At 37.9% G+C, this 54629-nt stretch overlaps 1 protein-coding gene across 1 annotated transcript; it reads right to left on the bottom strand.

The window, feature by feature from the left end:
• Positions 1–7443: 7443 nt before the first annotated feature.
• LOC139722875 (transient-receptor-potential-like protein) lies at positions 7444–33108 on the bottom strand. The gene is made up of 12 exons (XM_071634157.1): positions 32692–33108; positions 27752–28208; positions 20940–21112; positions 16268–16604; positions 15257–15371; positions 13105–13261; positions 12200–12396; positions 10616–10832; positions 9870–10088; positions 8957–9123; positions 7911–8185; positions 7444–7826 (listed from the first exon to the last, which is right to left on the bottom strand). The coding sequence occupies exons 1-12, from the start codon at positions 33106–33108 to the stop codon at positions 7444–7446; spliced, it is 3114 nt and encodes a 1037-aa protein (XP_071490258.1).
• Between the last annotated feature and the right edge of the window lie 21521 nt (positions 33109–54629).

Raw genomic sequence — 54629 nt, 5'->3', positions numbered from 1 at the left:
CAGTATGATATTCATGAAGAGCATGAATAATATTTGACCCTTTGTTATGCCAATGTTGTGTCCAAATTGCATTGTGGAACACACATTAAGAGATGATTTGTTTGCCTGTTAAGATGTTCCAACCATTGCATATTATCTTTTTCTACTTTCATATTTATTTTTTCTCAGAAAGTAATTCACGATGCTGCATCTGGCCCTTCATGTGATCACTATGTCTATACTTGGCACTTCAAGGAAAACCAACAAAGTTTTGATATTGATAATGATAATAATGATAAAATGATATAAATGATAATATAATGATAATGACAATAAGAATTAGATAAAGCAAGAAGATAAACAATAAAAATGAGTATACAGTGGACTCCCATTATAACGAAGTCCTCGGGACCGGCAGGTTTCTTTCGTTACATTGAGATAATGTGCTTCTTTCTTTATAACCGAACAAGTAAACAATGAAAAACATCCCACAAAGAGGATAAAGTTTCGAATACGGGGTGAATTTTTATTTCTTTGTAACCGGAATTTTGTGATAACAGTGTTCGTTATAATGGGAGTGCACTGTACATGTATGTAGGGTAAAGTGTTATAGCCACCTTCATACCTACATAGATGTTGCACAGTGCAGTAAGTGTAGTCACAAGTGCCTAATACCAAATTACACAAACAGAATACCCCCCCCCCCCCCCCCCCAAAAAAAAAAAAAAAAAAATAAATAAATAAATAAATAAATAAATAGATAAATAAATAAATAAATAAAAATAATAATAAAAATAAAATAAAATAAAATAAATAAATAAAATAGATAAATAAATAAATTAGAAAAAAACTAAAAAAAAAAAAATAAAAAAACTAAAAAAAAGAAAAGAAATGAAGATGGAGCATAACTGTTTTTAATATACAAAGAGTCGAAAAGCTAATGTAAAACTACAATGTAAAATGAATGTGTGGCAATCTGTCACATGAAAGAAACAAAAGCAAAGTTGCTTTCCCTTTAGCATAAGACAATGCATAGAGTATGGCTAAATTTGTGCATTTCAGCATGTGTGTTGGTGTGTGTCTGTGGTATGAGCATGGAGAGCAATCAGTATTTAGTTTGACATTTTACTGGGAAGAACAAGGAACAAAACCCTGAAACACATGTTCAATTGCACATATTTTTTTTTCAATATATTACAGTGTATTATACTCCATGGTAGACCTACTTGCACATTATTTTGTCAGACATCAGTGAATGGCAAATATAAGATGGCCCACGCGTCAATAAGTTATGAAATTGGAAAAAAAAATAATAAGGTTAAATGAAATACTGTATTGAGCTCTCTCTATGGTCCTTTTAACAGTGTGTTGCTATATACTAGTAGATGAGAACGCATGTGTGTGTGAGAGAGAAGGGGTATTATACAGGCTACAATGTATGTATGATTATATGTGTGTGTTTGGCGTTATCATTTCCTTTTGTATGACATACTTTTGTAGGATGATTTTTCGTAATTTTCAGTTATAATGTATTTTATGAGATTTTTGTTTGGAATTGATAACAAAAACACAAAGTAACACTCGGATATCCTTGACAAGTCATTATGCCTCCACCACGAAGTGTCGCCGGAGGCATTATGTTTTCGGGTTGTCCGTCCTTCCGTCCGTAATGAATTTTGTGGACAGTGTGACTAAAAATCCGTTTGAGGTATTCTAATGAGACTTGGTATGTATATGCAAGAGTGGACGAAGTTGTGCCAATTAACTTTTGGGTGCTCATGCTCAAGGTCAAAGGTCAAAAGGTTAAAGTCAAATGCTCAAAATTTCACTATTTTCCCCATATCTATGCAATGCCTGAAGGTTTTTTTCTTGACACTTGGTGTATGCATGTAATACCAAATAAAGATTCTCCAGAGAGAGTTTCGAGTCATGAGGTCAAAGATCAAAGGTCAGAGGTCAAGGTAAAATGTTACAATTTCACTTTTTTCTCCATATCTTGGAAACGATTCAAGGTATCTTCATGGAACTTAGTGCATATGCGTGTACTGACTAGCAGTGATTATCTAGGGAATGTAGGGGCTATGGGTCAAAGGTCAAAGGGTCAAAGGTCAAGGTTCACTCCTCAAAATTTCACTTTTTCCCTCATATTTTGCAGTACTTGCCAGATTTTTCTTGAAACATGATACAAGTATATACATGTACAGTATTACCTGGGAAATTTTTTGCCCAAAGGTCAAGTGAACGTGCTAAATTTCACTTCTTTTTTCCATGTCGAAAGTGACTCAAGGTATCATCATAAAACTTAGTACATATTTATGCATTTTCTACCTGAAAGTGATTCTCTCAGGAATTTTAGGGTCTTAGGGTCAAAGTTTCAGGGTCAAAGGCCAAGTTAAAATGCAAAAATTTTACTATTTGATACTGAAATTATACTTTTTCACCATACATGTACCTTGAAAGTTACTCAATGCATAGACCTACTAAAGGGTCAAAAGTCAAGTAAAGATCCTCAATGTTCACGTTGTTGCTGCAAGATAAATGCCGGGAGCAGTGTAACTCTGCAGTAGCCACCATGAGGCAATTCCAAGCTTGTGATTATTTAGTGACTTACCACCAGCATGTTACCATTAGCGCTGAACATGCAAGTTTGGAAAGATTTGAAAAGAATTCCCTGCATTACTTGTAAAACATAATGAAAGGGGGAAAGGAAGGGGGGGGGGCGTTGGCGTAAAGTGCGAACACGTGATATGCTGAATGTCGCACTTCGATAGAGGAGTAAGTTTATAAAGTTTACAAAGTTTGAAAACAACAGAATACAAAAGAATTTGTTCCACCGTGATTTTTAATATATATATATTGCCATGTACACAGAACTGTTTTCATATGAGAAAAATACGTTAATAACTTAGTCCGTTTCTCTGTGATACAAATAAGGGCATACAAACAATAAAATCACGTTATTGACAATAGGCATCGTATATATAGCGTGATTATAATAAGATATCAAACCATCTCGTTTGCAAAATGTCTTAAAGAGTACAAGTGACCAAAATTGGAGAGAAATATTGAGAAATGCTGTAGAATTGCAGATACATTACCATGAATATTCGTTCTCTCCCCGTTTTTGTTCTTGACGGTAGACAAATGGGTGAGCTGTATGCTAATACACTTGATATCATTAAATGGATACTTCAACAGCCCAACATGATACCTGCCATGAAATCGAAAACAAACAAACAAAAACAAAAACAACAAAAATCAACCTTAACATTTGCAGAGAAAAAAATCCACAACCCCGTTATTGCCTGAGTTTTAGTAACCTTTGAACTGTACACAGATTGATCGCATACCATTCTAGAAATCCCTTAGTTCATAGAATTTCGAAGGCACATGAATTAGTGCAATATATATCAACATAAAGCTGGAACAGTACAAAATGTTAGACATGAAAATATAAATCCGGATTAGTGTTCGATAGTTTTACACTCCTGTGTGTCGTGTATTGTTTGGTGTTACAGGTTTAGAATTTTGTCAACAGAAAGTGTACGTGCAGATTTTTCATATTGTTCACTGGTCTTGCATGTAAGTGTAAGCTGGAATGAATATCACTTGGTCCTCGAACCACGGGGGTGTTTCACAAAGAATCGAAGTCGATCTTAAAAGCTCTTAAAATTTAAAGACATCTTAAAATGGTAAGTTTAGTGTGTCTTCAATAATATTCTAACTGTCATAATAAGAATGAACATTTTGGAGACTTTTTCATCCGGGCATTAATGAACAAAATAAGTAAGGGACCAAGGATTTTTTTTTCTGTAAATTTTGATAGCAATTTGAATTGGATTCTAAAAACATAAGATAAACTGAAAAGAGAAACCGATAGTATACCATTGATAATTTGAAGTCGATCTTAACTTTTAAGTTCGACTTAAATTCTTCGTGAAACAGCCCCAGTAGAGGTATCTCTCCTATGTACCTCCCTGCTAAAATCCTTTAACAATCGACACGAGTTGCTCTCATAGCTCAACAGCTGGCTCGCGGTTTATCACCAATACGAGGCGGGAAGAGAGATTTTGGATCCTCTCAATATTAAAGGAACTATAACATAGTGCAAATGCATGCTGACTTATGTTGATTCATGATACCCTCAACATGAATATCTAAATACGTGTCATATATTTTATTTCTTCAGACTACTTGCATACACAACCCCCCCCCCAAAAAAAAAAACCCAAACAAACAAACAAACAAACAAACAAACAAACAACAACAAACAAACAAACAAACAAACAATTTCCAAACCAAGATTCTGCCAGTGACATCATCTGTCAATCATTGCTAGAGTATACTGATATGATACAGGACACCGGAATGTACCTTTCCCTAGACTAAGCATGTTTGGGAGTGTCCAAACCATCTGAAGATAAGTAGTAGAAAAATTATGATAAAATTATATGGCACATGATATTTAGATATTCTTTTGGCCGCATAAGTGATGATCAGGGTATTATGAATTCATACGAGTCGACATGCATTTAGCATTGCATAGTTCCTTTAATATTTCGCATAGCTTACCCGTGAGAGATAGCGCTTCGGGCCTTCTCCCCTAGCGCGGGACCGGCGCGCCTCTATCGCGGGAATGATTTTCCGCGCAGAGTGTACAACTACCGCTCTCCGGACGCATGATGTCCTTTTGCTTCAAGGATAGGAGAGTAGTACGGACTTGCCAAATGGTCCAAATTTTGGGTAACGGTGATTTAGACGTCGTTGACTATGTCACCAGCTGTGTCACTTGGATGAGTCATGAAACTGTTAAAAAACTGTATTCACATGAGTAATTCCTTTTCACAACATTCGTAACAAGTACTCTTATTTCAATTCGTATAATAGACGAACCAAAACTTACACCATTCAAGGATTATGTAACTTGCATGTGAACATTCTGTCAACTTTGATGGATTGATACGAACAAAATAATGTTAATGCATGGAAGGTGAAAAAGAAACAAAACCATTCAAAATCGCAACAAAAGAATTCCTCAAACAATTTGCTTCAAATACAGTTTTCATCGAATCCGGAAATAACATCAGCCGGTATGCAAACTCATAGTTTTCCTGTCAAATATTTACGGCAGACGTGTTGCCTTTATCAATTTGCCAATGTTTTCTTAATTGTCACTCGCATGCGATGCTTGCTGTGAAACACGGATTTGTCCAAGCTATTATTGAGAGACAACGTGCCTTATTATCCATCATAATCTGTACTTAACAATTGGTAAAAATTATTGGGTACTTCGTCATGATTTAATTGATTTCATCATTGATACGAGAAATATTCTAAAGAAATATTGAGGGAAATATTCTATCTTTTTGGTTAAAAATAAATAATGTTCCTGTTATTTCACGTTATGTCGCTATAACAATGCATGGTAATCGTATAGGTCTATATTGTAATTCACATAATACGGTACGCATCTTAAAAAAGAATGCCTTTGCAACATCAGAATCATGATTACTCATACAAATGCACTCAGAAAATATATTCAGTATAGTGTGAACAATAAGGGAAAATATACATGCCAGATGTACGTAATACACAGCATGACAATCTTATCATTGCGCCGAACAGAGCAATGTAATAAAAATGATCACAATATAGTATCTTACAACTGTGTCATAATTCAGAGTTAGTATTCCTGCGTTGCAATGAAATTGATGATGGCACTGACTGATATGTTTTGTTTGTGACAATAGCAGTTTTGGGTGTGTGGCGTATGGATGAAATAATGACAATTTTTCAAATTTTAAGGAGAATTCTGATAAATCAAGCGTTTGCTTGGCTACTAATACTAATGTCACTATAGCTTCTGGAAGTGGGTCGATGTGTGTTTTAATTGTAAACCGGTACAGTGTTTCTCTGCGGAGGTTGAATGCGTAGCATCGTCAAGATTAGTGTACCCATTATTTCATCTTCGTTTTTCCCTTCACGCGAGCCGCTTCGAAAGAAGAGAGAAGAATGTGTGAAACACTGTTTTCATTCATCATGGTGCTAGATACTTCTCTGCTCAAAGTAAACATTTACAGCTCATCTGATCTGATTTTCCAAGATTGAAATATGGTACAGTGTATGATACGTATGTCACGTGCTTGTGGAATCTGTAATTATACAACTCGCTTGTTCAGTTTAGTGACAGGTGTAATCTTCGATGGAGGCACCTTTATAATGCACGCTATTTCCACGTCTACAGTGAAACGCAAAGCTACCTTCAAGTTGACATTGATCAGTAGTGAATGCATTCACAATTAGAGCGGTAAAATAATGAAAATGGCTATAAACTAAGACACTTTTTGGATTTTGAGAACAGCATGTGTTTTCACAAAACATTGGTAATTGGTCATAATTACATGTTAATCCCTTCCTGTGTCACAGCGCCCCCATTGGTTTGCACGTAGCCAACGTTAAAGAAATTTTGTGTGTGTGTGTGTGTGTGTGGTGTGGATGATTAGGCATTACTCCCTATCTATAAAGCTGACATTGCTCCGTCTTTTAGATAAAATGAGATAATTTTGAGGAGGATAATATGTTTCGTATGAGGTAATGACACCGTCCCATCTAATTTGCATTATTGTGACTGACGGGAGTTCCATTACAAATGATTTAAATGGTTTACTTGAAATACTTTATTGTATCATGTCCCAATAGATGTGACGACTTACACTGCTTAAATCTTCTTCATCGAATTAATTTAAACTAGGAGGGACTGATTGTTTGCCATTATTTTACGTCGTATGTTTCGCGGAGATTGAAGTCAAATTCAAACCGCAATCTTTGAAAGCAGCGGTACATTGCATGTGATTGAGCAAATTTGCAATGCAAAGCCTTATGTTGATTCTTAACAATTACGGTGCATTTGATCTTCATTATTCAGGCTGCGAAAAGAGACAGGTTCAGTCAAGTTCCATTTTTGTTCAACAACAACAGAAACATTATTTGTCGATACATCGTCTGCATCACTCGATATCCAGTTTCTTGGTGGAGTCCTTGGCGGGATATATACTCAGAACGTTGTGTATGCGTTTTGTCTTCACTCACCAAAAGCATGGCATTGATCGATTTCTTCCTCAAAAGACTCGTGAATGCATTCACTTGAGCATTCATGACTATGTTCCTCTTATCCGATCGTATTAATTCATCTGACCGCCATTCTTTTTCTCTAAATTTGCACACAAAAAAGAAAACAGAAAAAAATAGTTACCTATCTTCTGGTGAATACATTCAAGTAGTAGATGAAAGTGCACATTATTTGTCACTTAGAAATACAGCCGCAGACAGCGGGTTTTTCTAAAGCAGTTCATGCAAGTCTTGGTATCAAAAGTAATTACAAAGAGTATGAACGAATGTCTTCGATGAACATGCTGTATTTTTCTTCAGAAGAGAAGCGCCATTACCCGCTTGTCGGCAGATTCGTCAAAGCTGCGTTAGGGACGGGTTTTTCGTCCGTCCCTCGTCAGTCTCGAATGCTGGATTCCGATATGAAAAATAGTTGTCCTCGCAGGGGAGGGGAGGAAGCGGGGGCGCTGTGGTGAAATCCAGCTCCAGGGGTGGCGGAGGCACAGGTGGTGGAGGTGACGTCGGCACGTCCACCGAATTCCGCTGCATCACAAATCTGGAGCTGTTTTGTGCTTGCAAGACAGTCTGTAGGCACTGCTGGACTTCAAGGCGAATCCCCTGCATGATCTCCTGCTTCAGAGTAGCGAGATCCGACCGCGTGGTGAGCTCCTCCAGTTCGCTATCGTCCGGCGTATACGTGATACTCACCCCGTTGCCGTTGCCATAGTTACCGCCTCCTCCTCGAGAGGCGTTAGTGGTGGTGGTGGTGGTGGTGTTCGTAGTAGGGGCAAGCCCGCTACCCACTCCGCCATTACTTAATCTGCTAGCGTCCAGTGTGTCCAGTCTGCGAAAGGCGCTCATATGGGAGCTGAGGAGGATGGGTCGAAGTCCGTTCATGTTGTTTTTCTCTGGGCCCGGGCTGTGCAGCTGGTCTGGACTATTCCCGCCGCTGGGCTGTGAGCGAATTTCCGATGCTACAGATGCGGGGTCGCTCGTGGAGTTGGTGTTCCGCACGATTCGGATGATGTCGCGTCGTATGTTGTGCATGTTGGAATTACCGCGTGCCTCCTCGCGCTTGCGATCTTCACGAAGTTCATATCTGTGTTAGAGAACGAGAGATTGTAATCATATAACAGAGGCAGATGGTTGTGTGTGTGTTTTTGGTTGTTGTTGTTGTTGTTGTTGTTGTTGTTGTTGTTGTTGTTGTTGTTATGGAGCTCTATCTTTTCTTCAACCCTTTGTGTGCATTGAGCTCTGGTAGTCACAGGAAATCCCAAGGCGTTTTTATACTAGCTGCCGAAAGTCCCTGGAACAGAGAGGGGTTAAGTGCCAACCACCTTCCCATTTAACTCTTCAGCTTCACAGGAAGGTTACTTGCACTTCATGTTTTTAAGACCTCTTGTTATCATACCCTAACTGTACATGAAAGGGAAAAGGAGAGTGATTAATGGAAGAGTAAACGTAGGGCCTGATATATCCCAGCAAACCAACTCTTACGTACTGTGTTTCTTAATTTCATTATCACAGATTATGTATAAGCGTACTTATCACTGTCTTGTTTAATCCTACACTCATGAGCGGAATATTAAATTCATACACAAAGAGATGTATATAATTCATAAATACTTTTGAATACTAAGTCTTTCATAGATCTTTTTCCACGCATGAATTAATATAAACGGTATACAAGATTCACTGTAAAATTACATAATATCCATATGCATTAAAAAGTAAATATATTAAGTCTACTGCCCTTTCGTCGAACAGTGTATGGAAACATACTATTATACGTTTACAATGCCCTATTACCGTTGTACTTTTCGGCTTGAAAATAGGAATAATGAGTATATATCAAAATAGAGTTTCGCACCTCAGACTTGAAATGTCTTGCTTGATCTCGTTCAGGTCATCCTCGTTAACGCCGTCAGCCTTTCGTTCGGCTTTACACTGATGAATGTAGCGATTCACCAATCGCTTCATCACGTCCTGATAGCGATACTCAGGCGACGAGTTCGGCCCGATCGACCCGTCGACATTCTGCGAGTGTAGAAAGCAAAGGACAATAAATGGGTTCCAGCGAACCAAAGAAACATAATTCAATTACAGTAATTTGAACTTCGGTTTCATATTTTTTTTTATGAGAAAGCAAATAGCTTTCAAAAGAAATAATGCAGTAGTGGCCATTATTGCATGAATTAAAGACATCAGTAAGTGTAAATAACTTACACACACACACACACACACAAAGAAAAAAACAACAACCCTTGGCTTTGCATATATGAAATATCTTATCATACAATTATAATTTTCAGTGAAAGATGTCCTTACACACACGTTTGTATTATGCATATACATAAATTTAATCTTATGTATAAGCGTAATTACATATCTATAGTGTGCGCTCACAGTGCATTTATAAAGACATGAATACTGAATATATGGCTAGATTGGCGTGACGCATCTATGTAATAAGAAATTGTGTGATGTTATTGACGCCACACCGATAGATGCGTCTGCATTACCTCAATTGTGTTTCTTTTTCCTAAGACTAAATAATGGTGACACGACATTTTCTCCTGCCATGCGTGAATCGCTCGGGTCTTATTTTGTGATATGGCTTTTCATTTAGCTTGATAATTAGGAGGATTTGGAGTAGGATTAGGGTTATATGTTTATGGGTGGAATTTATGTTTGGCTAAGCTTGCAGATAATCTTATTTTATGGGAGCAATTGTCGCAGGAGCAAATGTCATGGAACCAAAATCGCATTGTGTTCCGTCAAACCTTCATTGAGTCGTTCATGGAGCACCCCCTCTTCGGCCGGGAGCTGTGCTTGTTCTTCCGAAGCGGGACGCGAAACAGCCGACGACAGGCAAGCGCGGCGTAGACCACCGACTTGGGACTGATGATGAGGTTGAATGGGGGCGGAAGGGTTGAACCCTCGTCGAAGTAACTCATCCACAACTTGGAGCGAGCAAATTTCCACTCTCTATCGGCATGGTCCTGAAAATTGTTACGACAGCAAATCTTATTGTACATTTCGTATTCTGTTGCAATCTTTTATATCCATTCCATTTTAACTTGTTGATCATCGTATAATATAAATGCTTTCATGAAAACGTCATTCTCTCGTTTTAGGTCCGACTTTTAGGATATTGTTATCAATTTTCTACCAAATCAGTTCGATTGAGAAAGTATATGTATCCAGTCAAGCTGAGCATAGCATGGAATTCTAATTTGACATGAAATGGCAACAAATGGATAAAATCCGATACACCCATGACTGTATGATAGAAGGGAGCGCCTTCTCAGAGTCATTATTCTCTTCTTTTCGTATATCAACGGGATCTGATGTTTTCACTGATTGGACTAAATATCGCGCTCACTAATAGTTGAATGCTGTATCGGTTTAGAAAAGGGAAGACCTCTTAAAATCGAAGGCATGTAAGACGTATATAAGAGACGGGCTATGACAACTGCAAAATATCTAGCGTACGACTTGATTTGCAATGCTGTCATGCCATGTTTACCTCGATGATCTGGAAAGAATTGCTCATCATGGCGATCAGCATGTTGAGCAGGACGACGATAGCCATGAGATGGTAGACGAGGAAAAGAAGCTCGCCCACGGTTTCGACGAAGATCTCCGGGTCCTCCTGTGCGCTCTCGTCCTGCGGTAGACGAGTCTTGTCCGTGTTGACGAGGCCAAAAAGCGCCCACATGAGAGTGAGCAACGTTTGCACCAAACTGCATTGGTCAGGTGCAAAGGACAAAAGACATTGCGTAGTCAACAGAACGAATATATTAAGAAGTCGACCATTTTCTACAGTCACGACATAATGTTACCCTCTCATTTCATTTCATTTCATTTCATGTATCATCTATGTATCATGCCTCAATACTTCTACTATGAATATCTATGGTTACCGTTCTTTACTCCGAAGGTTCGTAATTCAGAAAATGAAATAAGGGTCGTTATTCCGAAGACTGGTAAAACCGAAAATGAAAAAGGTTCGTAATTGAGAAGGTTCGTCAGCACGACCTTTTTTTTTTTCTTTCTTTTTTTTGGATTAACGAAGGAAGTAATGTTCGTTATTCCGAAGATTCTTTAATCCGAAAGCGAAATAAGGTTCGTACACTCCGAAGATCCGTTAGTTCTTTTTTTTTTTTTTGGGGGGGGGGGTACTTTATCTTGTTTTCCATTTTCGGATCAACCAACCTTCAGAAAAACTAACTTTTTTTTTTCTTTTTCAGATTTACGAACCTCCGGAATAATGCCACAACGAACCCTATTTCATTCTCTGATTTACGAACAAGTATGTAAACGGAATTTGTTTGTTTCTGAATAACGAACATCACTCATCTATTTCGATGGTAGGTGGTAAACAATAATAGTCTAACGACATGGTTTTTCGTTTATTACATTGTTTGAGCGTCACTCATTGCCTTACAGATGGCTAAATTTCGATGGAATTGGGTCCTAATTCAAATTCTGTCCGTTCATTGTTGATGTGGAATTGCAGTATGCGATTTTCAAGTACAATATCTTCTTAAACATGAGTTTTAAAGAAATTTAAAAATCTACCCTCTCTCTTATGACGCTTTTCGGGCATCAATCTTTGACGAAAGCTTCAAACGAAATTGTTCTCTTTGTGTGTGTGTATGTGTGTGTGTCTGTGTGTGTGTGTGTGTGTGTGTGTGTGTGTGTGTGTGTGTGTGTGTGTGTGTGTGTGTGTCTGTGTGTGTGTGCTCCATTTGATACACTTGTATATCTTCTTTACACGTGTATGTCTGTGAGGAATTTACCTATCAATCCCTAAAATCGTACGAATATATTTACGCCAAACTAACTAGGAAACCGATGTAGTTAACATTTTGGAACATGTTTACACACAGTCAACGGCACATACTGTCCTTAAGCCTTTGACAATGCGATCACCAGTATACAATCAAAATGAACAATAATTTGATGACAGTATAATGATGTATCAAAATAATGATTTCATAACATCTGATCCCCCTGGTTTTATGATATGCTTTATGGTGGTGTAGTAAGTCTTCCTTCGCGACCTATTAATGACTACGGCCATGACAAATTATCTATCCTCATTTACCCCTCGAAATCGTGAGAAGTAGCATCCGCATCATTATTTTCTCTGGCATCTCTGATGCTTTGGAGATAGTTCGAGTAGAGCTTGTTGAGACCACAGGCAAAGGAGAATAGAACGAGGAAGAAGATGAGGAGGAACTTTGCGATGTCAATCAGCATACAGCCCAGAGAGATTTGCAGAGGACCCAGGTACGGGTTAGCCTGTGGGTATGGAAGAAAACGAACCTTTGCGATGTTGGTAATGTATGAGGTAGAAACCATGGTAAAGAAGGTCTGTTGCATTCAAGATGTCAGAATTTAATGACGTCAGTTCTCCTTCCGATAAGTAGCAAATGAGTGATGAGAGGCAATGGACTTGTCTGACTCAAAAGTTCCCCTGATTAAATCCATTTGCTATCACATTTTCATCTCTCTCTGTTTGATGAAATGGTTCGACAGAATTTGAGTCAGATGATTTCCTCACCTAATGATACATTAAGGTGTGGGTTCTCCCAAGAAGCCGCCCTTTAAATTGAAATTCCATTGCCACTTCAACTGCTAGCCCCTTTCAAAATCAGTTGAAAACATAATGTTAGTTTGTTATATATACTTTACGCCACTTCAAATCACAAATTGGACACACACACACACACACACACACTCAAACACACACTCACTCAAACACACACACACACGCATTCACACACGTACTCATACGATCCATATACATGTATGATGTACCACATTTAAGGTTAGCGCGACGTCGGGTTTGATTCTCTTGACCACATACAGAGTCGTGTTTTGTTCTTTTTTTCTTCATTTCCTCCTCATGTTCTCTCTTCTTTACTCCACCATCGTCTCTCCTCCTCCCCTCCCATCCTCCTCTTCCTTCTCCTCCTCCTTGCTTGTATCTTCATCTTAAATACAAACCTGAAAGAGGTATATGATCCTGGCGAAGCTGAAAACGTTGGCCACGGCAAAGACCCCTTCTGACAGCACTGTTGGGTCGGAAGGGTGCCAGTCCAGGCGGTACTCGTCGGGGTCGTACATCCCCCTCTCCCGCTGGACAGCAGCCACCAGTCTCAAGCTACCGATGTTGAACAGATTGGTCAATGATTGATTGATTGATTGATTGATTGATTGATTGATTGATTGATTGATTGATTGATTGATTTCAATTTATTTCCAGTATGTGCCACAAAAACAAATATAACTGTTTACAATTATTATTAATATAATATAATGGTATTTCGTCTTTTTTTTTTCAAAATAATAAACAATGATAAAGAAACGTTTACCAAGCAACAAAAGGTAATCCAGAATAGAAGTTAAAATGGAAGTTGGGGACCTACACTATAAAAATCACAGCTTGCATTATTTAATCCTCCGAATATTTAACGTGTGACAAAGCAGGGATATATACACTGATTAAAATTAAAAAACTAAAACTCGACTTATTAGAAAGAGAAAAGAAAGTAAGAAATATAGGGAGTAGACAAGACGCACCATTTTATTTATTTATTTATTTTATTTTATTTTATTTTTATTTTTTGGGTGGGGGGGGGGGGGGAGATGACAGAGAGAAGAGGAAACCAGAGAAGAGAGGAGACTGAGCAGGAGGACTGGTCATTTGATACAGAATGTATTCATGAATTGCCTGTTAACTCTAGCCAGACTCGAAAATTGTTTTAAAGGGATGATGTAGTTTTGGTTGAGATGGGGATTCAGGTTTTAACTTTTTGTGAGATAACATTATTAGCCCCTTATGAAATATTTAAAAAGCATACAATTCTGGGAGGAATTCAAAGCTTATTTAATGAAAATCAGTTCTGAAATGGATGAGATATCCAAAAACGAAGTAAACAAAAGTGGTCCTAAAAAGGTACTTCCCTCCTTTTATAGGACCCCTTTGGTTTAGGCTGTCTCAGCCATTTTAAAACGGATTTTCATTAAATAAGCTTTGAGTTTCTCTTATAGAATATTGTGCTGTTTGATATTTCATATAAGTGGTTTCTAATTATCTTGCAAAAAAGTTAAAGCCTGAATCCTCATTCCAACCAAAACCATATCACCCCTTTAAGCTTGGATACAATAAATCCCATGTAGAGTTCAGGTCTGGTGAATGCAAGTTCTTTTGGCAAACAATGTTCTAATTAGGGGTGAGTGCAATAAATGTGACTGTCTATATAGTTGAGTAATTATGAACCGAACTGTCTGTAGATGACATTTTTCATGATGTAAAAGGAAGGTCATCAGGTCATTACAATTGAATTTGTGCATGAGTGGCCTTAATGAAAATCATTTGAACATTGTATTATAAGAACTTTGTGTTCATAAACATGGGCGTATGTGAATAAAACCATTGTTACAAATAATAGATTCTGTCCAATGAAAGATTACCTGGATAATCCTATAAACCATAAGTCCATAATGTGACTGGGGAAGAATCATAGTAGACGGGCTTGTACAATTTACAATATTATTGTACAATTTAAAAAAGATGTCATCAAATTCCATTTACTTCATTTCCTATGAAAATCTCTTACTTCAAATTATCTCCACTTAATCTCATTCCATTCTAACTTTGTTTCAGAAAGGCAAAGCGAAAGAGAATATGCTGCATATATAAGGGGAAAAAAGAGAAAATAACACGAATCAGAAATATTCACTTTAAACAAAGCAACTGCTGCATAACTTTTTGCTGATGAGATTTGATGAAAGCAAGTCGAAGGAGAATTGATGAATATAAGAAGCATTATAGTGGCTATGTAACATGAATATGAATGTTTTGTTCAGTTTCATTATTCATTTTAATTCAGTTTAATTCAATTATCATTTATTTCTATCCAATAAAAGAGTGAAACAAAATAAAAAACATATATCATGAATACACAAATCATATCGTTTAATCAATTTGTAAGAAGTGCAAGCCAGTACCAATACGAAAGACGAAGAAAAAGAAGAAGAAGAACAACAACAACAAAACAAATCACTTAACTATGTTTACATGTATCAACTGTGAAGTTATACAACGGCGCAGTGCGAAATCTTATTATGACATCAAATCTTTTAGAAGTCTCACCTAAAGGTGCAAAGGTATAGCGAAAGCATGATGAAGTCAAGCCAGTTCCACCACTGCCGGATGTACGCCCTCAACCCTTCCTCCCAGAGCTGTTTACACTCCGCCCAGATCATACCTAGCATGGCACAACCAGTTAATCAGTTAATTGATAGTGCAGAAATGCTAGTAATCGTTTAAAAACTGTGCATTATTTACGTGAAAGAAGCACGAACGTGGTGTTGCTCGCACAGCTAATTATTATGGACCTTGAACTCAAAAGCTGACAATAAAAGTTACATGTAATTATACTCGATCACGAACACTCTACGCGCAGGCATTAGATTACATTAAGCTATTAGGAATGCGGGTATAGAACGAGCAGAAAAGAAAAATAAACCCAGCCACATACCTGAAAGTTCGATATTGAGTCATTCTATGCAGAATTTCCAGTGAGAAAATCAGTTGATATGTTCCTTTCTCAGAAATAAGCACTCACAGGGGCGGATCCAGGGAGGACCGCAACCGGCGCACGCCCCCCCCCCCCCTTATTTTTTGTTGAAAAAAAGAAATAAAAAGAAAAAAATAGGGGGAGGGGTGCATGCGCCCCCCTTTAATTTTGTAAACGCGCCCCTTCTTTACGGAATTCCTGGATCCGCCCCTGCCTCACTATATTGGATTTGCGCTGTCTGCACCGCATAACAAGTCATTTTACTTATATTTCTGATAAACCATTTTACATTCATTATTCATTGTAATTTTCCCATGAACACATATTTTTAGTCCTTCAAGATTAAACAGCGATATACGTAACTATACACTGTGTACAGATAATTGTAACTGAGCATAATCTTGTCAGGAATACCATCCATGAACAGCCAAAACAATGAAGCAATAAATCAATTAAGCAAGAGTATTCCCATGTTGACAAACTCGGGTTAAAAAAAAAGGTGGAACTATGAGACAAACTGGGCCTCGGTTTTTGCAATTTTGATGACGCGGGTGACGCCGAAACAAGAATAAGTTTGCGCTCACCGAGAACGAAAACGAGAATGAGGCTCTCGATGGTGTCCGGTGTGCGACCACGAGAGGAGTCCCCCCTCGCCCACGGCGACGCCGACGCCATGACGAGGAGGAAGAGAAAGAAGAGGAAAGACGCGCTGTGGTTGAGGAACTTCATAAAGGGGGATCGGAGGAGGGTCCCGATTGGGGTGCGGGGAAAGATCAAGTAGTACATGGCCATGAAGGGGAAAAGGCAGATGAGCCCGATGCAGATGAGGCTTTTGACGAACCAGTTCCGACGCCGCCAGCCCGGCAGGCCCTCGTACCAGATAGAGGCTAGAAGCTGCTGCGTGTGGGGGTGAGCTACAAACTATAGGGAGAAACATTATGCGCAGGAAGATTAAGTGCATCGTATAACAATATTTCTGGTTCGGAGGGGGGAGGGGGGAGTGAGCTGCATGGTCCTGTATGCTATAATGTCACTGATCACTAATTTCATATGAACATGAATCTATGAAAGTACTGAGGTTGAAAATGATAGACATGATAGATAAGTTTCATTTAAAGAGAGAGAAAAAACCCGAATGTGTAAGTGAGCAGACACTTCATCGTCATTGCGTAGTCATGCGAAGGGGACTTCGAGCCGTTAGTCCAGTAGTTTGCTCACAAGCATTCGATGCTTCCGTTGTGACCACGTAAAACAATTTAATATAATTCACAAATCGATTCAATTCTAACGACACAGAGAGTTAGAAGTTTACTCATTCATGATTGTTTTTGAACCTTTAATGACAATCTGTAACTTCGAAATGCTCGCTATTCTTCATTCAGTATGCTCTGACAGACGACGTGTTTCGAAAAGCTAGAGAAAAGAATGAGCCTATGATGGTACTGGCAGTTATACAATAATGAATACAGCATTACCTTGTAATGCGCCATCGATCTAGTGACCTATTCTGGGGCAAAGAGGGACAATAAAGCGAATTGCGCACAGTTGTACATGATTAAAGAGAAAGGGAGAAGGAAGGGATAGAAATCTGTATTACCAACTCTAACAAAATGTTAAGATATCTAAACATTACAAGAAGCAAGCATATATGACCTCAGATTCTTTTTAAATACTTCTATGGATTCTACAATTATCTGTACAATGATACTGGCATCATGTCTTTCTGATGCAGTCTCGAAGTTGGTACATCTATGATGATTGATTGAGCTCGATATGGAGCTGGATATGGAGCTCGACCCATCAGCCCTTTCGACATTGATATGATGATCAAGCGCGTTAGAGAATAAATCCACCCCCAAAATAAGTGAACTTCAAAGGAAAGAAAAAAAATCCCCTACACAATGATACAAAAACGACAAAAAGCGGATAGACAGTACGGAAAATATGACATTTTGAAATTTCACATTTATTCGGAAAACATATCTTGACGAGTCCTTGTGAATATTCAAATGAGCGAGTTGATGATGACATACCCTCACAATTTTTCATGGATGCTACTGTATTATATGAAATTCAGAAAAATCGTTATTTTTAGCCAGTGCAAGTAAAAGCATATTCCCATACCAAGATATATCAGAGTTAACATTAGTTCTTTTTTTTTTTATTTTGGATGGTTTTAATACAATTTTCATATTGTACAGCTAAAATACGAGATTTTTGTCATTTCTGTCTATGAAATGAATAAGAAATTATGAGAGTTATGAGAGCAGAACATCGTCAACTTGCTGATTTGAATATTCGTTAGGGTGGGATTTCACGGAGCACGCGAACGATTTGCGAAGGACGCGAATGACAAAATTCAACATTCGCGAAAGTTTTTCTCCGAATGTTTTCCGACAATGAAGCCGAAAACTATTCTTGCGCAATTTGTGCGAAGTTTCCACGACGTATGTGCGAATGTCGTGTGTATCAGTGCTAAAGTACAGCATGTTACGTACACGAAGAACACGCGACGGAAATGCGAACAACGAAAAATTTTCAATAATCATGGGAGAAAATGTACCCAAGGAGAGGTGGAAGCTGTCTTGAGTTGAATTTTTTTTTCTTTCCTGTATTTCTCCTTTCTTTTTCTCTCATTTTTCTATTGTGTGCTTGCCTACATTTTTTTTTCCTAGGACGTATCTCCACTAGTATAGCATATGATTTTTTTTTTTGCAGTTCCTCCAACACATAATCTCTATACTTCAAATGAAATTTTACATACTTCAGATTAATTTTAACTGTATTCTGTGATTTTTTTTTTTGTAAAACAAACATTTCTTTCTCTTTGCTAGTCTTTAATTTCTTTTGTTACTATAGTTGTTAATAATTGTTTGATGTTTAGGTGTATGCTACGATTTTTATTTGGAGAAAACGTATGGGTCATACATCCTCCAAACGTGCTCTAAACGTTCGCGAGAATGTCTCAAAAGGTACGCGAACAGTTTGCGATTACGTCGTAAAATGATCGGAAAAACTTCGCAGATTTCGCGTAACATACGCGAGACATTCTCCAAAGTTTCGGAGTCTGTTTGGGGTTTCACGAACATTTTGCGAACATCGCGCGTGTCCTGCGAAGGTCTTGCGCATATGACGAGGCTTTAAAGACACTTTCGAGAACAATTCACGAGCAAATCACGACCAAGTGTGCGGAAAAGGTTCGCAGAAAATTTCAAACTTTTTTGAAATTCTCGCCGAAGTAAAAACGACATTCGCGAACAATTGACGACGCTTCCGAACCCTCACGTTCGTTTGGCGATCTTTTGCAGACCAAAATGCGAATGCTGGATTTTGCCATTCGCGTCCTTCGCAAATCGTTCGCGTGCTCCGTGAAATCCCACCCTAAGGGTGGGATTTCACGGAGCACGCGAACGATTTGCGAAGGACGCGAATGACAAAATCCAACATTCGGAAAAGTTTTTCTCCGAATGTTTTCCGACAATGAAGCCGAAAACTATTCTTGCGCAATTTGTGCGAAGTTCCCACGACGTATGTGCGATTGTCGTGTGTATCATTGCTAAAGTACAGCATGTTACGTACACGAAGAACACGCGACGGAAATGCGAACAACGAAACATTTTCGATAATCATGGGAGAAAATGTAGCAAGGAGAGGCGGAAGCAAGAAAAAAATCAACTCAAAAAGCTTTCTTGAGTTGATTTTTTTTTCTTTCCTGTATTTCTCCTTTCTTTTTCTCTCATTTCTCTATCGTGTGTTTGCCTACATTTTTTCCCCTAGGACGTATCTCCACTAGTAAAGCATTTGTTCCTTTTTTTTTTGCAGTTCCTCCAACACATAATCTCTATAGTTCAAATGAAATTTACATACTTAAAGGGAAGGTAAACCCAAAGAACAATGTGGAGTGAGTGAAAGCAGCAACATTAGTAGAACACATCAGTGAAAGTTTGAGGAAAATCGGACAATCGATGCAAAAGTTATGAATTTTTAAAGTTTTGGTGTTGGAACCGCTGGATGAGGAGACTACTAGAGGATATGACGTATGAGTGGACAACAATACAAAGAAAATATAAAGGAAATTCAACAAAAAATCACTTTTCTAGAATTATGAAAGAGCAATGGACCAACCGCTTTCAGAAAGCAGGAAGAATAATTGCTACCCTTAACATATGTCAATATCAAGTTGATGGAATTTGTAATTTTCATGAAAAATGGATTTTTGCAGAATTGTCTTTATATTTTCTTGGTATTGTTGTCCACTCACACGTCATAACCTCTAGTAGTCTCCTCATCCAGCAGTTCCAACATCAAAACTTTAAAAATTCATAACTTTTGCATCGATTGTCCGATTTTCCTCAAACTTTCACTGATGTGTTCTACTAATGCTGCTGCTTTCACTCAATCCACATTGCTCTTGGGGTTTACCTTCCCTTTAAGATTGATTTTAAGTGTATTCTGCGATTTTTTTTTTTGTATATCAAATATTCTTTCTCTTTGCTAGTCTTTAATTTCTTTCGTTACTATAGTTGTTAATATTTAATTGTTTGATGTTTAGATGTATACTACGATTTTTATTTGTAGAAAACGTACAGGGCATACATCCCTCAAACGTGCGCTAAACGTTCGCGAGAATGTCTCAAAAGGTACGCGAACAGTTCGCGATTACGTCGTAAAATGATCGGAAAAACTTCGCAGATTTCGCGTAACATACGCGAGACATTCTCCGAAGTTTCGGAGTCTGTTTGGGGTTTCACGAACATTTTGCGAACATCGCGCGTGTCTTGCGAAGGTCTTGCGCATATGACGAAGCTTTAAAGACACTTTCGAGAACAATTCACGAGCAAATCCCGACTAAGTGTGCGGAAAAGGTTCGCAAAAAATTTCAAACTTTTTTGAAATTATCGCCGAAGTAAAAACGACATTCGCGAACAATTGACGACGCTTCCGAACCCTCACGTTTGTTTGGCGATCTTTTGCAGACTAAAATGCGAATGCTGGATTTTGCCATTCGCGTCATTCGCAAATCGTTCGCGTGCTCCGTGAAATCCCACCCTTAGGACTGGTCAAGTAATGTTTTCGGAAAAAAATATTAGATTTCAAACTGTCATATCTTCCTTATTTCTTATCCGATTTTTGTCATTTTTGTATCATTCTGTATGATGTTTTTCTCTTCTTTTTTTTTTGAAATTTATTCATTTTTGGGGTGGATTTCCTCTTTAAGAGAGCTACATTTATTGAATATACTCTCATGAGGTGTACCTTTTTCTGCTCGTATTTAAGGGCGAGTTTCAGACGGGAGAGAGTCAGCTTTCCTGCATTTAACTCATCAGCGTCGTAGTTACTGTCATCGTCGTCTTCCATGCTCTCCTTGTTGAGGAGGGCGATGACCTCCTCGGAGCTCCGACACTGCTCCAGGAGATCGACCGCGTACGCTAAAGGGTGAGCAGACAAAACGCAAGTTTATTAGTACAGTGTAATGGGAGACTGTGAACTCGTAAAACAGAGGATGCTGACGCAAAATGCTTTGTCCACTTTGTCTATCGTGATCCAGAAGTTATAAAATCTTAATGGGAACTCGGTGAGGGGAAATAATATACTTAGAGAGCCTTTCGAGGAAGAAGTTACCTCACATAAAACCGTGGTAACGTTCATTACTATAAGTTTTCCCGGTCAATTTCATACTTTTGTCATTCAAGTTCCTATTCCGAGCATTCGATTTCACGCATTCCACGCTCACAGCACTGAATCAGCAATCAAATAAAAAATTCGAATTCACTATCGGAGCATTCAAATTTACTGTCGGAGCATTCAAATTCACTATTGGAGCATTCAAATTCACTGTCGGAGCACGCATGTCAGCAATGAGCATTCAAATTCCTGTCAAGCTGTCGACGGAATCTCGTCGGTCATTCAAATTCGTGACTAGGCAACCATGTTCCAAATAGCTGCATTCAATTTAAAAGAAGGCCGAAATTTAGTTAGTTTACGGCCGTGTGTGTATGTCTGTTTCATTTAGCTTGAATATATCGGGATTTATGAAGAATATTATTCATTTTGCAGTAGAGGTCCACCTATTCATTGACAAATATGAACTCGGGCTTCTCGAAATGGGATATACAGGCACATATGCATGTCCCTCTGGTAGGACGTAAAATGGAGGGCCCATGTGTGACAGAGTCACAACTCATGCACGCAAAAGATCCCACTTCATTTATTTATCACAAAGAGCAGAGTGTTTAACCCGATGAAATGGTCCCACCTGATATCCAACTGGACCCCATAGAAGACAAGCTATTGCAGCCATCTTCTTAGATGGAAAATGAAACAAACAAACAAACAAAGATTAGGCACTGTATATGCCTACAGACGAGCATGATACGGAAAGTTGGTTGACACCTTCTGAAAAAAAAGCAATTTCGACTAGGCCTACATTGAAACTGATAACATGAACATTGTATATGTCTTATTTGTTGGTTATTGCTATCGTATTGGCATACTTTTGCGGGACTATGTGAGGTGATTGTGTGTCAAATTGTCTTTAACACATTACCATTATGTGGTTAGTGTTTGGGCGTTGTCAGTGTGCATGTAGTATCATCAAGAAATATGATTAGATTGTCGTTGTGTTGTTTGGATGCACTGCTGACTGGACCTTACAATTTAGATTTTTTTAAAGATTAAAAACAAAGAATACATGAACAGCGAACAATGTAGAACTTATAAACGATAATAATTACACTATATGCAAGCATTCATTGGTTATGTACGCCATTTCTCCTTTCGTCAAGTCTACTCCATTTTCCTCGTTAAATTGATCGCACGAAGTAGGAACTAGATCGTCTGAAAATGAAATTGAACGCTCCAAACAAGCTCATCGGGACTATCACATGACTATCGCGTGAATTTCAATGCACGAGTAGGAAATGCAATGATCGCATTTAGAAATTCAACGACAAATCGTGAATTTGATTTCACAGAAACGAAATAGAACGCCCATAAATGAAATTGATCGCTCGGATTCTAAATTTGAATGCCCGAACATTTGTGTGAATTTGAAAGCACGTTATATGAATTTGAATGACCAAAATATGAAATTAACAGGGAAAACCTAAATTAGGTTATAGTAATTGGAGCTGTGATTTAAAGAATGTTCGAGTTATCATATTTGATGTATATTAATTGAGTAGGTCAGCTGTATCACAAAATATCCTACCATACAAAAATTTCGCAATGAAGCCTAAAATATGAGGAGATATCGCTTTTTTTCTCAATGAAGCAAAAATGTAGACGGTTTTTTCTAGAAATTACTGTTCACATTTTGTATATTTACAATACTTAACATTATTTATACTGATCGACATTTTCACATTGGTTGTTTCTATTCCTAACTCACATTCTAGAACTACTTTGAAGCACTAAATCTGGGTTTTTGTTCATCTGCAAATTATAAAATGCCTTTAAATGTTTACCCACTAGGCTTCATGCCTATCGAAGAGTTAATCCAAGTTCCCCCTTTTCATCCTTATTGCCTCGTTCATCTTGTAACCTCCGTTCATTCTCTATCCGTAAACATGCTCTGTCCCTTGTTTATTTCCCATTTCATGTGCTTCATCGAATTTTCTGATATGCTTTGATTTTCTGTCAACACCACAATGGGACACAGTCAATATACGTTAAAACTCAACAACGTGAAGACTGAACGGGCTCTTCTCTGTCTTAAAGTTTTTATTTTACATTTACAGCTATCACAAATAGGCGCATTTCCTTCATTTACACGTGAGACCACTTACTGGCAACCGAAATATAATTGCAGTGTTAAATCTGTATTACTTCAGTCATAATGAAAACTTCATTGGAATCATGTGAAGTATCACATTGTTCTGTTCACGTGTAATCAGTATGTGATATAACGATTTTCAGATCGTTTTTAGAATCATCTTTCTTCAAGTGTAACCTATAGCTGTTCTGACCTGAAAGTCGGTAGCCGGCAAAGCGCTTGCTCAATGAAATGGAAAATATAATGCACGTCCCTCTAATAGAACGAAACAAAATAATGTGAAACTCACTAATTCGTTATGCCATTTCAGCGTATATAAACGTAAACAGAAAAGACCGAAATGAAACTCTGTTCATAAAGGTTCTGTAATATCGGTACTACCCTCTCAAGTCTCACCTTACATTACTTTTAATAGCACTTTTAGCATACGATATGGATTGGAAAGGTAATACCTATCCCAGAAGCAGACATTGCCTATTAGCCGTTGGGGTCCTATAATTTGGATTTAGTTGCCCATTAATGTGCTTGGATTTTCCATGCGCTAGCCAACATCTTGATTCTCACCTGCGAATCATCTCTAGATCCACTTAAAGGGATGGTATAATATTGGTTAAGATGGGGCTTCAGGTTTCCTACTTTTTTGTGAGATAGTGAAAAAAAACCTCTCGTAAAATATGAAAGAGCATATTTCAAAAGCAATTCAAAGGTCATTTGATGAAAACAGGTTTTGAAATGGCTGAGATATCCAAAAACAAAGATGACCTAATAAAAGGTGGGACCCATCTCTTATAGGTTTTCCCGGTCAATTTCATACTTTTGTCATTCAAGTTTCTATTCCGAGCATTCGATTTCACGCATTCCACGCTCGCAGCACTGAATCAGCAATCAAATTCAAAATCTGGTCATTCGAATTCACTACCTGTGCATTCAAATTCACTGTCGGAGCATTCAAATTCACTATCGAAACATTCAAATTCACTATCGGAACATTCAAATTCACTATCGGAGCATTCAAATTTAGGAGAGGAGCACGCATTTCATCAATGAGCATTCAAATTCATGTCAAGCTGGCGACGAAATCTCGTCGGTCATTCAAATTCCTGAATAGGCAACCATGTTCCAAATAACTGCATTCAATTTAAAAGAGGTCCTGAATTTAGTTAGTTTGGGGCCGTATATGCATGTGTTTTTCATCTGGCTTTGAATACATTGGGATTTATGATGATTATTTATTTTGCAGTAGAGGTCCACCTGTTCATTGAAAATTTTGAACTCGCGCTTAGCGAAAAGGAATATACAGGCACATGTCCTTCGGACTTTACATAAAATGGAGGTCCCATGTGTTAGAGAGTCACAACTCATGCACGTAAAAGATCCCACTTCATTTATTCATCGCAAAGAGCAGAGTGTCTAAGGCTTACATCCAACTGGGCCTTATATGGAAGACCAGCTATTGCAGCTGAATATGGGTTATCTAGCCATCTTCTTTGATGGAAAATGAAACAAACAAACAAACATTAGGCACTGTATAGGCCTACAGACGAGCATTATACGGAGGGTTGGGTGACACCTTTGAGGAAAAAAAACAACAATTTCAACTATATTGAAACTGATACATGAGCATTTTATACGTCTTGTTTGTTGTGTATTGCTGTCTTATTGGTTTCCTTTTGCGGGAGTATGTGAGATCATTGTGTGTCAGTTTGTCTTTAAATTGATGAATAGTTTATTATCATTATGTGGTTGGTGTTGGGGCGTTGTCAGTATGCACTATCATCAAAATCTATAATTAAATTGTCGTTGTGTTGTTTGGATGCACTGCTGATTGGACAATACAATTTGAGTTTTATTGAGATGAAAAACAAAGAATACATGAACAGAGAACCTGTAAACAATCATAATTACACTATATGCAAGCCTTCATTGGTTGTGTTGGCCCTTTTTCCTTTCTTAAAAAGTCTACTCCATTTTCCTCGTTAACTTGATTGCACGAAGTAGGAACTTAATCGCCTAAAAATGAAACTGAACGCTCCAAACAAGCTCATTGGGACTATCACATGACTATCGCATGAATTTGAATGCACGAGTAGGAAAGTCGGTGCTCGCATTTTGAAATTGAATGCCCAATCGTGAATTTGATTTCACGAAAACGAAATAGAACGCCCATAAATGAAATTGATCGCTTGGATTCTGAATTTGAATGACAAAATTATGAAATTGATCGGGAAACCCTATATTAGGACCACTTTGTTTTACTTTATCTTTTGATATCTCGGCCATTTTAAAACCGGTTTTCATCAAATAAACTTTGAGTTCCTCTTGGAATTATATGCTCTTTTATATTTCATAGGAGGTTTTTTACATCTCAAAAAGAAAAGTTGGAAACCTTAAGTCCCATCTCAATCAAAACTATTCCACCCCTATAATCATCTACGTTAGATATTAATCTCCCTCTGGTCAAGGGGATTCATATATCACAATGTATGCCTTTCATACTAAGACGTGGTTTCAGCATTTGTGGCGGCAACCCTGCTCAAATCTGCTCATGTAGGTCACTAACGCAGGCATCATTTCCAGTTCCACATGTTCTTTAATACGCTTTAAGGTTATGTGCCGCTTAAGGTATTGGCCCTATGTACACCACCATAATGAACGCTGACTTCTTCCTCTTCTCTTCTTTTCTGATCCGATCTTTAATTCTCCAATTTCCTCCGCATCATCATTATTGCCGACATAGTTTCATTCATTATCTGAAGGGCATATCTCATAGTAGGAGACGTCGCCGAGACTGATCAGTGGCGCCCACTCAGGCGACTCGAGAGACCCAAAAGAGAGAGAGAGAGAAAAAAAAAAAGAAAGAAAGAAAAAGGGGCTTTTAATTTCGCTCTCACCAAGGGGACTAAAGGGCGACGTCCGAAATATCTCCAGACAAGGTAACAACCAATACTGTTTTCTAGTGGAATCGCCACTGGAACCATCTTCCTCATCTTCTGTACATAGCATCAAAATACTGCCTCAGCATCCACAAAATACGCTATATTGAGCTGCTGCAACTGTTTCATCTTCTCCCTCTCTTGCCCGTCTGATCTCCGTTAGTTGCACTTGGCATGCTTGGGCGCCATGGTGAAGGGACAGAATTTGTTGCAGTGCAAGGAACAGCAACAGCAGCAGCAGGAACAAGTATACCAAATGACCAATTAATGATGAAGACCTTGACCGGGATGTACCTGACTAAGACAAGGAGGACAGGCAACTCCATGCCTGCACGTGGACAATCACGTGGTCCCTCAGTGGGTCAAGCAGCATCCAGCAACGTCAAAGCAACGCCTCCTCAGCATCCTCGTCTCGGATACGTCGCGTCGACATTTCCCGAGTTGCGGGCAAAATTAGGCGCCGCAACTAGTAGATACGTTTCGGAGACATCTCCGGGAACTGCTGATGGAGACTGGAAAAGTCTCTTCCAGAAAACCAAATTTGTTTGAATGTTCCAGAAGATGTCGCGGAGATGTCTGGGAGACATCTTCGCAACCGGTGGAGTGGAGACTCGAGTCGCCACCAGGTCACCGCCTTTTCCTGATCATCGCCAATGAGATTTATCCACATAAATTGACCTAAATGTTGTCTTCATTGTTTGATATTTTGCCAGACGGTATAGAAGGTTGTTTAAACCTGTATGTATATTGTCGGTGTCGGTGTATAGGTATACATGCTTTTTCTCTGCCTGTTTTGCCCTCGTCACACAATTTCATAAGTACTTGATCGACCAAGGTATCAAAATAGTCCAATTCATAGTAGATCATAGCTCTTGCACCCATAGTCAAGACAGCAAACTCAGTGGCCATAGTGGAGATTTGATGCAATAGGATTATCATTTTTAGTGATTTTTCTTACTGTCTGTTTCAGGCAAGTAGGATATTCTTTCAGGCAAGGAAAATACGAAACGTGAGGAATCTGCTTGTCCGAAAGGCAGATAAAAAGGTTAGTGTGAAACCTGGCTGTAATATCTCTATAAAATCAATATTCACGATTAGTCTTTTAAACAGTATCCTAGAATACGATATGTACTCTTTTGATATGGCCTCATCACTGTCATGAGACACTGCATAGGCGTACGATCCAATCACCAATTAACCTTGTCATAAAACTTCAGCCTGTTTCTTTGGGCTATGTTCCCCAGACGACCCCATCCTGTACGAGGGGGGCTCATAGAGCGGCCAGGGAGTCGCAGAAGAAACAGGCTAGTGCTTTTGGACTACAGACAGACTGTCAGGGCTTTGTAACCTGATGATCTTACCTTTGGCCTGCTCACTGAGAGTGACATACATGTCCTTGAACTCGTTCTCCCTCATTGCCAGACGCTGCAGCTCCCAACTCAACTTGAAGGCTGTGAGAACCGGATCGCTGCTGGTTAGTGAGATCCAGGCGGGGCTGGCTAGAGCGCGGTAGGTGTTGATTCGGTCCAGCGAGTAGCGCAGACTATCTTGCTTCTGTTTCTCCTCGCAAACTGCGCAGGCGCAGACGCAGGGATGTGGCTTGTAGATGGTGGCGCCCCGCGTGAGCAGAAGCTGCAGAATCTCGAACTGGTTGCAGTGCGCAGCCAGAATCACTGGGGATATGTCCGGAGAGTAGTCAGAACTCTCCTGGCGTCGGGACTTGTTTGCGGATGCCCAACCTTCTCCGAGCATCTGGCGGGAAATACTCGGATGATTTACCATCATCTCCACCATTCGATAGACCCCTTCACGTATCGCCTGCAAAACGATAGGTAGATGTACTTGTTTAAACGAGGTGAAGGCAGATGGAAACAATGGTCGCGATCTGCCCATAGAAATTTGTGAATGCATAACTCCCATAGCAGATTCCGGAATGAAATTCCGAAGGAGAAACAAAATATGATACAAGTAAGTAAATCCTTATCCAGTGGGAAGGAATGCTGGAAGCAGTCTACCACCCGACCACATATCGCCTACTGAAGATTGTTTATCATAATACAAGTATTGGAGTCTACCAAGTTATTTCTGAAATAAATCTGGTAATCTCGACGTAAAAAAAGCAACTACAACATACTTACATCATAAATAACAATCTGTGCTTGTGTCTACCTGTGCCTATCTAGGCTTGCTCGCAAAGAATACGTGAATATTCAAGGAATGAATCTAATTTTCTTCCATGTCAACGGCGACAGACACTGGAAATTGTGACCTCGATATATCATGCAGGCGTCTGAGCACTTTGGGGTCTCAGGTGGCCAATAAAATTGGCGATGATATCACGATAACTAATGTGGTCTTGTGCGGGGGCGCGTGTCAATGCGTAAATATTACGGATCAGGCTCACATGGGCGTGGTCATATTGCTTATAGTGAATCTTACACCACCTTCCCTGCAATGCTCCTCGAATTCGAATTCCGCGTTAATATACCGTTCGGAGTCCTTCGCTTTCTTTCGTTTGGACGTAATTAGACTGAAATTTTTGCGTAATTCCTCCTTGCATTTGTAGTCTGATTTTTTTTTTGTAATAAAGTGCTGATCAGTTTCTGTCGAATGGCATTTCGCTATACACCTTTATAACAATAAAAAAAAGGCTGAAAAAGCAGTGATTAATGTATATGTGTGGAAGAGCAATATGATTGCTGCAGTGTACATATACATGAAGACTCATTTCGGAAATTTGAGGAAATTTTTTCATTTTATAATTTCTGTCGTCGTTGTTGTTATTGTGGTTGATGTCTTGAAATTAGACAACCTAACACTCGACTATATCGAATAACTGACACGAATGAAAAAGATTAAAGTACAAAAATTAGTGATTGGCCCATGCGGTCATTAGACGAATACTTCTCAGCCACAGAGTGGTCATCACACCAAATAAAGGATTAAATGGACGAATGAATTAAGCTGGAATTGTATCGGATGAAAATAAAATAGGGATAACTTGGTACGTAGCAGACCCACTGGCTAAATGAAAGTCTTAACGTTGTTTGCACTACTTCCCACTTCCCGCTTTATATCCCTCTGTTTTAACCCGTTCTATACTGGAATCTGGTGGCTTGTGTATTAAGTCTATGGGGATTTCGGAATTCAGTATGGAACGGGTTAAGTCGACATTGCTTCACCTAAGGACAGGAAGCAAACGTAACATTTGCTTGACTATATCCCTTCAATACATGCAATACTTTTTTAAAAAGCCAGCGAAACATGACGTCATCACGACGAAAAACGTTAGTTCATGCGCTCCTTTCTTTTCCTGCGGATGTTATTGAAGATCGATTTAGCCGGTAAAAATTGACAGATTTAAAATTGATGTTCCATGTTTAAAGATTTACAGGCATTTCAATCATTCGAGCACAAATAGCCTGGGCCATTTAATGTGCATTCATAAACATTGTAAGGGAGGAGCTGTCTCTTTCACTATGGCTCGTGTGTTTCAAAATGACAAATGTAACTGTAATAGCTTCTTTCAGCTGGTATCTAAAAGGAATTGACAGAAACATAGTGTCAAAGCCATTGTGTTACATCATGATCTGTATATTGTCCATGTTGTATAGGAGCAAGCGTCACTCTCTATGTATAGACTATATTCTTCTCAGGGGCGGGGTCTTGGGAAGCTCTAAGGAAAACGTGTCGCTAGCTTTTAGATGCTATAGACAGCTTACGAAGTGAGGTACAAGTTTCGATTATAATTATGTACTCGTGTACACTTGGTTTTCTGCTTTTTGTTGTTGCCGTTCTCCCATCTGAGGCTGCTTATCAACTTAGATCGATAGACGTGGGGGAAAATTTCCAACTTGCAAAGATGAAAATTAAGGAAAGACTGCCATGATGTTCAACAGGAAATGGAAAAATCTCTGGTTAATGATCGCAGCTTTCACTGAAGCTACAAAGAACATTTTTTGACGAAATCAATCGAGTCCTTTCAATGAATTTCCTTTTCTTATGTCAGACAGTGATTTGAAGAAAAAATAAAAGAAGTTTCCTGCCTTCCACGAAACACTGTCCCATACGCGATTTCTTTCCATGCATCAGCAATTTGATTTTGAGGATTTTCAGAAATCCTTCCAATGTTTTCCCAAGAAATCAGTGGGAGTTAGGGGAAAAAAAGCTTTTCCAGCATGTAAGGGTATTAATCTTTCTCGGCATCCACCTGTTTATACACTCCCCCCCCCCCCCCCCCCCATGAAATGACTTGTGTAAAGAACCTCCGCACAGTCGTCGCCTCTGATTTTTGTATTCTGCATAGTTTTTTTTTTCCCCATTGTATACTGACGAGAGATCAAACTTCAAAATTGAGCTGTGTACACCTACTGGCGTACTTGGTTACTTTATATTTCTTAAGGGATATTAGCTTCACATGCCACATGCTGACTCTCTTAAAGGGCCAGGAACAAATAAAAGTAAAATGCCACTTTCATTCATCTATTAGAATATAGCATACTGTATTACATCGATGGTAAACCTATAACGTTATGTCTCAATGGCACAATAATGTGCCCTTGAGTCTTGGTCTTCCAAGGAGTCCAGACTAGAAGCGTTTATAAAGCTGACATTGGACACAAAATATCATTTATATAAACTACCTAAAAGCTCAAAGAAATAATTATATATCAAACAGCGTAATAAATAGAATAACATAAACGATATTTTACTTTTAATTCTTGCTTTAACCAGATATGAATTTATCAGAAGACCATTCAATATTACAGATGCAAGCTATTATGAACGAATCTAAATTTAGCAATGACTCTTACTCAATACGCATCTGGTTGTATTCAAAGGTATCTTCATAACAAAAAGTTTCAAAATGGGGTCTCGGAAAACAGCGTTATCGACTGCTGGTAAGTCGCGCGGAGTATACACACTATTCTTATTTATAAATCGAGCTTTAACATTTGCGGCCGGAGGAACATTATGCGCACCATAAGCATTTCAATATTGTGTGCTCTGAACGCCTTTTGATGCTTAAATCTCCAAAATCTTGATTCGTTAAAATTCCAACGATCCAGAATTTGTTGTGATGAATCACACCCAGATGTATTTGACAAGTGAAAGTTGTAGAAAAAGGATTTTCAAGAAGAAAAACTGCACATTCAGTCGTCATAATCGCTATAGGGCCTACTATTATAGTTATTATCGTGACGATACCGTCAACATGGGCGTGGCTATCCAGGAGGACGGAGTATTACGAACTACCGTGCTGATAGCACGCACTACGATGAAATTAACCTATACATTCTGTCTTCAGTAACAAGCAGTTCGTAAAGATCTTTTTATGAAAGTTGGCTTTAGCTTTTATTGAACAGTCGCTCTGGACACATAGTAAATATTTAGGTTTTCGCTTTTCTTAAATGGCCGCTCTGGAAAAGTCTGCTTGTAGATTTTTTTCCCCATTTTTCCAGAGGTACGTTGCTTGTGTGTCAAGGCATTATTGAACCAGAATTCACTGTCGCTGTCCAAAACTAGGACCTGAGTGAAAAAAAGAGTGTAACTTATTTTGGGAGCGTCCAAAAAGCTAGTTCATGGAGGGGTCATCCCACGAGAGCTCGACCAACACCCATGAGTCATACAGCCCACGAGTTCGACAATGATGAAAAAAGGTCCATGAGTCATACAACCCGTGCGTTCGACACATGCATAGGTAAAACAACCCGCCAGTTCGACATTGCAACACCGGGCTTATGACGTGTCGGTCTCGTGGGCCTTGTTTCTGTCGAACTCATAGGCTGTATGACTCGTGGGTGTTGCTCTCGTGACGTGCACCCAGATGGGGCAGTCTTGACATGATGACGCACACTTTAGGAAGTGTTTGCGTTGACGGCTCCCTCATTGCTTTTTGCTTGGCGGAGTTATATTTCAACTTGTGTTTGCAATGAAGCCGTCAATACTCTGAGAGCAAGGCTGCATGTCTGAAATTTCCAATTGCTCTACGCACTTTCACAGGATTTCACAAAAATTTTAATGCGGGTCCTTACATTAAATATAAGTCTGCCATTGAAAAAGAATGTACGAAGAGAAATGGGATTGCGCTTTTCCAGCAAAATTTTCTTTTGATTCCTTCTATAAGCCTTGTTTCTAAGTGGGGATCTTCGGATCATAATCTTATTACATAGATGTGAACATTTGAATGAAATTCACTCCATACTATCTATCGTATCCATCCATACATTGTGTTCAGCACAATAATGTTGACATGTAATCACAGTGAAATACTGAAGACGACGTCGTGTCATACACTAACCTGAAGCAGGGCGTCTCCGATTTCGACGTCGGGCTGAGCCAACAACAGTTCAACTATTTCCAGATTCTCGTTGTCGACAGCCATTTGCAGGGCGCTGCGACCCAACAAGTTGCTGACGTTCACATTGACCGGGTTCTCGCCCTGAAGGCAGCGGACTATGGACGCCTTGTCGCCCTTCTCGGCCGCCTCGAGAAACTCGCGTTCCTTGGGCGTGATTCGCTGGCCCTCGCTGAACAGCTGCAGCGGAATGTTGCTGACGCCGGAGATGAGAGAGAGGTCCGAGCCGATGCCATTGGCCGTCATACCGGGCACCGACAGGTAGCCCGGCAGGTGGCTGTTGTGGTGACGGGAGGGCGTCTGCGCCGGAGTCGGCAGTCGATGGGGGTTGAGCTCCGTTGTCGACGATGTGGTGTGCATTGTGACGATTCCGTGATTGGTCCCCTGCTGCACTGATTAAATCACCACGTTCCTTGTGTGTATTCTGAAGTGAATGACAGGAAACTCAATTTTCACATAAACGAAGCAATTCATTAAATACTTCGTCTCATTCATGTCAATGTCAAATAAATTATCAATTCCGAAGTTTGGGTATCATTACAGCTTTCAAAATTGCCCTCTAATCGTCCATCCTTCATGATTAAGAATTCATTCATACCAAACCATTGTCTAAATAAGACCATTTGAAGATCACTGCTCTTTGTATCCTGCAACCATATATATTTGTCAAAGTAAGCACAATTGTTTTCCAAAATTTGGGATCAAAACGAATATGTTCAAACGCTGAACAATTAGGTATAGTCTTCCAACATCCAGGAATTTTGTTTCTCTCACCGTCATATATTGCATCTTGTCACTGATCAATTCGGCTTTTCATTCTACCTTCTTGCCAAAACAACTCAGACAAAAGATAGTAAAGAATATGAAGAAGCTAATTTCAGTACTATATAATATAGTCCTTATTTTTTATTTTCAACCCATCATCATTGTCTTTGCAATGTCATTATCATCGTTGTAGTATAATACCCAGCTTTCACAGTTCTTATATTAAGCCTTACATCAAAACATATTAGTAGCATTAGTAATGAAAAACAACGGTTTGTTATACTTGCGATATGATACAGAAATGTTGTGAAATTGCATTAAGCCGAAAAATTGATGGATTGATGGTTTCATGCAACATGCTCCGGCGACATCATTATTTATGATCAATTACTTCGAAAAGTGATACAAATGCTCCGCCGACATTTACTCCGCCGACATTTGCTCAATAGATAAAATGCAACGTTTGCTTCACACTGGTCGGTCAAAATCGATTATTGTACCCCAGTTTCCTCTGTTTCAAAGCATTATTGTGCAAAATGATTTTGAATGTTTGTAAATGTCGCAAGACTTTCCTAGTTTCACTCTAGATTTAAAAACGAACGTTATATCAAAACACTCGAGAATTCAAGTTATTGAGAGTTCAATTTTTCGGGGGAGTAAGTGTGGAACAATAGTTATTATTGTTGAGGAACACAATGTCCTATCTTTGGAGCATATTTCGGCGGAGGAAATATCAGAGGAGCAGTTGTCCATGGAGCAATATTATTGTCCCAGAGCAACTGTCAGTGGAGCAAATGATGGCGGAGCAATATACGGCGAAGAACTTTCCCTCGGACTAAAATGTATGTGGACAAAAAATAAAATAAAATAAAAATCGGCGGAGTAATTATTGTCGGTGTAGCGTCAACGGAGCTAAATGTTGGCGGGGCAATGTCGTGCCACCAGATTTATAGTTGATTATTATCTTCCACCACATTCAACTCGCTTCTTTGTTTAACACCTGTGTGCATGTCGTAAGATACAGTGAGCTTCAAAATGCTCTCTTATGAGAAGGTGGGATGGAAGAAAATGGAGATCCGTCGTTCCTGTTTGATCTGTATATAACACGTGTAACTTGCTTTTAGCACCCTAGCGCTTCATTAGCTGAAAGGGCGTGGTAATATAGTGACGGCAGAAAAACTGCATGCTTTCCAGCACAATTAAGTTTATTTTAGAGACAGACACAATGTCAACTCTAATTCTAGTATACTGTCACAAACTTTGCCTAAGCAATTAGTTGTAGGGACTAGCATGCGATATACTCTACCCTCCCCCGTTGGTTTCCTCCTTGCTGGAGTTTGTCACTAGCAGCAATTTTGTTTCCGGCAAAGAACAGGAAATTGAAGGGCTGAAAGGAACTAATATTGACTGATTAGCGAGCCTGTCGTGTCGTGTTTGTTTTAATGTAGAGCTGTGCCTCTTTTTTCTGGATTATTTACCGGTGTTGTCGAAAGAGAAGACAATGGACCAGTGTCCCTCCAATAATCCCAACAATCTTACTGCTAGGAGTGATAATAAAACGTACATAGAGGGCGCATACTACTTGGGGCGTACGAAGACATAAAGAAGAAAGATTTTCATCTAGGATGAGGTGATACAGGAATGTACGGAAGAAACTTTGAATCCAAGGATGTATATTCAACGACAAGATGGGGGAAATGTTGTGCATAATCTTACTAAGATTTTTTTTTCTTCAAAATCACCTCTGCTTAAAGTCATTGTATAATTTTGGTTGAGATGGGGCTTCAGGTTTCTAACTTTTTTTTTGAGATAATGAGAAGCGTGAAATGTAAAATGTGAAAGAGCATACAATTGTAAGAGGAATTCAAAGTTCATTTGAAGAAAATTGGTGTGGAAATGGCTGAGGTATCCAAAAAAGATGAAGAGGAAGAAAAAAAAAGTTATATTAAAAGGTCTTTTATTCGGACCATTTTGTTTTAATTTTTTTCTTCTTTTTTTTTATTTCTCGACCATATGAAAGTCGATTTTCGTCAATTAAACTCTTAATTCCTCTTAGAATAAAATTGTGTGCTCTTTAATAATTCATAAGGGGTTTCTAACTAGTCGCAAAACCTTAAAATCTGAATCCCCATCCCAACCAAAACGTATACCATCCCTTTAAACTAAAAATATAGAAATAGTATGGGAGAGGCACGTTTGCGGCGGTATGGTTATTATGAAGCCATGCTAACAAGTAGATTTGAGTGACAATTACCACAGTCCACAAGAAGCGAGACAGTAACGTCATGTATACCACAAAAATACGAAAACTCGATTGTTAAAATACATACTAGTAATCCAACGTATACACATTGACACATGCAGGAACACAAGGACACACTTGTATACACACGGGCGCACTGGTTCAGACACGCACGTATACAATACTCTCATACATACACACCCACACACCGACATACCCACATACGCACACACACACACATACACACACACACACACACACACACACACAATCTTACACATACAACAGCACAACGCACACAGCATGGCTCGCAAACGTATGGCTTCAATGTGGTACATCATATTATGTAGTGTTTAGTGCTACAATACACATAGGTAATACATGTATGATTTAAAAATCTGCTCCTATAAGTCGTTGTTATAATATTTGTGTAATAATCCAGAGAATAATTTGTAGATAACATCACTGATCCCTTTCCGCACACAAGTTGTTATCTGATGCAGAAATGCTCGGTCAGAAACACTTAAGGTCAAAGAAAATACGGCACAAAAATATCTTGTTGACATGATTCGAGGTTATATTCAAATTATACATCGACATAATGCCACCCTCTCATTTCACGATGACGCCGTAATATTGTCATCCCAGTGCCCTCAAACCGAGGATGCTGATAAAATTGATGCAAAAATATTTTGAAGGGAGATATCATAACTGTATACAGATTAGCATATTGCGTTTGATGAAAACTCCAAATAGACGATGAAAATGAACGGGGATTTCGTTTTGATCCGAGCAGTAAGCACCTCATGAAATTGAGTTTCCAACATGAGCCGAAAGGCAATTTATCCTTCAGCAGGCAAAAAACACATCATCAATTCAAGGCTTTCATTACGGACTCCTACCATGTTGGCACAATAATTGAGGGGATTGGTGCAATATAGTGCTAATCCACACTTTTGTCAAAACTGAGTTACATGCATTTTCATAACCCTTATCCTTCACTCTAACCTCCGTGAAAATATCATATTTGAATTCAACCAATGAGATGGTAAAAAATGCATGCATTCATGTTTTATTAATGTACAATGCATGGACCTTTCAAACATTCAACAGCGATTATCTCAAAAAGACTATTGTGTGGGTTAGCACTACATTGCACCGACCCCCTCAATTATGACATGGTATAGCGACTGACACTTCCCAAAGATGCAAAGTAATGATAATGATACTGATGGCCTTTAAAGGGGTGATATACTATCTTTTGGTTGAAATGGGACGTCAGGTTTCCGTTCGGGTTTTTTCTTGGTGAGATAACGAGAAACATCTTACAAAATATGAAACAATAAATACAATTTTAAGAGGTATTCAAGGTATTTTGATAAAATTGGTTTTGAAACGGCTGAGATATCCAAAAGAAAAGGATCCTAATAAAAGGTGGGAAAGAAATTATATTTGGATCATATTGTTTTTCTTTGTTTTAGGATATCTCAGCCATTTCAAAACCGATTTTCAGCAAGTAAACTTTGAATTCCTCTTAGGATTGTATGCTCCTTGATATTCTGTAAGTGGTTTCTCATTATCTCACAAAAAGCGAAAAGCTGAAACCCCATCTCGACCGAAACTATACAATCCCTTTAAAGTTCAATGCTATAAGACCGAGGTTAGGACTGAGTGCTAAAGATGCGTAACCAAACTCAGTCACGGATGTACATAACATGATTTCAGAATTTTTTTCATCAACGTTATATACTAGTATAATGTGGCGTAGGAAATGCAACAACATCCATTTAAAACGCCTATCTAGACCTCAATAATATATGGCCCTAAGTTACACAAAAGCTAAAAATAAAAACAAGCAGGCGGAATGAAGTGCATGAATATAATATCATGTGCATTACATTTGTATGTATAAAAATAATGTGTATGTGTAATCGATATATTCATTATGGATAATATGCTTTTTGTGTGTACTTGTGTGTATGGTTTTTGGTCATCTGCGTACAGGCCTATATAATGCACGTATATGATCATGAGTGTGTTAATTAGTACAAGACAGTTTTGGATACTCCCTGTGCCTGTGAGATATCTTTAATACCACTACGTCAAGTCATCTCATGAGAGTGCATTATCATGAAAGTGTTATGAATTATGACCCGCGTAACCTAGCAACTAAAAGCCTTTCGTTTAATGTGCGCGGCGTTTCCTCTGTAGGGCTGCCTTTGTGCCGTGCAAGCTTTTCAATAATATGTTCGTATGAAAACATTTTGATTATCACTCACGCACACACGCACTACCAACACACACGGACGCACGTGCATATGCTTGCTGACCTTTTCCTTATAGGGATGGTCCTCCTTTAAAGGCTAAAACGCCGACATTTGATACAATATCTAATGTGTGGAGTTATACCGCTGGTTTCATATATATAAATATATACATAATATTTTTTTTGAAGGACATAAGAATGGCAATCCATGACCACGACAACTTAGATCAAATAAGTTTCAACCGTAAATAGGATATAGTATGTCAAAATGTACGGATGAAAAAAAAAACACACACACGAATTGATTCCCTGTGCTCCTGGGTGTTGTGTATCCGTATAGGGTATACTTACATGCGAGGAAACGTATATGATTATGAGGCCATAAGTCACGCTTTGAAGAATGCTCTTGCCACGTGAGCAACAAACTGTTCTTTGCGATGCGGGGAAGCAGAGAGAGGACTGATACCAAAATGACATTGTGACGTAATCACCTCGATGAATGCATACACGGCGGCGAGCATCACTAGTTCACGGGATTGTTCACGTGAAATTCCGTGTTTAAATTGACATTTGATTCGATTAATGAAGACATTTAAGAATGACAGGACATCCATCTAAATCGCACATTGTTTGTTTGGTTTTATTTCTGCACTTTTCATCATTCCAATCCAAAATAACACCATTGATTATTCTTTTTTTTTAAACATTTCAATACAGAAACATCATCAACAATATTTTTCAACATTACAGACGACAGGATATAATATAGTGTAAACAAAACTTACAAATCTATTATCAACGACGATTATCGATAATTATGATGCTTTTGTCACGCTGTTTGGTTGGTTTCTCTCTTATGAACTTTATACCCGTTTATCTGGCAAGTGTCTGAAGATCGGATTTATTTTTGATCAGTGAGCGAATCACAGTAGTCTCAATTAATAATATTATGATGCATAGTGATACCGAGACTGAAACGGAGACGTCACAAGCCACCGATGTCACGAAGTATACAAAATAAACAAACGGACAAACCATCAAACAAACAACAATCACTCGGTTGTAATGAAACTCCTGATTGTATATACCTCGTTTTTGGCGAGAATACAATGCATTTAATACAATTTACAGACTGTTTAACATTACTTTAATAATTTTTAGTCATATACTTTTGCATGGTAGCTTTCATCGAGGATGTGATATGATAAATTGTGCATTATGTGCATAATTATGTATATGTATGTATAATTGTGTTAAGATAATATGGATGCAATTATATCAAATAAAGTCTGCAACTACAACCCAACCGCCACATCTTACTGTAATTCATATCCAATATGCTGAGGTTAATTTGGCAATATGAGAATAATCAATATGTTTTAATCTGTATTTTGTGTGTGTGTACATGTGTGCCCTATCCCATGTAGCCTGAACGTCTCAACTTTAATATCTCATAAATTCAAAATGTGAACCTATCTTATACTTTGTTCGAACGGAAGTCGTATTATTTGCTGTTAGGCGAGTCTTGACGGGCGGAAATAAAGTTAGTCGGATTATCAAATTGCCGCTAGAGACCTACAAACTTTGTTATATCAATTAAATACACTTAGATTACTTTCGAAATCTAATTCTATTATACGAAATCAGGAGGGCAGCTTTTCAATCAAAGTTCGTTAAAATGCCAGCATATCGTAATCAAAATGGACTAAACGAAAGAAAATTATGCTACCTCCCATGATGAGCTCGTAAAGGATCATCATTAAAGCAATTCAAAATCAGAACATTGAACCGTAAGAGGAGGTATATTTGCAAATATTATATTTGTAACTTTAGGACTTTGTCATGTTTTTGGTTCAGCGTGAATACACATACCTTCGACAAGGACTGCTTAGTACAATCACATGGCATAGCAGCCCCAATAGCACTCAATGTTTGCTTTAATAGGCCTATCCTTCTTTTTTTCGAAGTTTGCGCATTGTTATTTCATTTTCATCACTTTAGTTTTCATAACAACCTATAATTACTACTAGGTTCCACTATCAGACTATTATTTTATACTCTTCTCAGTTTACGTTGTTTTGTTTCAATATGAAACCTTATTCTCTATTACCAAAGAAATCTAAATGTCTATGTTCTTTTCGTAAAATGTAATATAATCTGAACTGAATTGAATGGAACCTAATTGAAATGAATCAATAACATATTAATTATTCTGGTGGGGAAATATAAATCTTCTCAATAAACTGCACATTTCATATTTTCTTGGGTAAAAGCAAACAGTATTCCTCGAAGATATATCTTTTTTTTTAACATTTGATACCCTGCTTTTAGCGCTTATAACAAATTAACAAAGGAAAGAAAAGCACACAAATTTAGTTATCACGCAGTATACGACCATATAGTTTATTCCGCATGTACAATGCAATCACCCATCAGTACTGTAACTACACTCGCATCGTTTTGTTTTGCTGGGTTTTTTTTTGTTGTTGTTGTTGAGAATCTACGATTTTCAGATTAATACTCTCTCGTATCATCTGTTTTTATCCTTCTAAAAAAGCCATCATGTCTGTATAGTTGTTGTATCAATCGCATATTTTTTTTTTTTTGTAATGAAGTTGTTTACCGACAGAAATAATCACGACTAGTTCACAACCAACCGCATGACCACAGCTGTTCAGAGAAGGATCAACAGGTACATATTGATCTTTAATGACTCGAGCAGATACTTTAATGTTTCTTCTAATATAGGATAAATTTTTTTGACATTCTACTTCCTTATCACGTGACTGCGAGGCTGCGCTGAGATATCAGCAGGTCAACATTTTTAGTTTATAGCCTATACCTCAGCTATTTGTTATCTGTCTCTGTTCTCATGTAACAAAACTTCCTTTTTGACAAAACCTCACGTACAGTGTCCTGCCCCTCAAAGTTTAAAGTTTTAGTATAACAGAATGAAGTCAGGCTAATGAAATAGTTAACTTGATGTTTCATCCGCGGGACATGAAATAAGGTCGTGGAATTTTTTATGGTTTCACGTCTGTACACCAATTAGCGAGATCAATCGCAACCACAATTTGTAAATTAGCTGACTTGATGACATCATCTTTCTTCCATTGGTTTTGATAAATCATGCTTGATTTAGAAACTTCAATCACGCCCCCAGAAATGAATAATTATCATAAGTAAGTAGGCCTAAAACGTATAACAAAATATTGTTGTTGTTTTTTTTCTCCTTATAAAAATGTCAAATTTGATGAAAATTTGTGCGTAGGTTTTGTCAACCTTGGGAGACTATGACATTATCTCCCTTTCCAATGCACTATATTTCCTGGAAGCATACCCCCCCCCCCCTCTCTCTCTCTCTCTCTCTCTCTCTACCTCTATCATATTATGAAGCGTCATAATTCCACACAGTCCTTGTTTTATCAGTCTGTTAGGTCCAGTTTCATGGAAATATCCCCATTCTGGTTGTTTGATTTCACTCTATGTGATAAATCCAGTTTATGTGTAAGGAAAATTGTTGCGACCTTTTTTTTTTCAAAATCAGTCACAAAGACACAGGTATAATGATACATAGAGGCAACAAAACAGTTATGAAAGTCGCTCTGGAATACGACTCTATACATCACTATATAGTATCATTTGAAAGGTGTGGGCATGCAGGACTTATCAAACTACGAAAATACGCGACTTCACCACTGATAGTGACATTATCATTATTGTTATTATTATTATTATTATTATTATTATTATTATTATCATCATTATTATTACTATTATCATTATTATTAGTATCATCATTATTACTATAAGGCTTAATAGCTTGAAGGCTTATTTTTTCACATCGTGCGACTAGACATTGAGGGAATATAAGAGAGAGACAGGGAAAGAGAAAGCGAAAAATAATGGAACTAATAACTCACAGGCAGCCGTCTATACGCCCATCTCAGAGCGGGATTTTCCTTGAAATGGTCACTTTTTTTTCTCTCTCTCTCTTCTTCTTGGATTTTTCTGTCAGTGCTTTTGCTGAGTCATACCATACATTCGGCAATTTTTCAGGGTCGTAGATTTAATGAAAAATCGTCGTCTATTCGACAATAATCGATGGATGTATGGGAAAGATTTAAAAGAGGCCGGGGAGGGGGCAATATTCCGACGAAGGCTACATTATTTACTATGTAATGAGAGTGCGACTCGTGAAAGTATAACAACTGATATAATGAGTCTAAACAAATTATATCGTTGCTTCTCTGTAACCAGGGTGACAATTCAAAGTTATTGTTTGATTGTAATTTGCCGAAATTGTAAATTCTTTGACATCAGGCAAACTTGCTTATGATTTGCCGATGCCAAAATATTTGAAATCAATGACGACCTACTTTCACACAGCACTCATTAGATGTGAATAATAACATTTGTACATTTCAAGTTAAAGATGTGTTTATTTCAATGTTTTCATAAACCGAAATATAGGTTAACAATATTTTACACAGACGAGGATGATATTATACTTAAGAATCATTGTGTGTTTAGAAACAAGGATTTATATAGATTCCAATGTCACAAAGCACCTCCACCACAATAAATGTGTTTGTGAATTTTGTTTTAAACACCAGCAGACAAGTTGAAACGAGAATAATCAATATAATAAGAGAGGAGAAAATGTGGTTTATATACGAAAGTTTGTATACGAAAGAGAGAGAGAGAGAGAGAGAGAGAGAAAATGAGAGAAACTGAAATACATATCGAACGCATATTGGTTGAGGGGGAAAGGGATTCTCGAAACAAGCACAAGGATTGAAATGGAAGAAACCTGATACGTGCATTTTTCTTTCGCAATAGGTCAATTTCGTATCAGGGCAATTATCCCCCCCCCCCCCCCCCCCCGGCTAGATACTGGTTAGTGATAAGGTCAGAGTAAAGATTATAGGGTTAGGGTTAGGGTTAGAATTAGGGTTAAAGTTAGGATTATGTTCAGGATTAGGATTAGGGTTAGGGTCAGGGGAAGGATCTGGGGTAATTGTCCAGCTAGGGGGAAATTGCCCTAGAACCGGCCAATTTATCTGTCCTAGGAATTGTAATGATCGTTTGGGCTCGCACTTTTTTTAAAATTGATTTTGACTAGACAATAGTATTACGAACCCAAGCATTGTACTTTCTGTTCACGGCAATATAAACGTATGCATCAGGCATGTCTATAAAATCCCGTTTCACGCCTTGCCTCAACTCATCAAAATATCACACACTATCATTACTTCATTTCTCTTTGAGATGAAAAGGCTTCTGATCTGAATACCAAACACTGGTCTGTCTGACTCATATCCCAAATTCTTGATGACCTTCCGATTTCTATCCTGACACACAATCTGGATTATCACGTGGCGAATCAACAGGTCAGATCAAAGATATACATACAGGGCTTTGTCATATTATGACATAGTTAAAAAGATTCTCATCAGATTCACTTCGGTGCAGACTAGGGGCCGCGGAACGTTTTTCTTTGTGTGTTTGTGTATGTGTGTGTGTGTGGGGGGGGGGGGGGGGGGGGTAGGGGGTGTTAAGGATCAATGATACCCACCCCCTTCCCTTAGAAGAAATTATGACATTGATGAAAATGTTTCGATAAACACACCGATACCATCATTATCACCAGCATCTGTAGCCTCTGCTACAAATAATGTAAACACGAATTCTATCGTTTATATATTTTTTCATGTATGACCCGAGAATGTTTTCCCTTTATTGTTTATTGATTTTTGTATGATTCCATAATCATACAACTTATATCTTTTAGCATGTATGACTGTGGAAGGAGCCCAAGGTTAAGCCTCTTCTTGAACACGTTGAAATCAAGGGATGCTTCATTATTTTTATCTAGTTATCAGAATCGGCTTGTATGCCGTTTGGTATCCCTTTGACATTTCCTTGTGTGGTACGAACATCCTCTAAAAATGTCTCAACACTGTTGCATGGAATAATAAAAAAAAAAACAGAAATATTGCACAGATCGACAAATTGCAAGGGTTGGATCTAAGCGTTCCTTGAAATTAATGACGTAGTTCACCGTATAGTGCGGAATGCACTTTCTTTTACGCAAACTGACAGTCGTTTTGTACCTGTCGCTGTTAAGCCGTCTTGTTTTCTTTGAATTAATGCTTATGCAATCAAAGGAGAAAGGACTGCGAAATGTGATATTATGGTAAGCCATCAGGCTCTATTGAGAAACCCGTTTCATTCCTCTGCATGAAAATGCATTGCATCCGTGCGAGCGCGGTTCGATTTGTCAATTGCATTTCAGCTGACCCGAGGCCACGGTGTTGGCTGAGTTCTAACACGCGATATCACCGCCAAGTCTGCGTAGATGCCAGTGTTGCCATGGTTACTGCTTAATCTACCTTTCGACTGTAGTGTAGCTGTACTGCGTGTGTGTATATAGATTTAAAGAAGAAGCCTTTGCATTCTTCAGTCTTACTGGAGGACTTGAAAATATAGCGGCTCGGAACATGTTCATACTTTTTTTCTAAATGTGAAAAAAAAGTTTTGTCCACTTTCTTGCCGTCTCATTTGAAAACTAAGGAGAAAGGTTCATAGAATGTGTAGTCATTTTCTAATAAAGAGGGATGATGTGGTGGTATCGATGTCGCTATGTAAGGCTGTTTGCTGATGATAAAATATAGATATGAGCATGAATATGCATATACACATACACATCATTATGATTATGTATGTGTGTATATGTACGTATGTATGTATTATATACATGTATACATATATATAATATATATATATATATATATATATATATATATATATATATATATATATATATATAGAATGAGTTTATTGTACTCAAATTTTCGGTGGCCTCCACCTTCTTCAAGAGTCGAATTCCCCGTCGAGACTCCTGAAGAAGGTGGAGGCCACCGAAAATTTGAGTACAATAAACTCATTCTTTATTGGCAAAATAATACATTACTAGTTTATTTCCTGATTCTTCGTTATGATATATTGTAGATAAGGCTGCAGGTTTTCAATTTTGTGTGTGTGTTTGTGAGATAATGAGAAACCTCTTATAAAATAATGAAAGATCATGTAATTCTTAGAGAATTTTACAGTTTATTTGATGAAAATTGGTCTTGAAATGGCTGAGATATCAAAAAAAAAAAGAAAAAGAAAGGAAAAGCGCGATCCTAACAAAATGTGACAGGCCACGAGTTTTATTAGAATCTCTTTGTTTTACCTTGTTTTTCTCGCTCAAATAAACTTTCAATCCCCTTAGAATTGTATGTTCTTTAGTATTTCATAGAGTGGTTTTCTAAATATCTCGCAAAAACATTAAAAGATGAATCCTCACCTCAACCAATACTATACCATCCCTTTACATAATCATCATTCTATGCAAAAATTGGTCTGTAGTCAAGACTATCGAATGCGAGCGAGTATCATCATAATTATCAAGTACACGCGTTTGCTATACTACCTCATTCAGTTGTGTTCGACAAATTTCATAAACACATTAAAAATGTGAGGGACTACTAGTATATAGTGACACCCAACTGCATGCAACCACATTGATGTAAAGTGATATGAATGTAATTGCTAAATTAATATCATCATTTTGATCATTGTTATCATCATTATAAGTAAGCAAGCAGATGTAGTATACATGTATGTATACTATCGTCACTCTTATGAAGAGTATTGTGTAATCATTAGCATTCTAAATCTATAAACGTCATATTTTCAATTTTTTCTCAAAAGCAAGGGCACCACCCCCTCATCTGAACATCGGATGGGCGTGAGGGATGAATCACCCTATCCCCTCCGCTGCCTACACCCCTGCTAAATTGTGCTCGTATGACGGGCCAATCATCGGCTATAAAATTGACCATGGCATGTTAAGCCATTTACGTATAATAGGAGTGAAGCGACAAGACCACACAGCAGGTCGAAGTAATGATATGCACACTTACCATGGTCTTTCATTTAAATGACTTGGATTAAAGATGTGTGAAATGAGAGTGGAAGAGGGGAAAAGGTATGAGAAGTCAAACTGAAGAAACACGTAGACATAATATCATAACCCGTTGTCCATCATTTTAGGTATAAAATACTCTATCGCCACGACTGCATGGTTTATCATTGCAAAATATAGCATGTCTATTATAGTTATTCAAATCTATACCATGTCGATACCATGTCGATTACCTCGCAGCAAACGTTATTATTATGTCCTCGTTGACTGCACAAGAGGTTGTGTTGCCACGGAAACGTCTAGGTTGTCGACAGGCAGCGTCAGTCATTGGCTGTAACAGTTAGGTGGATTTATCGGATCTCACGCCTTGTTGCTTTAATTACGCTTCATTGAATTTGCACTTCATGTGATTCATTTGTTTATATTGTTGATTGCCCTGGTTTAGTGGCCCTCGGTATATTATGCATACACATTATCTATATTTGTTTTAATTGAATCGATTTCCTCAGTTATGCTTATTGACTGTGAAATTTAATCTGTTAGTGGAGAACCTTTTTTTTTTTCGTATTCGGGATGAGAAAAAAAAAAACCTGTTTCTTTCACTCCACCACTTTTAAATGATTGCATCCAGGCAGTGTCTATCGATCGTATCAAATGGATATTATAGGCTAATTAGACTTTCAGAATGCTGAACCTGGTTGCGCTGTCATACGTGATTGAAGACTCTGAATGAATTTCTAAATGGGCAGGTGGTTCGCAGACATCTCATGAACCAAAACAGAGATCGTATGCCTCAACTCGGCCTCCACAATGGCAGTGATGTGTTATATCGTGTTGCATACACTCGACCGCCGAGCAACTTTCAGCTCTTGACCTTTACCTCATATCTCTTGTCGATTTTCCCTTCATTAAGATATGATTTGAGATAATATTCCATTTTAGAGAGTTATTCTAGTGATTTTCTGGGTGATGTCACGGACTCTACAACTTTACTGCGGAGATGAGAATACGTTGTACCAACAATATCGATTTTCATGCAGAGGTAATACGTCAAGAGTGGATTATAATATAGTTAATGGTTGTAAGCCAGACAGTATAGGTAAAAAACACAAAATCATCGTCTCTGGTGTCACTTTCACTAAATGACAGAAAAAGACATTTCAAAGACCGTTGACGATTACACTTCACCAAACAGTAAGTTCCTATGTCCATTTGAAACGTTGTGATACCTGTGAAACAATTTCTTGGGAGACTCTTAAAATCTAAAACTGCAATGTTTTTGAACTTCAGGTACTTATAATTCTTAAGCTTGAATATGCATAAAATAACACCTGTTTGCCTTAATTTTGTATCATCATGAAATAATATCGTACATATAAGTTGATAACTGTTAGATCCAAACAAATACTCAATAAAGTCATTGACTTTGTGTTACATTATGTAAGTGGCTCATATAAGTGAACAGCCTACTAGAGACGGGATAAGAAGTGAGATGGTGTGTGTGTGTGGGGGGGGGGGGGAGGGGAAATAATGCCTTCGGGTTTTTGAATGCAATCAAAGAGCAGGTTTAGACAGAGATTAAGACAATGGATCTCCACTGATGTGACCCCGCCTCCCCCCCCCCCCCCCATGCAGTATGATTAGTCTCGCAACTCATGACCCTCTAACAAGACAAGGCTGATTCATCGATCTATTTAATCATTGATCACAGCCCTGACAGCATCACACTTTCTATGCTCACCGTGGTACAATATTAGTGTACAGTACTTCGTTCTCTTGTCGAAGCGGTTAAATTTGACTCTATGGTTTTAAATGTCAGTCGTTGATCGTTTGTTTTATTTTCCCTTAGTGTTACATAAACGAATGTGTTCCAGTGTCAGTCTATCATTACACACAGACATAGATACACAGACCCACAATAATAATAATAATAATAATAATAATAATAATAATAATAATAATAATAATAATAGCAATAATAATAACAATAATAATAATAATAATAATAATAATAATAATAATAATAATAACAATAATAATAAAAATAATAATAATTGACTATCAAACAAGGAATCTGAATCGTATAGAGACGGGCTGGAGTTCAAAGGGAATAGAACATGGGATATCGAGAGCGCTAAACCAAACCTCTCTCATCACAATTGTGAATGAAATTGCCCATGTATCGTTACATTAATACTAGGAACATTCCTTATCAAATGTATTTCTGCCTGTGGACTTAATTGTCATATGCTGCAACTGAGTGAACTCCAATTTTATTGATATCATTTTGTGTAAGGCCTAAACATTTCCTTCGTGTTCTTCTCGGATGTGGATTTGTGAAGACTGGTACTAGTATTCAAAGAGAGTGACTAAAGCTATTAGTTGACGACCATTGTGACAAATTGGCAATCCCTTTTTCTTTCTCTACAGAGATCATCTTCCACAAGAAAGTTCTGAACATGCAGTTTAGGAATATCTATACGCAAGTGATTTCTTATAATGAACAACTTCAACAACCCAGTTACTTTGAGGAGCAGTATTTATTTATTTATTTATTTATCTTTTTTTTGGGGGGGGGGTAAAAAGTAAAGACGCTCGTAAAGGCATTATTACATTATTATGATTGTACAGGTGATTTCATAGGTTTTTCAACGATTAATTGTGTTTTCTTTTGCTTTATCAGAGAAAAAAAAGGATAAATACATAGTAAGAATCATTTATAAATTTTGCTTCATATACAATTCCAACTAACTCCACTGAAAAAAAAAGACTGATGGTCCCAAGATTCCATTTCACTGAATTCTCAACTTTACATGTTTTATTTATAGTCATAATGTTTTCCTAGCGCACTATCTTCCCCCTACTTTTCTCCCTCCCTTCCTCCCTCTCTCGTTCTCGCCTCTCTCTCTCGAATTTTGTCTCTCAACAGAACGAATTAAGATTATTATCTTTTTATTATTTTACCCACTTCCTTCTCTTGCTCCGGCCAACCCGTGCATTCTGACATGATTAGGTTAAAATTCTCCGCTGCCCGCGCTTCGTGGCATTTTCCTCCATACAACGCCAATGTCAACTTGGGCTGCAAGGTTTATACCACACATCATCTCCTCTCCCGGGAACGCGTAACAACGTTAATGAAAAAGGTCACAGGTATCTACAGCCTAATGCATTCAGGTCGAATTTCGAACACGTGACTTTTTTTTCTCTATCTCTTTTTCACTGAGAATGTCAATGTCATCCATGATGACAATAACAAAAGAAATGAACGTAGATATGAAAAATGATTATACTCATTGTTATTATATACTAATCATTTCCATCATTATGTAGAACTGTATTACTGTAAGTTGTTTTCATTCCTTTATATTTTTTGAGGGATTTTAGTTATTATCATCGTAAATCAAAATTGAGGATTATTTGCTGCTTCTTCGATTAATCAACGCGATAGAGCTGGTAATGATTTCGAACACGTGATTTAGTTATTGCTATTCTTTTCACTGAGAGAAAATAACTGTTATCCACTATGACAATAACCTTAGAAATTAAAAACATGAAGACTGATAACACTCATTGTTATTACTAATCATTACCATCATTATGTAAAACTTTCCTTTTTTGCTTCTTTGAGGGACTTTAATTATTATCAGCGTAAATCAACACTGAACACGATTTTCTGCTTCTCCGATTAATCAACGCGGTAAATCTGCTGGGTTTACAGTTGGACGTTTTTAATACCATAGTCGTGACTCTCTAAAATTCATGACATTCGCCATCTTTACACTCTGCTCAGAATTTGGGACCTACGCTTAACAAGCTCGCTTTTAAGTAGGTTCCGTCGTATTTCTTTAGCGTTATACATAGAATCAAACGTACGATGATTGACCACTATATGTTTTATATTCTTACATTAATTTACTGTACATCCAAGCCGGATGTTATGATTCACTATGTTTTTATTATATTTGATGTACATTCCTTCATTGAGAAGTATGAAAATAAATTGGAAAAAAAATTGAATCTTACTCTCACTTTTAACATACTTTTGCCATGCTGTTTTCAAATACCCTACACACACAACAACTCTATACTCATCTTCACTCTGATCACATCTTGAGGTATAATCCCTCAGAGGCTATTCAATCACGAGAATACACTTTCTTGATACCCTGCTGTGATTTAGGCTGCCATGTTGGATAATTCATTTCACCTTATATGGCCATCAAGTAACATCTGCTTGATGGGTAGTTAGCATCCATTGATAATGGACTTTACCATTAAGCACGGTAGTTCATTATTTTGTTTTGCTTTTTTTCCCCATGATAAGGCTCTTCACCAACCTATATGTCTTAGAGACTTTATCTGAAATACCCTTTTGTCTCATCCAGGGATATTTTAGTTGGTGTAAAGACGTCATAACCCCTTACCTAACATATTCTCTGTCATCTCTCGCTATCTTTCCCTCTCTCCCTCTTTATCCTTTCTAGCTCTCTGTGGATGTGTATTGTATATGTCTCCCATTATATCTCTCTCCTCTCCCACTTCTCTCTCTCTCTCCCTCCCCCTCTCTCTATTCCCTTCTCTTTTCCCCTCTCTCTTACTCTTTCTCTCTCTCTCTCTCTCTCCCAGTCCTTCCTATAGTTGCCGTGTCCATGATCAGCCTCTACGAAGATATACTCCGTACGTCTGTAATTTCGTTTGTCTGTCTGTTGTTATTCAGTCCATCCTATAACTTCGAGCCCTTGATCTTTCTCATTCTCTCTGCCTTACCCCCCCCCCCCCTCTCTCTCTCTCTCTGTGATCTATCCGTCTATCTTATATCTATCTCTTTTTTTCCCGTGTGTCTGGAAATGGATATACCTTTCTTCACACCTCTGGCGTGCAAGGCGAGATTTGACGATTCGCTTTGGAGGGTAATATTGACATTTGACGTCTAACGCTGTTCTCTTGGTGACGGGACTCATTTCACATCGCACAAGGTCAGCTTAATAATACGCCACCGTTTCCCATTTATATACGCAGTTTCCCAAATACTTCATCTTTATCGCAGTAAGAAAGAACACAAGACCACGGCTGCGTCAGTAGTGTTAACGTTCTATCTTCTTCCCCCACCCCTGTTACCACGGATCCATTTTGTATTTCCTTCTGACACTAATCCTTTATCATCATACAGGAAATGAGAGGGATTTGAAAATTCTCAGAGAGCACGTGAGGTTCAAATCATGTTAATAAATCATTTAAGATGATAGAATGTCAACAATTTAAGAATGCCTTTGTATGTTGGTCAATTTAACTTATCCAAAGTCCGCTATCGATAGCAGTCTTCCGTTTTCACTTTCTTCTATACCCGCTCCTTGTGTGTGTTCATTTCACATTGTAAAATATTATTTGTATCTTTGTTTGTAATTTCTCAGGTGGTGATTTTCTTCCCTGCTTTCGACGGCTCCTTCTTTATTGAAACCTCCTGCTGGCTATGTAGGTCGTTTAACCCTCCCACGCATGTGACATTTATCACTCGTCCATAGGTATGTGTGTGATATTTGTGCACATTTATTTTGACTCCCATTTGACTCACATTTGACTCATTAACATGGAAAGGGTTATATGCAAGAGCTATATACGGGAAATTCCAAAATGAAATACTGACGTTTCATTTCATAATCAGACTGCTCTCTACTGCATGCAGTACATCTGATTTCTTTCATTTATATGTTTCCTTATGCACCCAAAACCGTGTCTCAAAATGAACGCATGTTGTATTTTTGGCACAGCAATACTATGATTGAAACATATAAACAATTAAAATCTTACATCAATATGGGGCGCGGAGATGAATCCCAGGCTTGAATCAGAACACACATAATATTGGAGGAAGTCATATTTATTTAATTCTTTGCTTGTCAGTAGAAGTGGATATCACTTGACACGCGTCATCTTTTATAGAATTCTACTTCAGTCCAAGAGATTTTGGGGTTTCAATTACTTTTTTTTTCAATTCCAACTTATGAATATTTTATCACGACACTTGCATCGGCCTCTAGCTATTTTTAAGCGGATCCGTGAGAGCTAAAATATGTAGACGCATATTCATTCTCATAGCCATGACACACAATAAGCGCTAGAAACAAATGCATATCAAAAACGACATAATTTCCTCCCTATAGCATGCGCATATGACACACGTGGATTTTAAATACACGGTGACATCATTAGAACTTAGAGTTAAGATCCCATTTACAAAATTTCACAACTCACTCAATCTGTCATCACTTAAATGTAAATTCTTCATATTACACACAATGAATTTTTTTTGTAGTTGAATGGGTACTTGATTCAAAGATCAAAATTCTGTATATGAAATTATTTTTGTAACGTTAAATTCTTATTTCGTCTGTGTATTTCACGGATGCTTATCAAATTCCCTCTGGACAAAATACAATCTGAGAAGGCTTTGAGAATTATAAAACACTTAAAACCATGTGTCCACACTGATGAATTGTTTTTTAATAGTAAAATTTTCAAGGTTTAAGATTAATATTCATATCAATTAGGACAAAATGTTTAATTTTAGAAAAAAATAAGTTGCCTTAAGTATTTGATGCGTATTTTGTAGAAAATAGATTATCAGTTTTCATAATGTATCCGACAAGAAAATCCAATGAATTTCATTTGCCTTTACTCCACACCATCCTCGCCCAGAATACTTTTGTTTATACAGGACCAAGCTTTTGGAACCAACCAAGTGATGATTTGCCAAAAGATGCACCAAGACGGTTTTGCTGCATTCAAAATCAAAGTCACAGTTTAGTCTCACGTGTATAATTATGTATATATATATATATACATATATATATATATATATATATATATTGTTGTAATACATCGTACTTTTTTTCTTTGAACTAGTATCAACGAAGTGCTATATATAAGGAAATAAAATCTCATTCGAATTTGAATTTGAATCGTGATCTCTCACAATTTTCAAATACATTTACACAGTTATAAGAAGTAAAACCCCTTTAATACAAGCATTTGAAATTTCAGTCGACTAAAGACGTACAATATTGATTCCACGTCTGAATCCTAACTTTAAGACAAGCCTAAAATGCAATACCAATATGAGTAAAACAGAATATATTATGTCGGTAATAAAGTTCTTCAGTGTTTAATCGAATCTGAGTCCTACATTATGATGCAACTAGGGACTCACAGAAGATTGTATGTAGATTCGGAGCAAGTATCAAATGCACGTGTCATGTTTGGTCTCTTCGTTATTACATTATCCAACGTATCGCCTGCGACCGTGGCATTTACAATTACCGATCGTTGCTCTGTATACAGAGATTTGAATTCACGTATATAAATATGCGGTTGTGCAAATGCCTATATCTACCCGATGTCTGTTAACGAAAGATACACTTCTCCTTCTACACAAGAGGAAATGCCAAATGATTGACGAGTTGGATTTGATAATGAATGGTAATGAACATTATAATTAAAATATCTTGAGCCTAAGCATAGGCCTATTAGTATAAGCAATGACGTGTGTATAGTGATTTTCGTTGTCCCCCTTGGCTAACAAACAATAATCTGTTCCTCTAGCGCGTTTACGTGTTATGATTAAAACCTGATATGCATTTTTATCCCAATCTACGTATAGTATATTTACAAGCATCCATATTAATTTTGTTTCAGGAGCAATGGGGCTGGCAGCTCCTAGCTCTTCCCAACTAGTGTGTATCTCTGGCGCCTGTGCTGTCTATAGTCTGGCAGAGATTAATCTGTGTTGTTGTGTCAGTGTCTACGCCGTTGATGATTTTCAATTAAGGGTAAAAACAAACAAACACACACACACACACACACAAACAAATAAAGAAAGACCCCAAACAATACAAAGAAAAAGTAAAAATTTTCACCCCACTATTTCTATTATTTCATTACCAAAAAGACCGTAAAGGTCCTGTTTACCATTGTGAGTAGTGATTTACAAAATATTCAAGATATCACGCATATGCGTATATATAGGTCAGTTGTATCACCAAACATCCTACCACATTAGATTCTGCAATAAAGCCTAAAATATAAGGAGATATCACCATTTTTCTCAATAAACCATAACTGTAGACGGTTTCGTCCGGAAACATTTTTATTACACGTATATCTATTATTCACATTTTGTATATTTAACAATACTTAACATCAATCATAATTTATACTGATTCAAATTTTTACATTGGTTGTTTCTATCCCTATCTTACATTTTAGAACTATTTTGAAGCACCAATGCTGGTTTTTTTCTTCATCTGCAAATGGTAAATTAGACTAAGTACAGACTGTGGACATGAGGATTGCCACAGCTATTACTGTTCTAGGTCAACTGTAGGTTAAGTGAAAAAAAAAATGTTTTTTATCAGTCTTTCGTCCTGTATCTCAAATTATTGGTATCTGCCTACTCGTGGCGTCATAGTGACTGTCTGCGAGCGTAAATGATAGGTTCGGCCCAAGAAATGTCTGCATCACATGTATATGAGGCAACATAAATTTGCACACATGCTCCCTTTTTTCACCCATGACTATGTAATTGTTAATTCGAGAACATGACAGCTCCTTTGAAAATTCTGGCGCGTTAAGGCTAG

This window comes from Diadema antillarum, unplaced genomic scaffold (assembly GCF_040938485.1).
Source record: "Diadema antillarum isolate AM-2024a unplaced genomic scaffold, OU_Dant_1.0 scf00000014, whole genome shotgun sequence".
Lineage (NCBI taxonomy): Eukaryota > Metazoa > Echinodermata > Echinoidea > Diadematoida > Diadematidae > Diadema > Diadema antillarum.
Note: the sequence above shows the minus strand (reverse complement) of the source record. Positions and strands in the feature narration are given on the sequence as shown.

Excerpts from the sequence above, each read along its gene's own strand:
- LOC139722875 (XM_071634157.1), bottom strand. The coding sequence starts at position 33,108 with ATGCACACCACATCGTCGACAACGGAGCTCAACCCCCATCGACTGCCG. Across the intron at positions 15,372-16,267 it reads CATTCTCGTTTTCGTTCTCG|GTATGATCTGGGCGGAGTGT; the intron begins GTGAGCGCAAAC and ends GTGCCATGCTAG. Across the intron at positions 13,262-15,256 it reads CTATACCTTTGCACCTTTAG|CTTGAGACTGGTGGCTGCTG; the intron begins GTGAGACTTCTA and ends CAACATCGGTAG.